We start from the raw sequence: 60,948 nt of genomic DNA, 5'->3' as shown, positions 1-60,948 counted from the left end.
GGGATCACCAGGTAACCTTGGGGACCCAGGTCAAGGTGGAGGACTTATGCTGAGAGTGGTCCCGACCCGCCAAGCGAGCCCTCATCCACGCTCCTGGAGCTCCAGCCACCAGAAGCCAGTGCCCTTCCTGCCAGGTCCCCACAGCAGGGCTGCACCTCATTGCCCAGCAACGTGCCCTGACCTTCAAGCCTGCCTTTTACATAACACCACTTCCTTCTTGCTTACCTGGTTAACTCCTACTCCCTCATTTTCTCTATTCAGATCAGGACAGAACTTCCCAAGAAGCGTTTAACTGCTCCCCCCAGCCCCTGCCAACTGGGGCTGGGGCTGTCTTCTCTGTACCCAAGTAGACCCTGATGTACCTTATCACAGAATGAAATATACTGTATTGTCATCACTGATTTACTTATCTGCCTCTCCTACTGGACTGAAACAACTTGAGGGCAGTAACCTTTCACCTTTATAATGATCACTGCTTAGTAGGTGCTCAATATATGTTTGTGAAATGAAGATAAGAAAAAAGAACTGAAGTCCAAACCCACACTCAATTCTACAGGGTCATGATGTCCCCAGCCTATGTCACAGGCAGCTGCTTCTGGCCATGGAAATCAAGCCACAAAATAGGATATATCATTCTGGTCTCAACATTACATGTCTTTTCCTTTCAAGAAGAGACCCTAATATACCTACAGGAGGGAAATAACCTTCCCTCATGTTAAAGTACCTTAACCCTTGTTCCTGCCTTTCCCAAACACAACAGCTGGAGGCATTGTATAAAGGCATTTTATTCAAAAAATCAACACATCCTACTTGTACAAATCACTCACTCTCTATTTCCAAGTCCCATCACTTGGGCTTCAGAGCAGAGTGTGTGGTATTTTTCTGGGCTCAAGGTATAAATCGACATGGTGTTCAAGAACTTGTCCAGCGGACACAGCCGGTCAGGGCAACCTTTCGGCACCTGCTCCTGCGGAAGAGACAGAACTCAGCAGGGTCACTGAGGACCCTGTCTGGCTGTTTTCAGCTGTGCCCGGGGTTCTGAAAGGCTTTGACCCAATGGTGTGCGTATACACACATATAACAGCCAGGAAGGTCCCATTAACTGGTCAACTTTCAGATTAAGAGCACTATGCCCTGCTTGTGAAAGTCCCTCAAGAACGGTTGGTTGAACTGACTGGGAAAACACACTCATGTTTACTCGTGAGCTGGGAAGGCTAAAGGTCTAAGCCGTGGGGAGTGCTCTCGCCCCTGCCCTGGACAGCAACCTGCTGAAGCAGCCAAGGTACCAAGGGTGCTGACCGTAAACATCACCTCCCAGAGACACCATCATTAATGTTCAAAGCAGGCCTCACAGTCAGGGTGTTACATCCTGGCAGAGACACTCAGGAGAAGAGAAGGGTGGCCCTATTCTTAGAAGATAAGGGATAAGGCCCAAGTCCCAGCCTGCCACTATATGCCCAGTTCTGCCTTAACCCTGGGCCACAGCCTTGAGAGCATTCAGAGAGCTCAGGTGCCAGTGGAGACTCCCTGGGCCCGAGGAGGGAGACCTGGTGCTAAACCGGGCGGGTGGGGTCGCCCAGCCACCTCCCAACCCCACCCCAGAGCTCTTACCTCCCCGCGGTAATAGAGCTGCACAAACCACTCCTTAGACTCCCGGTGCTGGTAGAGTTCCATGGTCAGGTCCACAGCAAACGGGGGCCACTTGTGGTCAAAAATCCCCAGGGCCATTAAGAGAGGCATGAGGGTCACGTCATGAGCTGCATAGAGGTACAGCTTTCTGCAAGAAGAAAACAGTTCTTCACAATTAATTCTTTACCTTAGGACTCTGGAGGACAGGACACTGCTGCCTTCGCGGGCGAGGACACCGGTGACATCTACGAATCAGCTGAGCCTACTAAAAAACTCCTTTGAAGTAGATCGTGGGGAGGACCCTCATCCGCATGCCCCTTGTTTTCATGAGGAGGGATCCCCACTGGAGTAGCTCTCCTGGCCTCCTCGGGCCCGACCAACCACCTACTCCTCCCCCGGTGAGTTTTGAAGAAGAAACTGGGCATGTGTGGCACAGCTCTACCTCTCTCTTCTCTTCGGGACCCGCCTGCCTACAGCAAATGTTCTTCCTACTCTCAGCTGTGTGATGAGTTTAGCAGAGCAAGCTCTCCTTGTTGGGGAAGCTTGCAGTTTGGGGGAATTAAGTCCATTTCATTAATATGCCTGTTTGGCCCTCAATACATTCTCTAAATGGGCTTTAATCAGTAATAAAGTTGCCTTTTAATCTATATCTACCTGAACCCTGTATCTGTCTCTTGGGAAACACTGAGGATTTTATTTGTTGACCCTCAACCTAGAAGGCTAGCATTGGACCCTACAGTACTCTACAGACACAAGGCTGAGGCGGGGCAAGGTGGCAAAGGTCAGTAAGAAATATATTGTCATTGCAGGTCTGTGAAGGACAGGGAAGGTCATTCACATGATTTGCTATTATAAATCTAGGCCCTAAGTTCCTGAAAGTTCCTATTTCAACTCACTGTCCCCTACCTTTCCCACACTCATCGCGCATTTCTAACTACGTACAATTCTTTCTCTCAAGAAGGCAGTCTACAACAGTCCTTCTCCAATATTAGGGCGCTTACAAACCACCTGGGTGTCTTGTTAAAATGCAGATTCTGATTCAGTGGGTCAGGCTGGGGCCAGAAACTCTAACAACCCCAGGTGACAGTGAAGCTGTTTATCTGCAGACCACACTTTGCTTAGCAAGTGCCCAGGACACACAACATTCCAAATCCATGGTCCCTAACCTGGGGTTCCAGGCACTCCAAAAGTGGCAGTGGATGTTCACAAGCCACTTCCAACATTTTTAAATGCCCAGTAGAAATCCTACCTTCCTGTATACTCAATGAAGGTGTTCAAACAATCTATTAAGCAATTATCAGTGTTTGGGGCTATTATAATACCAAATCAGTGTGATGTCCTAATTAGCTACTCCATTGGACACATGTTCAATTAGTTAAAGAAAAAAAAAGGAAAAATAAATTTAGGGTTCTTTTTTACTAAAATAAAATTTCCAAACATGGTAGGACAGGTGTGGCAGGAAGAAAGGTAGAAATGTTGTGAATGTCTCTGGGACACGTGGCCTCTTAAACATCTACTTTCAGTCACTGACAGCCTCGTTCTTGCCCTCCCAGAACCTGGGTTCTCTCCCTGCAGCCAGACGCCACCCCGCCCCCACCCCCACCCCCACTGCCCCCAGCCACACCAAGCTGAGCTGCTGGGCCAGGTACCTGGTCTTGCCGGGTGGGGTGGCAGGGTCCACGACTTTCAGCAGGTTGCTTTCCAGAATGTGGAGGAATTGGCCCACTGCCATCTGAAGGCTTTCCCTATGGCGAGTAAACAATATTTAAGTACCCAGCGGACACCTGGCACACAAGGGATGCAGGCTAGTTCTGCCCCCTTGAACCTCATGAGCCCAATGAGACAGAGCTGAGAAAAGACAAGGGATGCATGAGGGACAGTGACAGGTGGTAAGGAGAAAAACAGCGCTGCCACAAGTCTGAGGGCTCTCTGTGCGCAAAGACTGCCAACAATAACAGCAGCAGGATATAGACCTGGTAAGAACACAGCTGAGACAGGATAAGTCATGGAGAACCAGGCCTTCACGGTTAAAAGAACAAAACTGGGAAGGACACGGTGTAATGAATTCCAGGAATTCCAGAAGGCCCTTAGAAAAGCCATCCAAAGGAACTGCCTAAACTACACTTCCTACGCTTCTTTGGAATTTAGACCATAAGGACTTTTCTTGTTTATTTAACAAGAAGTTCAACACTAGTGCTCCCAGGCTTGGCGCTGTGGGTCCACCACTTTCATTCTCAGGACTGTCAACCTCATGATCACAAGGTGGTACCTCTACTCAAAGCATGTCTTCTCACAGTAGCAAATAAAGCTGAAAGATGGGGGCTAGTAAGTAGCAAAACGCTTGGTTTGGGTGCCTCACACTTTTTATCAAAGAGGAAAAAAAAACCTCTCCCAGAATTCCCAGAACCCAATCACTGACAAAAGGAAACGGGGTTGCCATGATTGGCTTAGACCAATCCTTACTCATGGTGACTGGGTAAATGGCCACCTTTATAAATCAAGGAAAGTTGAAGCAATAGCTGAGGAGTATGCAGATACGCTTTCCAGAAGAATGTGTGCAGGCCAAGCCAAGTTGGATGGCACTGTGAAGTTGTAACCATTTGTCCTTGAAGAAACATCAGTTTTATGAAACCAGGGTTAACGGAAAGGAGAATGGATCAGGTCTTGTGTGAAATGCTTTACCAGGAGAAAGCAAACTATGGCCATGGGCCAAATCCAACCCACCTGCCTGTTTTTGTAAAGAGAGTTTTATTGGAACACAGTTGTGCCCATTTGTTTGCGTATGAACTGTGGCTGCTTTCACGCTACACGGGCTGAGATGAGCGGATGCAACGGACAATACACGGGCCGCAAAGCTATATTTACTAAATATGTGTGTATGTGTTGGTGGAGGGGAAGGCAGTGAGTGACAATTTAGGTCCAGTGGGGCCACTTCAGGAAAAGATGAGGGAAGGAGACAAGTCACAGGGAGTGGCAGCAAGCTGAGTGGCGCGACTGGAGCCTTCCAGATGCCCGAGGCAAGTGCAAAGTGGACACACTGACTGCGTGGGAGAAAAGCAGGCAGAGGCTCCTATGCTTATGCAAGACCAAGCAAATTCTTGAAATGTTAGCTGCCTTTTCCTCCCACTCATCTTCCCCAGGACTGTTCCTCTACTTCCCATCTCCCCTCTCTACCAACTCACCTATTCTGAGGACAAGCTGAATGCTTTGAACCAATCACAGAAAGGTGTTTTTTGAAATTTGGTAAGAGAGGCATTCCCCATTCTGGTAGTCAGGAAATATGTCTTCTAAAAACAGAGCCCTAAGTACCAGTAAAATAGAGAAAACACAGGACTGGCGGTCAGAAGATCTGGGTTCAAGTCCCACCTCTGCCACTTGCTAGCGGAGCCTGGGCAAGGTAGCCCACATCTCTCAGGTCCAGTTTCTCCATCTCTAAAGCGAGGACTTAGACTTGTCAGGGATAATGACACCCACCTCACAGCGAGAACAGGAAGGTGCTTTGTAAACTGTAATGTGATGAATAAAGTAGCAATAATGATTCTTCCTTCAGCATCCCCGCCACCCCAATCTTTTGAAACTTAAAGCAAAGGAAAAAGTCAGTGATTAAGAGAAATCCAGTCGAGTGGTGGCTCCCGGGTCTGTGTAACAGTGAATGGAAGCACTAGGTCACTAGTCCCAGCTCTGGAAATGTAAGGACCTAGGGCCGAGTCCATTCAGAAGTCCAGGAGAATGGGGTGATCTCGGCCTCTGCACACAGAGATGCCAGCTAACAAGTGTGAGCAGGCCTGATGAGCCCCCTTCCCCACACACTGGGAGGTATGACCAAGTGTGACTTTATGCCAGCAGCTGAAGAGGCTCCTTACCTGTCTTCCCTTTGCAGGATGTACAAGGCTGTGTCCACTGCTCTCTGCTCAATCATCCATGCAAACCTCTTCAGCGTGGGGCAGCTCGGGAGGCTATGCACCTGAAAGGTCCAAGGTACAGTTTTTGAAAGAAATGCTTCTCATCCACTGAGCCTGGCAGCCAATCAGCTTCCATGGAGCCCTAGGGGCCTGTCTTCTCCTGGGGAGAGCCTTAACAGCTCAAAAATCTATGTCCCCAAGGCCTGTCGGAAGCTATTCCTTGAGATCTAAAGGCCCAGGAAAAAAATTGTTTTTCCTTTTTCTGATACTCCTCATCTACCCCAAAGTAAAAAAAATTTGTATTTTCTTAAGCTAAAAAAAACCAAAAAATTGAATAGAATACAAGGTAATGAATTCATAAATTTCTACTTGGCCTTCATTTTCCCCAAGATGATTTCTAAAAAGTATGCCATATAAATATGTTATATATGCAAACTCTTGCTTATTAAACTTAAACCTATTTTACACATAAGCACAAGGTGCATTTCTGCCTTCAGGGCACACCATCAACTTCACAGGAGAAGGAAGGAAGATCCAGGCTATACTGCCTTTGGGTGTCCGACTTTTTTTTTTTTTGCGGTACACGGGCCTCTCACTGCTGCGGCCTCTCCCGTTGCAGAGCACAGGCTCCGGACGCGCAGGCTCAGCGGCCATGGCTCACGGGCCCAGCCGCTCCGCGGCGTGTGGGATCTTCCCAGACCGGGGCACGAACCTGTGTCCCCTGCATCGGCAGGCGGACTCTCAACCACTGCGCCACCAGGAAAGCCCGGGTTTCCGACTTTTGAATCTAGGACAGCATTTCCTATTGTGCGGTCTTCAGTATTTATTAGATAAAAAAGATTCTATGGCTAAACAAGTTTGAGAAAAACAGACTTAAGGATGAACCAACTTTCTTTACTACAGGCTTCTCAGATTCTTTAATATGCTGACGTGTGTACAGACTCTCCAAAAAGTGATACATTAAAGAGGGATTCCACAATTTTTAGACAATAATCTCTCCCTACCATCACCCACCCCACCCCTGCCTGCCCACGTAATACACACTCACATCATGAGCATTCTGGTGAATGTGCTTTAAGAAACTCTGGTTGAGAGTTAAATGTCTGGGCTCCCAACCCAGTAAGGGGTCCTCCTTGATTGTTCCCTATCCCTCCATTCCCACGTCCATTCTGTCTGCAAGTCCTATCACAGCCGCCTCCAAGCCAGGAGCTCTCCAGCCAGTTCTAACTCAGGAGGCAGCCCACCAAGCCTCCCCCAGGGTCCCCCACCCCCAGGGCCCGAGGAGGACAGCCAGCCCACCTGCTCAGCAGCCATGTTGTCCAGGAGGATGAGGAAGTCCACTCCATTGCTACTGGCAATGCCCATCCCTTCCTTCACCTTCTTCAAATCCTCTGAGATCCCTGGCTGCAAAGAAGCAGCCTGCCTCCGGCCTCTGCCAAAAAATAAAAAGTTACTCCTTATATTTCATCATACTGTATAGTGATTAACAGTTGACAAAGTGTATCTCATTCTTCATTTGGGATCTCATTTAACCTTCAACGACGACTCACTGGGGTTAGCTAGTATTATTGCCATGGTATAGATGAATAAGCTAAGACTCTATGAGGTCAAATGACTTGTAAAAGGAAGTTAGTATGTACCAGGACTAGAATAATAACCTGGATTTTCCAAATCCCACTCTAGCATTATCAAAAACAATGCAAGCATGGCCAGGTCTGCTTGAAAACAGCATTCTCCTTCTTCTGGGGGAACACATACTACATAGTTTCAGTGCAGACCAGAAATACCTGAAAACGGCCAAGTGCCATCAGCCCAAACCAGTCTATCCTACACGGCAGAGCGCTGGTAAGAAAAGGGGAAGCTGTGTCTTCTTCTGCTCGTCCATCTGGATTTGCAGTTTGATGACTGACTTACTCATCTTTATTTAATCATCTTTTCTGTAAGGTTCTTCATCTGCCCCGTCTGAGAGCATTGAACGATTGAAGAGAGGATAATGCTTGGCAAACGGCAAAGCCCCATGCATGGCTGTATACACCATCTTTCCAGCCCAGCGTGTGGCTCTCCCCAGGCATCCTGTACCTTCACTATTAGCCTGTCACTGTGAGTAAGAGCTGCCTCACTTCCTGGACAGTTGATGGCAGACCTGAGCTTAATGCAATCTCTTTCATTCCTTATCCACCAGCACGGCCAGCCTGGGCAGGCCCTCAGTTCAGGGAGCGCCTGCCAGCTAAGGTGGTAAAACGCTGCCGGTTCACCCCTGGTGAGCAAGAATCAGGGGTAGTTACCTGGTTCTTTCCCGGAGCCTCTGGCAGTTTTGGTAGTTGGGGTACAAGACTTCAGAGCTTGCTTCATCAGTGTGGATGATGATGGGTCCTGGAAGGAATGTGGGAAGCACAGGTGGGAAGAGGCTTCAGCTTGTTCTTCCCAGCAGCTCCACCCCCTTCTTCTTCTCTCTGTCTATACAGACGGAGCTGCTCCCAGAGGCAGATCATCCCCTTAAGGACAGTGAATGCCTTCAACATGCCCTGGCCTTGCCAACAGGAGCTCTGCTGCGGTCTGAGCAATGGAGAAAGCAGTAGCAGCCTTGCTTTGTCCAGCACAACCTCTCCTGCTGGGCCACCTATAGTCGAGAGCAGGTACAGGTGCCGATCAGACTGGCACGTCCATGACCCAGTCCAAAAAACGTCGCCTCGAGGTACCACCGGTACCTGGGGATTCTAATAAAGAATGCGTCCTCCCTCACTTTATCAGAACTAGGTGACATTCTTGCTTCCCAAAGTCTGACCCTATAGGCCAATATGGTGACTGACATGACAATCTGAGAAGGGTGGCCACAGGGTCACAAATTCTCTCAGACCCCATGGCCTCGCCCAAAAGAAAACCCAGGCTTCCAGATGAACTACCAGGAACCAAAGACTAGACTACAGTGTTTCTTACAGGCCTCGCAGCAGCCTGCTCCTGTGCAGAGCTCACGAGTGCCCTTGTCCCGTCCAACAACGCCCAAGAAAAGTGCTCTAGCACCTTCCCATGCTTTGCTCTGTGCCAGAGATGGCAATGGCCTGTGGTAGCGCCCTGTTCTACCCAGCTCAAGCCTCACCTTCTCTGATGGCAGAGAAGCTTTTTGGAATTCACTGAGGTCAATCCATGGAGTGATTAGGTGAATCTAAACCCCAAAGAGCTATTATTTCCGAACAAATTATTGATAGCCCAAACCTCAGTATTTAACAGTAGCCTATGGTGACTTGAGTAGAATACCAGTATTCAGACACACTTTGTTGGTCTGGACAGAAAAAGGAAATCAGACTGAAAGTCATGAGTTTAGGCCTGAATCTATAACTAACCAGTAGGATGGCCCTGGGAAGTCACTTCCCTTCTCTGGGGCTCACGTGTAAATCGAAGGGATGAGACTAGTGTCAGCAATTTTCAATTGTTTCTAAAGCAGTGGAAGCTTCTTTCTCCCACTATTAGATAAGGTAATAAAAGAAAAGGTGCTGATGGCTTCAAGGTAGGGGTCCAAAGTATAGTCTACCTGCATGCCCCAACCCCCTCCTTTTCTGTAGTTTCTGACCCCTCTGAAGAATCCTGGGGTTCCGCAGGAAACGTTGTAAAAAAGAATAGACCAAATGATCAGAGGCCCTCTCCAGATATACATGTTTTCTGAGAAGCAGGAGAGCACAAGAGGGAAGGGTATGGATTGTGAAGCCAGACTGCCAGCGTTTAAATCCCAGCTCCTTCATTTACCAGCTTTGTGTTCCTCAGAGAGTCATTTAGCCTCTCTGTGCCTTAGTTCTCTTATCTGTAAAATGGGGATAATGTTACCTACCTCACAGGGTTATCACAAGAATTAAACAAGTTAATATCCGCAAAGCTCTTAGAACAATATTTGATGTATAGTAAGTCCTTTAAATGTGAGAATAATAGTAACTATGATTTAAACCTCTAATTAACACATGATAATTCCTACCTGGTACCTGACATTAGTGTCTGGATAATGGACCTACAGTTTATGATAAATAAGGCACATTTGAGTTGGCACTCAGATACGCATTGAATGAATGAAAGACCAAATGGTGCAGACCAACACCTTCCAGCTTCCCCCCACCAGCCTGATTCTCTGTAGTTTACTCAAAACCCTCTGGGCCTTCTCTAGGATTTTACTCTTGAAACAATATCCCAAAGTTGCACCACTTCCACCAATGGTAGCACCTTGTGGGGTTCTCAGGTCTATTCAAATCCCTTGATGCTGGCCAAGGCATGGAAGTAGCTGTGACAGGAGTCAAACTGGACTGTGAGGATGTCTGGGTCCAGTGCAGGGAGCGGCTACCCAGGCAGCCACACCAGAGGCTGGTGATGATGCCACTTCCTTCCCTGCACCAAGAAACCCCTTTCCTACCTCAGTTACACTTTAGGTGGTTCTGAGGAGAGGACATTTGCCTTTTAGAAGCTGAGCAAGTGAACAGCTTTCGGAAGGCCAGGCACTATGGATTATTCCTAAACTCAGGGGCTCCCAAGAGGTAAGAAGCAGCCCATCCTGTTTGCTTTATGTTACTTAGGCTCGCTGTTTGTGTTCAGCCAGCTTCAGCCAGAACTAGCAGCAGTACCCAAGCCAGCTGGGGGCAAGGCCAGCCTCCTTTGGCCTGGAGGTTCTGTATTTTTACAAATTTTTTAAAAGCCTGATGGAAGTTTTATCTCTATTTGAGATACTGCTACAGAAGCTAAAGAAAAATAACAAGAACCTCTGCCTTATGGCATCGTTTTAGTATTTTAATATTGGTGAGGTCATGATGATCTGAAACTCAGACCAGCAGTTCAATGTAAATTTCAATCAATTACAAATGACAAGATATGGCTTCATTTGATAGTCAAAGGGCCTCAACACATGAGATCCATAAAGGAAAATACTAAATGTAGTTCTTGGTGGTGAAAAGGTTGAGAATCACTAGCTGTGCTCATTCACTGGCTGAACAGGTCAAAACCCAAACTCGACAGCTTTTCTTAACTAGGAAAGGCGGTACGGAGTACTGTTAATACCATCTGGGGCATGCTGTGGATTACCACCAAGACAGGGCAGTAGCAGCAGACCCGGGTCCCAGCAGAGTGTCCCTCCTGCCCTCCTTCCTTTTTAGCAGCGTCTCTACTAAACAAAAAGGCCCCAGGACTGTTCACGAGACCTGGCTGGGGCTGCCTCATGCAGCTTGTGTAGATGCTTGAGAGGAGAAGTCAGGAGCCAGAGGCGCATCAGAGCAGCTGACGCATTGCTGCAGGTGTGCAGGTCAGGCTGACAAGGGCAGCAGCAGGCCAGACGGGGAGGGGCCTGCCAGAGGAGTAGGTACACCATGGAAGCTACCTGAGCAGGAGGAGAGAGACCAAGGGGACAGATACCAAGAAAGAGGGAGCGGGGCTTTGGAAGTGAGAAGAAGAGGCTCCTCAGGGACAGGGGCTGACTCGTAGAGCCCAAACTCAAACCTTCTTTCTGACATTGGAAAAGCCCAGCCAGCAAACACCGGGTAGACTCCAGATTCCGATATATGTTAGTGGAACGAATGCTGGGGAAAAAACCAAAAAGGTAGATTAACTTATAAAAGGAAGATTCATATGTACACTCCACCTTATTCCACAGGGCAGCTGGGAGGCTTTCAAGACTACATAAGGGGAGCTATAGGGCAGGGAAGTATCCTTTATCTCTCTGTGGGATGGCTGCCCAAGGGACCTGAAGGCCAATGAATGTGACCTCCGGTGACCACTTGTTCACTGAATCCTACTGTACTAGGGTAACTCCTCCCAGACTACCTTGGAGGTTCTAACAGGGGAGAGCAGCTTCTCGTATACCCTTGACCGGAGAATGGTCCTCCTCTATCGGGGAAGGTCGTCCTCTTCGACCGAGCGTGCAGCTTTGGGAGGGACACACATGGAGAGGTGCGAGAGGAAGGGGACACCCGCCTAGCCAGCCAGATCAGCAGAATCAAACCCTGGCGATCAATGGGATGACAGATGTCACAGCCAGATCGCCCTCGCAGCCCCCCAGACTACCTTGGATGAGAGTGGGAACCACCTGGGGCATCAGGGCAGGTTTTCTCATGCTCAGGACCTTACATTGGGTGCAACATCCCTTTTTCAAGTGACTCACAAGACCTCCAGTGGGTTGAAGGTTGGCGAAAGAAAGGGGATGTCCTCCACGTAGTTCTTCCTCAGCCTCTCTCCCAGGGCAAACATCTGCTGCATGCCCACCTTGGTCAGCTGTCCAGCAAACATGCCCCCCTGAGGTGGGGGAGGAAGGAGAGGAGAATGAAAACATCTGGTGGCCTGCTAACCTCAGGCCAGAGCAAACCATCACAGCTCTGCAGGGGGCTTCCCAGAGCAGGGAAGCATCGCTCACCTTCAGCGTGGTCTCGTGGTACTGCGAGTCGAAAGGAGAATGTGGCTTCGGGCCACCAGCTAGATTGGTGACTGTGTAATCAAACCGAGTTTGGGGTGGGACCTCTAGTAGCTGGGGTTTCCACTCTACCTGTTGTGACCACAAAAAACAACACATTGTTTAAAAGGTTCTTGAAACTTAGAGCATTAATATCCAGCAGCACATAGCTAGAATCACACTGACACTAGACAAGCAACCTTCCTGTGGGAAGGAAGGAAAGAAACTTTAACTCCAGCTCCAATTAAGGGAGGAAAAGACTGCGATTTATTATTCCAAGCGTCCTCAGCCCAAGTCCTGTTATTGCTACACTAGCCCTCACTGTTAAGGTGTTGCTCTGGCACTAAGCCCAGACTGAAGTAAAGGGGAGAAGCAGCCAGAGTGCCATGGCGAATGAATGAATCAATGACGGAATAAGTGAATGAATATGATATAATCTCAGTGACCGTATACTTAAGAATTTTTAAGAAATCCACCTGCAGGCTTTTATGGCCCCTCCTTAAGGACTCTTGTAACTACTACGTATTTCCCTTCCTTTCATCCAACTTCTCAAATAAGTAGCTGCCCTCTAAGAAACCTTCACTTCTTCACCATCTTCCTTTTTTCCTTGCAGTCTGGCTCCTGTCCCAACTGTACTGATTTTCGAAACATAACAAGTAGTCATAGGCCTCACAGCTCCAACTGCCAACTGCCCATAAAATTCTTACACGCACTGAGTCCGATGTGATGCCTTCAATTTTAAAAACAAAAGTCTTTTCTTCTAATCCCATATACCAGCCCCTCTTCCCAACTGACTATGGTTCTCAAGGCTACCCCAATCCTCCCAGGTGCCAAGACTCAAACCTCTGACTCGCCCCACTGCTCCCCCATCCCCACCCCAAACCCCATGGATCACTGGCTAGAAAAAATGTTACTCCCACTGGTCCTTCTTTTATCTTATTATTAGAGTATAAAACCTTATTACCCCAGGCAAAGTCCTGTGACAGGCTCTCTCCCTCCCACCCCCCAAACCATATATACATAACCACCCGATTCATCTTGCTGGGCCACTCTCATCATATCAATAGCTTTTTCCCAATGTTCCAAGAGAGAAGCGTCTACCTTTCAGGACTTTTGGCCCAGCCTCTGTCCCCAGCTATACTGCCACTACGCCTCTCTCTTCCCCTACCCAGGCCAGACCACACCCACTGCTTCCTCTACATCTTCTTTCAGCTTTGCTTCCCTTGCTCAGAGGGACTCCTGTCCGTCTCTGTCCATCCAGCTTCTCTCCAAGGTTCAAAGACAGCTCAAGCCTTACCTCCCCAGCTGTGACTGCGTCAGCTTTCAGTGGTTGTCTTCTTATCTGAATTCCTACAGCACTTACAATATATAACTCAATTTCTTACTGCTTCATTTTGTTTTAAGACTAACTTTTGAAAACCTACGATGTCACACAGCATTGTATTTATCTTGGTGCCTCCCAGAAATATCCCAGGAGACGGCTACTGGGAGTCCCAGGTCCATTCTTCCAAAAGGCATTGTCTCAGCCTCACCTGCACCTGGTCTCCAAACACCTGAGCTTCTTCCCCTGCTGGTGCTACAGAAACTGATATCAGAAGACTGGGTGTTCAGAGCCGAGACCTTCTTCCTACAATCTTTTAATCACTGCTCCTCCTTTCAAAGTTCTAATACTATAACTTCCCTTCATAAAACCCTTCAAGGGCTCATGGCTGCATGATGGCCCCTGCCTCTCTCTCTTCACCAATTCTTCCCTGCCCTACACACTTCTTCTCTAGCCACACAACTCTGTTTCCTAGAACACCATCCCCACACCTCCTGGCCTTTCAACCTCATGTTCCTTCTACCTGGAATTTTCTTTTCCCTTTCGTCTGGAAAGACTTCTGTTCATTCCACAAAACAGCTTAAATGTTCCCAGAAGCTGTGACCTTGGCCCTGTGCTCTCACAGCAGCCTCAGTGGATCTTTTCGGTAGCCTTTACCAAACTGTATTAGACAAGTCCCTTTACTAGTCTGTCCTGCTCAGTAGACTTAGCTCCTGAGAGCACAGCCTGTGTCATCTATGGACCTCTGCATTTTGGATGTCCAACAAAGGGCCTGGCACACAGTAGGCATAATTAACAGCTCCAACAGGGAATTCCCTGGCAGTCCAGTGGTTAGGACTCTGCACTTCCATTGCAGGGGGCACAGGTTCCATCCCCGGGGAACTAAGATCCCACAAGCTGCGTGGCCAAGGGGGGGGAAAATAGCTTCAATGATTTGCTAGATCCTGTGGAAGATACCAAGATTGAGATAACATGACCCTGCCTTTTTTGGATTTTCCAGTTAGTAGAGACAGCAAGCTATGTATGTAAATGATAGCAGAACTAAAATAGAAACTATGTGCTACAAGAAACCAGAGGAAGGCCATAGTAGTTCAAAGGCAAGACAGACCTTCTCTTCTGGCTGAGGATTCAGGAAAAGTTTCATGGAAGTAATGGTATTTGAAATGAATAGGATTTAGACAAGCAGAGACCAGGACGTGAGAATAAGAGGTAGGTAAGAAGAGAGGGTGGTATTCAGAATTCTAAGAATAGGTAGGAAGCTTGAGCAAAGCAGAGATGGGGAAGAATATATAGAGGAAAGAAGTGGCTTGGTTTGCCTGAACGTGGGAGTGGTTTTCAAACTTTTAAATTAGCAAGTATCAGGTTGAGTTAGATTTGTATATTTAAAGGCAAAAACTGGAGTTCCTCTAGTTTAAGTGGGAGTGGGAACTCAGAACCCTAGCCACTCAGCATCCCCGTCGCCAGCAGGCTCCATAGAATAGCTTGAAAGCCATCAGTATAGATCACAATTGAAATAGAAAGACTCAACGCAGAAAAGCCAATTTCAAGACGTCTGCCATAGAGCTGGTGAGAGCCTAAGGCCTCATCTAAGGCAGCAGGAATAGAAGGGGTGGATTCAAGACTTTTGAGTCAAACCTGGCAAGTGAGTAGATAAAAGCTTTATTTGGAGGCTATACTGGTAGGTAAACAAGAAAGAATAAAGAGAAAATGACTTTGATTTTGAGTCTGGGTGCCTAAGGTGGTAAAGGGTAATGGAGGAACTCCTTGACTAAAACTAAGGCCAAGACAGAAGAACAGCTGACAAACTGAGTTCAGGTTTGTACGATTTAAGTTTCAGACACCTCCTTTGAGTTCCCAGCACTCCCCGCGTATTCCTATAATTGGAATCTGTTTTGTCTCTCTCCTTCATCCCATTGTAAACTCTTCTCTCTTTTACAGCTGAGATTGAATTATCCATCCTTGTAAGCCCAGTGTCTAAGCACAGGTCCTGATACCAGGTCCACAGGGCCCGTTCGGCCACACTACGAAACCTCCTCCTGTTAGGTGCATTCACCAAGAGAGGATCTCTGGCTTTCCTAGGAGATGACTCCTGAGGTCTAGGTGATGTCAAGCCTAGAGTACACATTTTCAAATTTTCAAGGATGGATGATACGTGAGCTCCATACATGGTGTCCATCCCACATACACACTCTCATTCTCGTGCCTGCTTCTCAGCTTCGGAGTTAGTGGCAAAGACTAACTTTATAATTTTATTTATTTATCCATTTTCAAGAATTAACATAAAGTAAGTGGTAGCAATACCTAAAATATAGTAAGATAAGCAATTCAAGGCAGACAAGAAAGACAAAAGCAAATGAGTATATAGGGACCAAAAATACGGATAGAGTAATAAAGTTTCTCAAAAAAATACATGCTATGAAGATCCATATACTTACTGTAGGTGGGCCAAAGAGTCAGCACTAAGCTTTCTGGCTTTTATGTACAAGGAGAAACTTGATCAGCTAGACAAGCTTAAAGATAAAAGCAAGGCAACTGTTCAGGAGAAGCACACCATTTCTCATGCTAACAGACAAATTCCTCCCAAGGGTCCTCATAAAGAGGATATAATGAACATCTTTTCAGTAGTCGCAGCAATGAGTTTTGTGGGATTGCTTCTCATTGTTCCCTCGACACAGAATGATAGCATCTCACCAAAGCACATTTCCGTGAAGACGGTACTACACTGGGATCGATATGCTACATTCAGGTAAAAGAAAAACAATCTACGTAAAAGTAAACAAGAACTTGCAGGTGTAGATTTTAGAATAAACTAATGATTTGAAACCTTGCACACTGCACAGTAGTATCACTGGGAAGTTGTTTTAAAGTTACTGATGCCTGAGCCCCCTCCTGGGCTAATGACATCCAGATCTCCTGGGGATGGGGCCTCCGTTTTTTAAATGCTACCCAGTCCAGATGACTCTAAGGCTTCACCAGAGGACCTTTTACCATATCTGGATGCTCTGGGTCAATGAAATCAGAATCTCTGGGAGACAGACCTAGGCATCAGTATTTTCTAAAGCTCCCCAGTTGAGTCCGAGGTCCCACCAAGGTTAAGAACCACCACTGCACAGGAATGGATGGATTGACTGGGACATACTTTGTGTAATGCTTCCTGAAAACGGTTGCTCTTAGTTGAGTTTTGAATAAGTATTAGTCAACACTGATACCGACATTATCCTTCCTAGCTCATCTACACTATCAAATAAATATGGACCCAAATGTCTTCATGAACGGTGGAGCTGGAATGGGTCGGACTTTATTTTATAAAAACTGAGGAATCTTCCTGGGTTGGGGGCTATTTTGCCATCATATAGAGAGGCGCTGAGGGAAATCCAAAAGTAGGGCCAAATTTATCTTTTGAAAGCATACCTGGATCTAATCTAACAACCAGAAGAAATGGACAATCAAGTTCCAGAGTTTTATTTCCAGAGCACAGATACAACTTTTAGGAAGATAGGTTAATTCATCAGCCACTCAAGCCATAAGAAAACAACTCAATAAAACAACTAGTTTTAAACAATGATATTTTCTGAGGATTTGTGAGATAACTGAATGGATTGACTTGTCACATAAGTTTATCTATAAACTAGTCAGAAGTCTGGAAATATCTACCAAAGGCAATTTTAGTTTTAGAATTGTTGTCAAAGTCCTTTCTGACTATAATTAATAGCAGAACCACAAAGATTAGAAAATCCCAATAACAACCTCTATTAAATTGGAGCTTGAAAAAAAAAAAAAAACCTGAGAGAGAATATCCAGAAACAAGTTACAGGAGGCTGATGATACTTGCTCATAGTTGAGCCTAAGTTGAACAAGAGCTGGTTCTACCCCTCGCTTTTATGCACAAGACTTTATACAAGATAACCAAAGACGTTCAGTGCATCTGCCTAAAGTCTAGAGAATGTGAGCAGGCAAAAGAAGTAATGTGCCTTATCTAATTGCAAAATAACACCGAGGACTCAGATTCTCTATATTTTGTGGCTACAAAGACAGAAATTGAATGAAGCTGGCAGTCTACCTGAGCTACAACTGCCACTTCCAGCATAAAGGCAGAAGATACCCATCGCACATCCACTGGCTCAGGAGAATCTAAATCTTTTTCTGGGTCCTTTAGGGAGCACATATACTGTCTGTAGGAGGTCCAGGCCTAGACATTCAGACTTTTATTCACTGCCACCACTGATAACTTTGTCTTCTATTCTTGTATGTTATTTTCCATACAGTCTTTCTGTACCGAGAATAAATGGCGAAGAAAGGAGAGTACACAAGAGATGGGCTATATACAAAACTATAAGGAAAATTTAGTGACCTAATATAAAAAGGCAAAGTAAGAGACTGAAAAAAAGGTCAAAGTATACAAAAAAAGGAAAGAAAGAAAGAGAAGGAAAGGAATGGAATTCAGGCACCAGATAGAATGTGGTATAGCCATATAGAAAGGCTAACTAGAAATCTGATAATAGAATTAAATGCCTGACAAAATTTATTCATTTCTGTGGGAAGTGCTTTAGAGGTTTGATTTCATGTGTGGCCAGCTTTAAAAACTGGGTTTTCAGTTGTACAATGTGAGTTGTACAACCTTGAGGGTTTCTTAAAAGCAGCTATCACCATGAGTATGTCTAGTATCAGATTTGGACATCCTGTTGAACCTGCTCCAACATCAACCTGGAGAACCAACAGTGCAAAAGCACCCCACAGGTTAAGTTTGACACCTGGGTGCCTGGGGATTTCAGGTTTCCTATTTATCTTCACTAGGAAGACAGTTCTTTAATCACAGGCCTGCCTGCTATGAAAGGCCAGAGATCTTTACTGGCTCTCCCCAAGAATCAAATCCAGAAAGGGTAATCATTTTCAAAACTGACTACTTGTACTTTAATCATAATTATCCTGACCAAAACCAGGTAGATTTTAAGACATAAGCCACAAGACTGAACAATGAAAAATTATTTTTCCTACCTCAGATTCCTTCCACAATAGGTTTAGGAACCCAAAATAAAAAGGGAGAGCTCCAAGATACAGCACTTATTACCAAAAAAATCTTCAGGATCTCAAATGGTATCCAGCAAACCCTGAGAGAAAGCTGCAGTAAATTCTGTTCCCAAAGGTATTAACCTGTTATCCACTGCGATCCCAGTTAGGGTGGTTCCTGGCACAAAGGTCCCTGCAACTCTTTCACAACCGCCAAAATGGTCACACATAAATGCACTACACTCTTGTACTCAAGTTCCCACAAATATTTATTAGAAATGCAGAATCTCAGGCCCTACCCCACGTCGGCGGAATCATAATCTGCATTTTAACAAGATCCTAGGAGATTTATACGCACCATGGGAAGCACACTACTACTTCTAGCTGTGCTTCGTCACAGCCATCGGGGGGCGCAACTGGAAGTTTCCGGTCTGTCCTACAATCCGAGAGTCCGAGGGGTCTTGGGGGGTCAGGGGCTGGCACCAGGCCAGCACCTTTGCTCAAACTGTTTTCCCTTTGTCTGGACCCAGCCCGAACCCCCGTGAGCGTAAAATTCCAAAGGTGGTGTGTGTTGGGGCGAAGAGCCCGGCCCGCCACTGGTTGGCCCCACAGTCCTCGCCCCACTAGCCCCGCCGAACTCTCACCTGCTCCTCCCGCGGAAGCGCCTTGAGAGGGCTCCGCGCCCCGTGTCGAAACACGACTTGCACCATTTTCAGCTCCAGCAGGCTTCGGTCGACGGAATCCTGGTCCTCAGCCCCCCGCCGCTGGTGGAGGCAGTACGCCAGCGAGGTCAGGACGCCGACAGGGGCCCACATGCGCACCCTGAAGATCCGGGAGATCATGGGGGAAACCCCTCGGCTCCTCTCCGGGGTGAGGGTGCAGAAAGCGAATACAAGTCCTCCGCGATCGACGGGTCTCAGCAGCCGCCCCCAAGTTCCCGGGAACCGGTGGGCGAGCACATCCACCCGCCCAAGCTGCGACCGCTGCGACTCCCAGCTGTGAAGGGGACCCCGAGTGGGAGCGTGGGGAAAGAAGCGGAGGTGGGAGCAGCGATGACTCCCCGGGAGTTTTAACCAGGGTCGGGGTTGGCCTCTCCCGCCGCAGACTGGGAGGGGGAGCGGGGAGCTCAGCTCCTTATCCTTCGTCCTCTAGGGAACCTTAAACTTGGATTCCAAGTTCGGCCTCCAGCACTCTTGACGGGACAGGAACCTGCCCAGAGCTCCTGGGCGGCAGTGACTCCATTAACACAGATCACTCGACTCCACTTTTTTATAAGCAAGCTCCCACCCACTTTCTCACCCACCCGGGGACCTGCCCCAAGCGGACCTGCGCAGAGGAGCACGGGAAAACGAGTCCCGCGGTGACTCCTATCCGGAGGCTCTGAGTTGCGAGAACTACAACTCCCACAATGCTGGGCGCCGCTGGCCCTCCCCGGGAGGTATTACCCCGCCCCCGGCAGTGGGCCTAGCCCCTCAGGCCGGCAGGTTGGAAGTCTCCAGGAGCTGGCGGTCAGCGTGTGTAGGAGTGAGTCCGCGAGTTTGCCAAGCTGATTGGGTAGGCGACATGAAGGCAGGGGGAGATAGAATTGGGTAGTGGAGCCGATTTATTTTGAGTCTACTGAGTATAGAAGACTTCCTTGAAGTCCTGGAAGTTGGGGTTCCTGAATTAAGAGCCAAGTACCGTTTGCGAAGGGCGGCACTAGGCGCTTTATATTTAATTTTCATTTGCTGTCTCCCTTCTATGTTTAGAGGCTTAAATCGTTGCAAACGTATAGAACTTCAAGCTCATTGATGTGTTTATTTACATCCAGAATATTTCCTGTGGAAAAATCCAGGCTCTGCGTGCAGATGTCCCAGTGACTAAGCACCTTAGCTAAGCCTCAACCACCTGCTGGTCTGGTTTCTCATGAATATACAGCGGCCCCAAACCACTATTCCAGATCTTTGCAACAGGGCACAGTGAAACCATCTGTGTCTATCTCAAGGCAAAGGTCAAGTTGTGAGGAGAGTCTGAATATGTTACATTAAAAAAACACACAAATTCAGTCAATTTGCAGATCTAATTGGCTTTATTCAACTATTCATGAATTGGGCAGCATCCCATCTAGCAACTAGAAGAATGCTGGGAGTGGTTGTACAAAATGGAAGGCTTTTAATAGGCAGGAGGGTGGGGCAAGAAGGTATTAAAAAAAGAAAAGATGGGTTCCCTTTCTGGGAAGGCCCCCCCCCCCCGCAAGGGTTTTATCATGCAGATTGCCTCTTCTGGGGGTGGGAATGGGGGTTGATGGAGAGGGACCACGTGACAGGTTACCTTACTGGTGCTTAACCAGAAAATTCCATACTGGTCCCTTAACATTACATTTCTGGGGGAGGCAGAAACTGCAATTAGACATGGGTACTAAACCTAGATAATAAATCTAGGTTTGGTATCATGGGCTTTAGCACTAGTGATGCCACTTTGGGCCTGTGGTTTTCTTTTTAACACCATCCAACCAATTCTTTTATCATTCTAGATTCTGTCATTGAATCAAACTGGGCAAGATGTGAGGGCAACATACTTATGGAGCATGGCTCCTGACCTGAGTCTAAACTAGTTCACTAACCTAGAAAATTCTGAATGTCCTACTGTCGGGAAGGGTCAGTTTGGAACACTGCACATTGTCACAGTTTTCCCCCTGGCCTAGCCCATGGACTTACTTCTCAGAGTCTTACTGTGTGTCCTGATGCTATTAAAAACTGAAAGCTGTTTTTCTAGCTGAAGTAAGGTATCAGGAGCACCAGACAACTCAGCTTCGGAACCTGTGTAATGAAATGTAACCTCAGTGGGGAAAGCTGTTCTCAGCAGTTGAGTGAAAACATGGTATGACTTTAGTGCAGAAGGGCCCTGGTGTTTGAGCAGCTTCAGCAGTCCTGGTTGTGCTAGCACATCAGAGCAGCTTCAAGGCAATGTAATGTTGGCCTCTGGATGCCATTCCCTTCTGCATAATGGACAGGCCACCCTAGTCCACACCCTTACCCTGGCAGCCTCAGCACAGACTTGTCAGGCATCACGAGCAGCACCTTTGACCTGGATGAGCCTGTGCTGCCGGGGTGCCCGTGTGTAGTTGAGGAGCAGTGCTGTGACTGTCTTAGCAACAGATCTCTGCAGGAAGCCAGAGCAAGTGAGGTTGGAAAATGACAGATTCCATGTGGCACTGTTTGTCTGCACATGGGAGACAACACTTGGGAAGCCCTGTAAATATTTGGTGTGTTATATATGGTGGTGCTGGTAGTGTTAGTAAATTGCAATTTAAAAGAAAGGGTAGAAATCCTGAAATCATGCTCTGGGGCTGCAGAGTGGCAAGGGTGGGGGGCGGTAGGCCGTGGGGGACTGAGCAACTGATATTGTGACCTTGGCTTTACCATCAGGCAGGTTTGGCTTGGGAAATAAGCCCTCTTCCCACCAAATTGTCCTCAGAGGGTTGGCTTTAATATTATGCCAAAACTCGGTTTGAATTATGAGATAAGAAACAACCACATTCACTGTTTTATCTCCAGTAGTGAACACAGTGCCTGAGTCATAAGCACTCCATAAATACTTGCGGAATGAAATTATAGAATATATCGTAGGAATGTTGTTGAGGACATTGTTCATTACATCACTTATTGCTCCCTTGAGAAATTTGTTTTAGAGTTAGCATTAGAACAAACATTAAAACGTATGAAGATTACTTTTCCTTCATTTTTGCCTCGACTGATAGGAAGCTTGGAGCTTAATTTTAACCTTAACCACAGCAAATATTTAGAACCTAACAGCTAGTGTAACTGTGATCTTTTCCTCCAGGATATCACCCTGGATTGGAAGGGGACAAAACTGGAGAAAGGTCAGGCTGTTGCAGGCTTCCAGGTGTGAAACCTTTAGGAGGCAGAGTTAACAATAGAGAGTGAGAGGGAGGAAGGCGTCAAGGATGACTTCTTAGTTCCTGGGTCGGGCAACTTGCAGAGGATGTCTTTTACCGGAAGGAGGTTGAGCAGAAATTAGCAAGTTGATTTTGAATATGTACATTATAAGGTTACCTGTGAGGCATTTAAATACAAATGCCCTCTAGATTTTATGGATCTGGAACTCAGGATAAATTTGGAGTAGGAATATATAGGTGAAACTCCTCCACGCATAGTTATTAATTGAAACATTAGGAGCGGTTAAGATGCCCAGGGTGAGTGAGTCGAGTAGGAGAGAAACAGGGGGCTAGGACAGGACTCTTGAGTGTTACAGAGCAAGGGCTCGCTGTGCCACACGCATAGAGGCCAATACTATGGCACTGGCTTTTGAGAAAAGAGCTTTATCTTGAGGTTGACTGATAAGGAGGCGGGAGGCAAGGCTCTCAAACCTGTGTCCTTGATCTATCGTCGGGGCAAAGTTTAAGGGGTTAGAGAAATTTCAAACCTGGATGGTGATTGGTTAGTCTTGAATTAGTCCATATGAGCTACTCATGCTGCTGGAAGCCAGGTTTTTCTTATTGAAGGACTTCTCACTTTGCAAAGGGCTCTGGTGGCAACATTTCCGGAGGCAAGTCAGGTTTGTGGGTTCAAGCCCCACCCTAAGGGAGCCCATATAAAAGGTTACAGCTGCTGACGTACTCAAAGGATTAGAGTCCCAAACCCTGGGTTAGAGCCTGCGGTCTTTGGATTTCTCTGCTTGTCTGTGTTTGTCGGTGACTGTTTTATTTGTGAGGAATTGGCCAATAGGGTTAACTATTGGATGACTGCAGCAAAGCTTTGCTGAATCTGCTTCCTGTCATTTTGCTCTGGTTATCCTGAGGAGAAAACACTTCCAAAATGGGGAATGTTAACAGTACCCCTGCTAATTTAACAGGAAGGGGGGGAAAAAAGAAAAAAAAAACATGATAATATCAATCAGTCTAAGGAATAGAGTAAGCACTGTAAAAGTAATTAGGAAATATAAGGAGTAAAATCAGTGAAATGGGAGCTAGGAGAAATCATCAATTTCCAAATGGGAGGTCAGCATGGATTAAAAAGCAAAGCTTTGTGTCTTTAGAGTGATTTGACGAAAGACAGATTAAAGAGAAACAAAACAGGTGGGGCAACATTATTAGACAAATAGATATTTTAGGAAGGTTGAGATTGTTAAGGTAGTAACAGGACAAACTGATTTTACAATATATAATTACTTGCAGTTTAAATAAGAAATACAGTAGTCAAACTTGGCCTACATTTAGCCAACTGTAAAATAAAGCAAAAAATCTTCCAAAACACAAGCAAAACTTGACAAGAACATTTTTGAGAAAATAGCTCTTAAATACATCTAGAGAATGGCCTGAGAAGATTGAAGTATTTTGAAGATGGAGATAATGTTTCTAATGCAGATAATAACTAGAGTCATCTGGGTATAGATCTCTATCAGTAAGTTTGTACTTTGTTCTGTTTGTACCTGTCCTTTCTGATAACAATATGGTTCTTTTAGTGATGTGCTTTTATTCTGTAATTTTTAATGTATTATGTTCTTGGTGTTCTATTTGACTTCCTACTGTATATGGTATACTGGAGTTATGAAAAAGAAGAAAATGATTTTCTTTTGTACCACTGCCTGGCCCAGTATCAACTGGGGTCAGGGGAAAATGGCCCAAGAATGGGTCTTCTAATTGTAGGACTATTTTACAATTAGACTTGGTTTGCAAAAGAGAGGAGAAATGGGACAAAATCAGCTTTATCCCTGTTTCTTACAAGGGAGAAGTCTTTTACAATTAGACACATTTTAGTTTGTCTTCATTGAGAATTTTAACCCTCTTTTGTATGAGCCAAGCTATCAAGGAGCTAGCATTGAACTGCTTTTAAGTGTGTGTGTATGTGTGTGTGTGTGTGTGTGTGTGTCTCTCACACACACACACACACACACACACATACTATTTTGAGCAATATAGTGAAGGAAATCTGGTCAGCCAGCTACAAAACTCAGACTTCATGAAGGGCTTGTTTTTCTTCAGAGAAGGAACTCCCAGATGGAGAACCCTTGGCTGTCCTACCATCAGCTTTGCCTTGCACTGTGGTTATCAACTTTCTTCAGGAGTAGGCAAGCACAGGTAGTGGGCTCACGACGTTTGACCTCGACTGCTTTTTCTAAGTTATTTTGTTCAGCAGTTAAAACTACTGAACAGTTCTCAGCAGGGAAACCTGAGTCTCTATATCAGAATAAGAATTTGCAGGAGATATGTAAAGTTATGGTTCAGAGGAAGGCCCTCAGAAAAAACCTGTTTTCCCTGAGTCAGAGCCAGTGATGATCTCAACTTAACTACATTTGTCTCCTCCTTTGGTGCCTCCCGCCATTCCCCCGCCTTATGAAGGGGGAAATCCCTCCGAGTGGTGCCAAGGCTTCCATCAGCAATCCTCCTAGAGCCCCAGGTCTGGCCCCAGCCCTGTACCCTTCCTTACCAGATAGTCAACAGGGTCTCCCCTCCCCATACCCGCGAGGGTACTCAGTTTGACCCAGGGGGTACTCTGCTTCAGGCAGGGCAATATCCACGGAGACAAGTTCCCACAGGTCTAAATGACCAAGGTCAACCCAGGGGATCTGTATATGTGCCCTCCTCCTTTTCTATCTCTGATCTGTATAATTGGAAAAAAGCATATTTAAAGCACAGCTTTCCATATGTGCCTGAATGCCCTACTCCCTTGTTGAGGCAAGGTCTACTAACAAAATTAAATGACTTTCTCAGCAGAAAAAGCAAGCCTGCACTCTCCAAGCTGCACTATTACAACTGGGAGACGAGCCTCAACCAGAAGTCCCTGAAGAAATTCTACAAAAGGTAAGAGCATACGTTTGGGCTGACCCAATAGTAGCAGAACTCTGTCGAGGCACCAAGGCTCTAAATTTAAAGCAGTGCCCTTTAAAGAAAGAAGGTATAAAGCCTCTGCTAACCACCTGTCTTAAATCCCAATTAATCTGACCTTGTCATTCCCCATATAACACTCCAATCCTGCCGGTATGAAAACCCGGGACAAAAGATTATCGTTTTGTGCAGGATTTGGGAGCCATTAACCAAATTGTAGAGGATACATTCAGTGTGCCAAATCCTTAGGCAGCTTTATCTGGACACTTTTGCTGGTTTACAATTCTGGATGTAAAAGATGCCTTTTATTGCATATCCCTAAGTCCTGAGTCCCAGGAACTGTTTGCCTCTGAATGGGATGATCCAGAGACTAATATAAGACAACAATATTGTTGGATGGCACTCCCACAAGGATTTAAGAATGCTCCCACCATCTTCAGGGAAGCCTTAGCCAAGGATTTAAGGGACCTCCAATTAAATGAGGGAATGTTACTTCAATATGTGGATGCTAGTAAAACTAAGGAAGCTTCAGACCAAAATACAGTCCTCACTTAAAATTTTTGGCAGACCAGGGATATAAAGTCCAAGGGAAAAGTGCAAATTTCTTAACCAACTGTAAAATATCTAGGATTTGAGTTATCAAAAGGACAAAGAAACTGACTGCCGGATCGAAGGGAAGCATTAGCTAGGGTGGTTGTACCCACCACCGGAAGGCAATTGCAAGGATTCTTAGGAATGGCTGGGTTTTGTCATATTTGGATTCCTAACTTTGGACACATGGCCAAACTCCTATATGAGGCACTTAGAGGAAATGACAGTGAACCATTAGGCTGCGCTCCGGAATGCCATAAGGTATTCCATACCATAAAAAAATTGAAGAAGTCTATTCTAGCAGACCTGACCTGACTGATCAGCCTTTAGAAAAGCCAGACATGGAAATGTTTATGGATGGGAGCAACTTCATGGACTGGGGACTTCGAAAGGCTGGGTATGCAATAGTAACTCATCAGGAAGTCCTAGAAGCAGAAGCCCTCCTCCAGGTACATCTGCCCAAAAGGCAGAGCTCATAGCCCTCATGAGAGCCCTGCACCTTGGAGCTAAGGAAAAGGTAACCATTTATTTATTTATTTTTAATAGTGTTTTTGCTTTTTTTTTTTTTTTTTTGGCCACACCATGTTGCATGTGGGATCTTAGTTCCCTGACCAGGCATTGAACCCATGCCCCCTGCAGTGGAAACACAGAGTCTTAACCACTGGAACATAAGGGAAGTCCCCAAGGTTACCATTTATACTGATTCTAAGTATGCCTTCTCTGTAGTGCATGCCCATGGGGCCATAGAGAGGTCTACTAATATCAGGAAGAAAAGAAACACGGAGAGGAGATACTGGCCATATTAGACTCTGTTATAATGCTGAAAGAAGTAGCCATAGCACATTGCCCGGGCCACCAAAAGACTGATAGTTATATAGCTAAAGGAAATAATTTGGCTCATCGGGCTCTAAAACAGGCAGTCAGAAATGGAAATGGATCTAGAGAGAGCAGACTAATGGGGATTTCACGATGACTCTCGGAAGACTTAGATGGTATTCGGTACCAAACAACCAAATAAGGCTGGATTTATAATGAATAGGGACTAGTGCTTACACCCGAGCATTTAATGGAAAGAATTATTACTCATCTACATCAAGGAGCCCATTATGGGAGGGATGCAACCTATCATTGGCTACAAAGGTTTATTGTTGGTTCGCAAATTCAAAGGACCATCCAAAAAGTAATAAAAAATTGCCTGATCTGCATCAGAAACAATCCTAAAACCAGGCCACGCCCGATAATGAAACGGGTGCAAACCTGAGGGACAAAAGCAGGAGATGATTGGTAAGTAGACTTTACTGTTACGCCAAGAACCATGGGAAATAATAGACATCTGCTCGTATTTGTGGACACCTTCACAGGATGGGTCGAAGCATTTCTATGCTGAACAGAGAAAGCGTCTGAGGTAACAGAGGCCTACTAAGAGAAATCATCCCTCCTTTTGGGTTGCCTCTTTCTATTCAAAGTGGCAGTGGAGGAGATTTCATAGCCAAGATAACTCAAGGGGTGTCTCAGACCCTCGGAATACAGTGAAAGTTACATGCTTCATGGAGATCTCAGTCTACGGGAAAGACTGAAAAGAGGAATCCTACCTTAAAAGAGACAATCACCAAATTATGTCAAGAAACCAATTTAACTTGGGATAAGGTCTTACCAGTTGCCCTGCTTAGGGTAAAAGTAGCCCCTAGAGGGAAGCTCCAAATGAGCCCTTATGAAATGTTATGTGGGAAACCCTTCCTTAAGACAAAGTATTATTGCAGTTTTGAAAATGATCATGTAGCATGAGTAGCTTATATTGTAGAAGAATTAGATACTATAACATGTTTTCATGGATTCCCAAAGGAGTAAGGTCTGTTTTTGAAGGACTGTTAAAGTTAGGAGTCATAGTTCTGTGTATCTTAGGGTTAATCCTTTCACTCATCAGATTTTGTACTTACTGTCTATCATGTATATTTAAAAAGGCCTCCCCCACTCACATGATGATTGCTCAAGACAAGAGTTCAAGCTAGAATTTGCAAATATTTAGAATTAAATGCAAAACAATTTCCTTCCTGTTATAAAAATTCACACCCCCAATCAGCAGGAACAGCTAGAATGGTCATTGCCCTATTTGCCTCAGGACTGAGGAATGGGGCTTCCCTGGTGGCGCAGTGGTTGAGAGTCCACCTGCCGATGCAGGGGACACAGGTTCGTGCCCCGGTCCAGGAAGATCCCACATGCTGCGGAGCGGCTGGGCCCGTGAGCCATGGCCGCTGAGCCTGTGTGTCTGGAGCCTGTGCTCCTCTACGGGAGAGGCCACAACAGTGAGAGGCCCGCGTACCAAAAAAAAAAAGACTGAGGAATGTACAAAGAAAAAGGGGGGAATTTAAATAGTACGTAAAACATCGACCAGCTTCAACTGTTTTTGTCTCTTTAAATAGGTTGTTGATTAATCAAACTGAAATAGCACCGGCTTAAACTGGTTTAACTTCCTTAAAACAGGTTGTTGATTAATCAAAGCTGGAGTTATTTTACAGAGATAGCACTGTGCCTGTGCAACACAGGAACCTGTGTCTCCAGGATGACCTTGGAACCAAGAATCTTCAGAATAGAAATCTTGCCACCAGAGCCCTTTACAAAGTGAGAAGTCCTTCAATAAGGAAAAGCTGACTTCCAGCAGCATGAGTAACTCATATGGACTAATTCAAAACAAACCAATCACCATCCAGGTTTCAAATTCCACTAACCCCTTAAAGTTCACCCCAGACTCCGGCTTGAGGAGACAGGTTTGAAAACCTTGCCTCCTGTCTCTTTGTCAGTCGACCTCGTGATAAAGCTCTTTCTTTTCTCAAAAATCAGTGCCATAGTACTGGCTTCTGTGCACATCAGGCAGCGAGCCCTTGCTCAGTAATGTAGGGACACCACCATTTAAGGGAAGGGCAGAGAAAGAGAGGCCTGAGAAGGAGAATGATAAGGAGTGGCAGAGATAGAAAAGACTTAGGTATCAAGGAAGCCAAGAGAAGAAAGGTTCGAAGAAGAAGGGAATGGACAGCAGTGTCAAATGGAACTGAGAAGTCAAGTGATGGACGGACCAAGTGTCTCCTGGATTTGACAAAATATTCTTTGGTCACTAAAGTGAGAGCGGTTCCAATGAAATAGTGGGGTGAAAATTAAATAGAAGTGGGTAGTGAGTGGGAAGTAAGTGTAGACATCTTCAAGAAGTTTAGCTGAGAAGAGGAGGTGAACAAATACAGTATCGGGAGGTGTTTGATTCAGGAAGTTAAGGGAGAACTGCGTTTTGAAGATGGAATAAGTTTCTATGTATGTTTAAATGTTGATAGAAAGAAGGCTATAGATAGGGAGAGGCTGAAAATACAAGAGACAGGATAATCGAGTGAAGTGCTTAAGAGGGTAGGAAAAGATGAGAAATAAATGTAAAAGTCATTAGCCTCAGAAGGAGAAGGTACATATTGTCAATGTTGACAGGTGGGAAAGAAGAAAGAACAGGCATAAGTGGAGTTACATTTATAGTGTGGGAATTAGAGGGGTTTGCGGGGGGATAGTTTCTTTTTTTCTGCAGAATCAGTGGGGTGGGGGGTTAGGTTTGGTACTTCTTGAAGATTTGAGGAACATGGGAAAGTGAAATAGCCACAGCATACGTGGGAGAGAGGGTGATGGCGAGGTAACCAGAGGCTTAGCTGGTCCCCAGGTGATTCTGATATAGGAGTTCTTCAGCTCACACTTCGAGAACTACTGATAGGAGGGGATTATTTTATTCTGGGAGAGTTTTTTACAAAATGGGAGAAAATTGCCAGCTGTGAGGGCGGGGGGGGACAATTAACACAAAAAGGTATCATTGATGGGACAAAATCGCTAAGGAAAAGGGAGTTGTGATAAAGAAGAAAGGAGGAAGGATCAGTCTTGGACAGGAGATGTGTCACCTCTCCAACTAAGATCAGCCTTAGGCAGAGAGAGCCTGAAATCCTCTTTCATTAAGGGTCACCTCTTTCCATTAAGATGGGAAAGGAGGTAAAGATAAACATGGAGGCAGGTAACATTGGTAGTTTCACTTCCAACAAAAATTTTTCCCTAGTGATAATCTCCAGCAAGCTTGGAAAAGAGAAACTATCAATAACAATATACCTAGCGTTATGCTAAATCTTTCTCATGCAGTGTGTCATTTAATCCTCCTAGTAACTTAAGTGGAAGGTCCTATCACCATTTCATAGAGAAAGAAACTGAGGTTAGAGAACAGAAGTTAAGTAACTTGTCCAAGGATGCACAGATCTTAAGGGCAGAGTCTAGGTAGTCTGAATGTGGACCCATGCCTGTCTGACATCTGAGCCTACACTATGAGCCACAGATATTATACTGCTCAACTCATTGGGGAAGGGGTAGTAATTTGTGTGACATTTTGCATGGATGATACCATACAACATGGTAGCATGGGAGATTGAAACTGTTTTTCCTTCATGACTTCTCACCCATAAGTCTTTCTTCCTACCATCACCTCAGTCCTGATTGATGGCTTTTTTTTTTCCTGAATATCATTTAGAACTTTGTTGCAAATGGCAGAAAACTGACTCAAGCTGGCTTAATATGAAAAAAGAAAAAGAATTAATTAGCCCATGTAATTGAAAACTTCAGAAGGCTTAGCTGGGTAGAAGCTCAGATAATAATGGTTTCTGGTTCTTTTGAAGCCTCCAGCTCCATCTCTCACTCTTTTGCCTTTTCCGTGAAACTTTATCTGGTGACTCCTAGCTCCTCCCTGGGTCACACAATGGCTATAGCAGTTCTATCTCTTTACCACTCAGTATATCTAGAAACAAAGATTTCCCCCCATATAAACAAGTCCTGGGCCTCGGTCATTTGCAAGATGAGACGTGTTTTTTAAGTTATAAGAAATCATTTCCAACCATCTCTGGAGTTGAAGGGGAAGTCAAACCCACCCACATGAGCTAAAGGGGTACAGGTAGTTCTTCAAAGAAGACTCGGAATTGTTTTTACCAGAAAAGTGTGACTGGATGATGAGGGGGAAACAACAGATATTTGCATGCCTCTCTCCCAGCTTTTTTCCCCTCATTAATCACCTTCCTATGTGATGTCAGTGACTCAAGCTGAAGTTGCTGACCTTTTGGCAGAAGAAGGTGGGCTTAATACTCTATACAACTCTTACCGGTCACATCTGTGTCTATACATCTTTGTCATTTCCTTGTTTAAATGTCTCTATTGGCTCCACATTGCCCACGGAAGAATGATTTACAATATCAGTGTTTGATGGTCCACCACTCTGGTCTTCCATGCTGTTTTAAAGTCCTGGAATACTGGCATTTCTGTTGGTGTGATATGGTTATTTTGGAGTTTAAAAAATCTGAATCATTTATGTCTTGATACACAGAGACATGCTTCATTAAAATCTTGAATCAGATATAAGTGCGCTTGTTTAGAAAGCCATCTTCTATACTTCCATAATCCTTAAGCAAAAGAAGAAAATAACAACCACCAAAGCAAAGCTTCTAATGCAAGAATAGTTCTTATCTATCACAAAGATTTCCAACAAATGGAATAGGAACAGAACACTATTGGTATTAATATGGTGTCCACATTAGAATCTCCATTTATATAAGATGAGACAGGAAGATGAAGACAAGTGAGAAATACTTTCTTTGAAGCAAACAGACAAAAACAGCTTGTTACAAACAAATATTGTCCCTGCAAAGAAAGAAAATATTGACCCCCCCAAAAAAAATCTCCTCAAACTTATTAACTAAGAGATAGGGTTGTTTGAAGATAAGGGACTAGAGAAAATACTGATATTTAAGAACGTCTTATAACTATCTCCTTATCATTCCCTTAACCAGCATACATTCAGAATTTTTTAGCAACTGGAAAGTTTTTCACAGCTTGATGATATCATTGATAAACTAATATCACTTTAAAAACAATTGTAATTTTACTTCATTTTAAACCCTAATTAAACTATTTTATGTAGAATTTCCTTCAAGCAATACTTTATTTTTATATTAAAGTGATATGGTTAATATATTTCAGTATATTTGCATTTATGCTTATGAATTTTTATATTTGAAATGTAATAAATACTTAGTTTTCCTGATCTCGGATACTTAATATGTGAAATAAGTACCAAAACCTCCTGAAATTTTATCCAGTATTTAAATGACTGTTTAGCTTGGTGCTGGAGGCCCTTCCTGGCAGCCCCTTGTCTACAGTCCCAGCCGCCCTCCTGCATCCCCATCCCGGGGATAGGTATGTTTATCTGTGTTTTCTTTTCCAAGTAGAGCTTGGATCCAGTCACCTCTATTCCTTTGCTGGAGGCTCCTTCTTCAATTTTTACCTATAAAGGTTACATGGGACGAGCACAACTGGTAGAATGGAATCTTAAAGCAAATTCATTTTTGTCTCGCACTATCTTTTTAAGTCTGCACCAAGGGGCTATTTCTCTCTTACATTTAGAAAAGACAAAGGTTGTCCCTCAGAGGTAATAACAGTGCTGTCACTTTTTAGGGCACAAAATGTCAACCAGGCATTTAAATGGGAGTCCAAGATGAGAATTGTTGTAACTTCAACTTACAGTTGAAGTGTGTCCTCTCCTCCAGCTTCAGCTGGCTGCAGGCTAGAAGTCTGAAATTTGAAGATCGGGGGGAGAGGGACTCTTGGCTTCTCTCTTTCCTCCTCTCATGCTCCTTCTTCTCTTCTCCCATCGTACAAACTTGTTTTTGGCCCTTTCAGGGTCTGGAGCCTGGGGAGGGGAATTCGTGGATTCATAGAATTCTTGGTTGATCGATGCTGTGGAAGTGATCTAGCTGGTGCTCTCTGGACCTTGCAGATGTTTGAAGCCAGTTTCCCTCTTGAGGGACTTTTCATGGGTTCCTCAGAGACCTTCCCTTTCCCCACTTCTGCAGCATCTACACGTCCAGCAGCAGTTCATTTCCAGCTTTCATCCCCACAGGAGGCCATTTCGACCAGGGTCTAAGCATAACCATGTCAATTCCCTTTCCCTCAGGGATCTCATTTGGTCCATAGGAAACACCATTCACCCAGACAGACTCTGGGAGTGTAGCTACCTCCGCACACCTCAGCCCTCGACATTTTGATTTCTCCAGTGTGATCCAGTCAGCAGACCTGTGTCCCTCAAACTGTAGGAGACACACATTAAGCTCCGCAGATGGTTCCCTCAAAGTCCTGTCCTTTGGTTTGAGGTAAGGAGCGGATATCCCTTCTCCTCCTCATTCACCCTTAGTGAGGAGGGTAGAATTCTTCATACACAGTAGTTCTTTCCAAAGAAATCCATTTCAAAAAGCTTCCTATCAGCATCCCTTTATGCCGTCAATGTGGGTGACCATTTGAGAGTTACCTGCCTCTCCCTTCTCCCCTTTTTACCATCTGTGTTTTGGTCCAACACATAGCTCTGGAATGTGCCTCAACTGAAGCTTTTATTTTAACATCTTGCTACATCCCTAAAGATCACTTTCATGCCTCTACCTCCACAAAATCTTACTGATCAGCCCCAAGGTAGTAATTTTCTACTTTGCCAAACTCTTAGGTGTGGATCATTATGCCATTCACATGGTGCTTATTTTCTGCCTTGTATTGTACTTAAGTACAATTATTTCCACCAAAAATTTGTAAGTTCCTCTAAGGTAGACACTATGCATCTTTGTTTTTATATCACTAAAGTCTTACACACAATATGTAAATAATATTTGTTATATCCAAGAAATGGATTGCTCAATATTGCTGTGTATGGTAAAGTCTTGGAAAGTAGATAATCTTTCCAATTCAACCTCTATCTACCGTCCTGAGTTTTAAGCACTGTGGCCAGTTGAGGATACAGGCACAGACAAGACAAAGTCCTGTCTAGAAGCACTCATAATCAGCAGAAGAGATGGTATATTACAAAAAGTTACATAAGTCTACAATAAAGGTGTGATCTAAAGGTTGTGCATAGGAGAGAGTGGTTAACTAACCAGGATGCTCAGGGAAGTCTTCATGAAGTTGGAACTACTTGAATTTTTTTAAAAATTGAGCTATAATTTACTTATCATGAAGTTCATGCTTTTAAAGTATACAATTCAGTGATTTCTAGTATGTTCACAAGGTTGTGCAACCATCACCACCTTGTAATTCCAAAACATTCATCACCCTCAAAAGAAACCTCATGGGCTTCCCTGGTGGCGCAGTGGTTGAGGGTCCGCCTGCCGATGCAGGGGACGTGGGTTCGTGCCCCAGTTCGGGAGGATCCCGCATGCCGCGGGGCGGCTGGGCCCGTGGGCCGTGGCCGCTGGGCCTGTGCGTCCGGAGCCTGTGCCCCACAACGGGAGAGGCCGTGGCAGTGGGAGGCCCGCGTACCAAAAAAAAAAAAAGAAAGAAAAGAAACCTCATACTCCTGAGCAGTCTTTCTCCATTCCCCCTCCACCAGCCCCTGGCAACCACTTATCTACTTTCTGTCTTTATGGATTTGCCATTTCTAGACGTTTCGTATAAATAGAGTCATACAATATGTGGTCTTCAGCGTCTGGCTTATTTCTCCTAGCATAACGTCTTCAAGGTTAATCCATGTTGTAGCACATATCAGAATTTCCTTCCTTTTTAAGGTTGAATAATATTCCACTGTATGTATGTACCGCTTCATCCATTGATAGACATTTGTGTTATTTCCATTTTGGGGGCTATTGTGAACAGTACTGCTATGAACATGGGTGTGCAAATATCTATTTGAATCCCTTCTTTCAGTTCTTTTGGGGAGACATCCAGAAGTGAATTGCTAAATCATGTGGTAATTCTGTGTTCAATATTTTGATATTTCTCAATATTTTGAGAAATCACCATAATATTTCCCATAGCAGCTGCACAATTTTACATTCCCACCAGGAATGCAGAAGAGTAGCAATTCCTCCAAATCCTTGTCAACACTCATTTTCTGGTTTCTTTTTGTTTTTTTATAATAGCCATCCTAATGAGGTGAAGAGGACTCTCACTGTGGTTTGGGTTTGCATTTCCCCAATGATGGTGATTATCTTTTCATATGCTGTTGGCCATTTGTATATCTTCTTTGAAGAAATTTGTATTTAAGTCAAAAGGCTCATTTTGTTTTTTCTTTTTCTTTTTTTTTTTAAACTTTTATTGAGGTACAGTTGTTTTACAGTATTGTGTTAGTTTCTGCTGTACAGCGAAGTGAATCAGCTGTATGTATACATATATCCCTTCTTTTTTGGATTTCCTTCCCATTTAGGTCACCACAGAGCACTAAGTAGAGTTCCCTGTGCTATACAACACGTTCTCATTAGCTATCTATTTTATACATATTAGTGTATATACGTCAATCCCAATCTCCCAATTCATCCCACTTTTCCCTCCTTTGGTATCGATACATTTGTTCGGTACGTCTGTGTCTCTATTTCAGCCTTGCAAACAGGTTCATCTATACCATTTTGCTAGATTCCACATATATGTGTTAATATATATATTTGTTTTTTCTCTTTTTTTAATTTTTTAATTTTATTTTTTTATACAGCAGGTTCTTATTAGTCATCAATTTTATACACATGAGTGTATACATGTCAATCCCTATCGCCCAATTCATCACACCACCATCCCCACACCCGGGCAGCTTTTCCCCCTTGGTGTCCATACGTTTGTTCTCTCTACATCTGTGTCTCAACTTCTGCCCTGCAAACTGATTCATCTGTACCATTTTTCTAGGTTCCACATACATGCGTTAATATACGATATTTTTTTTCTCTTTCTGACTTACTTCACTCTGTATGACAGTCTCTAGATCCATCCACGTCTCAACAAATGACCCAATTCCGTTCCTTTTTATGGCTGAGTAATATTCCACTGTATATATGTGCCACATCTTCTTTATCCATTCGTCTGTTGATGGGCACTTAGGTTGCTTCCATGACCTGACTATTGTAAATAGTGCTGCAATGAACATTGGGGTGCATGTGTCTTTTTGAATTATGGTTTCCTCTGGGTATATGCCCAGTAGTGGGATTGCTGGATCATATGGTAATTCTATTTTTAGTTTTTTAAGGAACCTCCATACTGTTCTCCATAGTGGCTGTATCAATTTACATTCCCACCAACAGTGCAAGAGGGTTCCCTTTTCTCCACACCCTCTCCAGCATTTGTTGTTTGTAGATTTTCTGATGATGCCCATTCTAACTGGTGTGAGGTGATACCACATTGTGGTTTTGATTTGCATTTCTCTAATAATTACTGATGTTGAGCAGCTTTTCATGTGCTTCTTGGCCATCTGTATGTCCTCTTTGGAGAAATGTCTATTTAGGTCTTCTGCCCATTTTTGGATTGGGTTTTTGTTTCTTTAAAATTGAGCTGCATGAGCTGTTTATATATTTTGGAGATTAATCCTTTGTCCATTGATTCGTTTGCAAATATTTTCCCCCATTCTGAGGGTTGTCTTTTTGTCTTCCTTATGGTTTCCTTTGCTGTACAAAAGCTTTTAAGTTTCGTTAGGTTCCATTTGTTTATTTTTGTTTTTATTTCCATTACTCTGGGAAGTGTATCAAAAAAGATCTTGCTCTGATTTATGTCAAAGAGTGTTCTTGCTATGTTTTCCTCTAAGAGTTTTATAGTGTCCAGTCTTACATTTAGGTCTCAAATCCATTTTGACTATTTTTATGTATGGTGTTAGGGAGTGTTCTAATTGCATTCTTTTACATGTAGCTGTCCAGTTTTCCCAGCACCACTTATTGAAGAGACTGTCCTTTCTCCATTGTATATCCTTGCCTCCTTTGTCATAGATTAGTTGACCGTAGGTGCATGGGTTTATCTCTGGACTTTCTATCTTGTTCCATTGGTCTATCTTTCTGTTTTTGTGCCAGTACCATATTGTCTTGATTACTGTAGCTCTGTAGTATAGTCTGAAGTCAGGGAGTCTGATTCCTCCAGCTCTGTTTTTTTCCCTCAAGACTGATTTGTCTATTCAGGGTCTTTTTTTTTTTTTTTTGCGGTATGTGGGCCTCTCACTGCTGTGGCCTCTCCCGTTGCGGAGCACAGGCTCCGGAAGCGCAGGCTCAGCAGCCATGGCTCACGGGCCCAGCCGCTCCGTGGCATGTGGGATCATCCCGGACCGGGGCATGAGCCCGTGTCCCCTGCATCAGCAGGCAGACTCTCAACCACTGCGCCACCAGGGAAGCCCTATTCGGGGTCTTTTGTGTCTCCATACACATTTTAAGATTTTTTGTTTTAGTTCTGTAAAAAGTGACCTTGGTAATTTGATAGGGATTGCATTGAATCTGTAGATTGCTTTGGGTAGTACAGTCATTTTCACAATATTGATTCTTCCAATCCAAGAACATGGTATATCTCTCCATCTGTTGGTATCATCTTTAATTTCTTTCATCAGTGTCTTATAGTTTTCTACATACAGGTCTTTTGTCTCCCTAGGTAGGTTTATTCCTAGGTATTTTATTCTTTTTGTTGCAATGGTAAATGGGAATGTTTCCTTAATTTCTCTTTCAGATTTTTCATCATTAGTATATAGGAATGGAAGAGATTTCTGTGCATTAATTTTGTATCTTGCAACTTTACCAAATTCATTGATTAGCTCTACTAGTTTTCTGGTGGCATCTTTAGGATTCTCTATGTATAGTATCATGTCTTCTGCAAACAGTGACAGTTTTACTTCTTCTTTTCCAATTTGTATTCATTTTATTTCTTTTTCTTCTCTAATTGCCATGGCTAGGACTTCCAAAACTATGTTGAATAATAGTGGTGAGAGTGGACATCCTTGTCTTGTTCCTGATCTTAGAGGAAATGCTTTCTGTTTTTCACCAGTGAGAATGATGTTTGCTGTGGATTTGTCGTATATGGCCTTTATTATGTTGAGGTAGGTTCCCTCTATGCCCACTTTCTGGAGAGTTTTTATCATAAATCGGTGTTTAATTCTGTCAAAAGCTTTTGCTGCATCTATTGAGATGATCATATGGTTTTTATTCTTCAATTTGTTAATATGGTGTATCACATTGATTGATTTGCGTATATTGAAGAATCCTTGCATCCCTGGGATAAATCCCACTTGATCATGGTGTATGATCCTTTTAATGTGTTGTTGGATTCTGTTTGCTAGTATTTTGTTGAGGATTTTTGCATCTATATCCATCAGTGATATTGGTCTGTAATTTTCTTTTTTTGTAGTATCTTTATCTGGTTTTGGTATCAGGGTGATGGTGGCCTCCTAAAATGAGTTTGGGAGTGTTCCTTCCTCAGCAATTTTTTGGAAGAGTTTGAGAAGGATGGGTGTTAGCTCTTCTCTAAATGTGTGATAGAATTCACCTGTGAAGCCATCTGGTCCTGGGTTTTTGTTTGTTGGAAGATTTTTAATCACAGTTTCAATTTCATTACTTGAGATTGGTCTGTTCATATTTTCTATTTCTTCCTGGTTCAGTCTTGGAAGGTTATACCTTTCTAAGAATTTGTCCGTTTCTTCCAGGTTGTCCATTTTATTGGCATAGAGTTGCTTGTAGTAGTTTCCTATGATCTTTGTATTTCTGCAGTTGTCCATTGTAACTTCTCCTTTTTCATTTCTAATTTTATTGATTTGAGTCCTCTCCCTCTTTTTCTTGATGAGTCTGGCTAAAGTTTTATCAATTTTGTTTCTATTCTCAAAGGACCAGCTTTTAGTTTTATTGATCTTTGCTATTGTTTTCTTTGTTTCTATTTCATTTATATCTGCTCTGGTCTTTATGATTTCTTTCCTTCTACTAATTTTGGGTTTTTTTTGTTGTTGTTTTTCTTTCTCTAGTTCCTTTAGGTGTAAGGTTAGATTGTTTATTTGAGATTTTTCTTGTTTCTTGAGTGAGATTGAATTGCTATAAACTTCCTTCTTAGAACTGCTTTTGCTGTGTCCCATAGGTTTTGGATCATAGTGTTTTCGTTGTCTTTGGTCTCTAGGTATTTTCTGATTTTCTCTTTGATTTCTTCAGTGATCTCTTGGTTATTCAGTAGCATATTGTTTAGCCTCCATGTTTTTTTTTAAACAGCTTTTTCCTATAATTGATTTCTAATCTCATAACAGTGTGGTTGAGAAAGATGCTTGATATTATTTCAGTTTTCTTAAATTTACCAAGGCTTGATTTGTGATCCAATATGTGATCTATCCTGGAGAATGTTCCATGTGCACTTGGGAAGAAAGTATTCTGCTGCTTCAGATGGAATGTCCTATAAATATCAGTTAAATCTATCTGGTCTATTGTGTCATTTAAAGCTTGTGTTTCCTTATTAATTTTCTGTCTGGATGATCTGTCCATTGGTGTTAGTGAGGTGTTAAAGTCCCCCACTATTGTGTTACTGTCAATTTCCCCTTTTATGGCTGTTAGTATTTGCCTTATGTATTGAGGTACTCCTATGTTGGGTGCATATATATTTATAATTGTTATATCTTCTTCTTGGATTGATCCTTTGATCATTATGTAGTGTCCTTCCTTGTCACTTGTAACAGTCTTTATTTTAAAGTCTATTTTATCTAATATGAATATTGCTACTCCAACTTTCCTTTGATTTCCATTTGCATGGAATATCTTTTTCTGTCCCCTCACTTTGTCTGTATGTGTCCTTAGGTCTGAAGTGGGTCTCTTGTAAACAGCATATACATGGGTCTTGTTTTTGTATCCATTCAGCCAGTCTGTGTCTTTTGGTTGGAGCATTTAATCCATTCACATTTAATGTAATTATAGATATATATGTTCCTATTACCATTTTCTTAATTGTGTTGGGTTTGTTTTTGTAGTTCTTTTCCTTCTCTTGTGTTTCCCACTAAGAGAAGTGGGAAGAGAAGTTCCTTTAGCATTTGTTGTAGAGCTGGTTTGGTGGTGCTGAATTCTCTTAGCTTTTGCTTGTCTGTAAAGTTTTTGATATCTCCGTTGAATCTGAATGAGATGCTTGCTGGGTAGAGTAATCTTGGTTGTAGTTTTTTCCCTTTCATTATTTTAAATATATCCTGCCACTCCCTTCTGGCCTGCAGAGCTTCTGCTGAAAAATCAGCTGATAACCTTATGGGGATTCCCTTGTAAGTTATTTGTTGATTTTCCCTTGCTGCTTTTTCTTTGTATTTAATTTTTGATAGTTTGAATAATATGTGTCTCGGCGTGTTCCGCCTTGGGTTTACCCTGTATGGCACTCTGCATTTCTTGGACTTGATTGACTATTTCCTTTCCCATGTGAGGGAAGTTTTCAACTATAATCTCTTTAAATATTTTCTCAGACCCTTTCTCTTTCTCTTCTTTTTCTGGGACCCCTACAATTCGAATGTTGGTGCATTAATTGCTTTACAATGGTGTGTTAGTTTCTGCTTTATAACAAAGTGAATCAGCTATACATATACATATATCCCTATATCTCGTCCCTCTTGCATCTCCCTCCCACCCTCCCTATCCCACCCCTCTAGGTGGTCACAAAGCACCAAGCTGATCTCCCTGTGCTATGCGGCTGCTTGTTTCCGAGATTTTGGATCATCTTTACTATCATCACTCTGAATTCTTTTTTAGGTAGATTGCCTATTTCCTCTTCATTTGTTTGCTCTTGTGGGTTTTTACCTTGCTCCTTCATCTGTAGCATATTTCTCTGTCTTCTCATTTTGTTTAACTTACTGTGTTTGAGGTTTCCTTTCTGCAGGCTGCAGGGTCTCAGTTTCTTTTACTTCTGGTGACTGACCCCAGTGGGTGTGGTTGTTCCAGTGGCTTGTGTAGGCTTCCTGGTAAGGGGCACTGGTGCCTGAGTTCTGGTGGGTGGAGCTGGATCTTGTCCCTCTGATGGGTAGGGCTATGTCAGGTGGTGTGTTTTGGGGTGTCTGTGAGCTTAGTATGACTTTAGGCAGGCTGTCTGCTAATGGGTGGGGTTGTGTTCCTGTCTTGTAGTTGTTTGGCATGAGGCATCCAGCACTGGAGCCTGCTGCCCATTGGGTGGAGCCAGGTCTTGGTGTTGAGATGGAGACCTCTGGGAGAGCTCTTGCTGATTAATATTCCCTGGGCCTAGGAGTTCTCTGGCAGTCCAACGTCCTGGACTCAGCTCTCCCACCTCAGAGGCTGAGGCCTGACCCGTGGCCAGAGCACCAAGACCCTGCAAGCCACACAGCATGGAAGAAAAGAAAAAAAAAAGAAAGAAAGAAAATGAACAAACAAACCCCCAAGACGCATGGTAAAAGCAAAGCCAAACAGACAAAAACACACAAAGAAACACACATACACAAAAACTAGAAAACAAAAAAGAAGAGAGCAACCGAACAAATAAATGAACCTAAAAAGGAAAACAAACAATAAAAACTAAACTAACAGAAACAAAAACAAAAAGCTCATTTTTGAACTGAGTTGTTTGTTTTTTGTTGTTGACTTGTAGGAGTTCTTTATATATTTTGGATATCAGTCGCCTATCAGGTATATGCTTTGCAAATATTTCCTCCCATTCTGTGGGTTATCTTTTTCACTTTGTTGATAGTGTCCTTTGATACACAAAAGTTATAAATTTTGAAGTCTAATTTTTTTCTTTTGTTGCCTGTGCTTTTGGTGTGATATCTGGTGATCATGTTTGAAATGTGAGTGTATTTGGAAGAACAGTGCTTTATCATTAGTCATTAGAACATGTGTGCATAATGTATTGGTCATTTTCTAACTTTAGCCGGTGGCAGTCAGTTTGTAGATAAAAGAGAGGAAGGTACCTGAAGAAGAGGTTGGGGTAGGATGTCACAATGAGTGAAAGGACTTTTGCCAGTACTAGAGCAATAGCTCTCCAACAGGGCAAAGGAAAAGGGTTCCTGGTAGGGGGAGAGAGATGTGTTGAGAAGAGGAAGCACTAACAGATGAAATGGTCTTATTGAAGTAAGGTGAAAGCAACTGTCATGAAAAAGCTGTGAGGGGGTACCTTTAAAAAACATCCCTCAGAGTCTTCTTGGTTCAGAAATGTAAATTAGGGAAGCATGCCATATGTGAAAGCATTATAAAAGTGCTATGTAAGATTGCATTATTGTTATTAATATGTTTGTTCAGTAAATAAGCATATAAAAATGGAGCATAGTAACTTGGACCTAGGAGGGATGTAGTATAAATGGAAATACACCAGCTAGATCTCTCTTCCAGGAAGACTTACTGCCCACCTGCAGGGAGTGTGATCAACAGAGAGGTCATGCCCTTCTGCATGCAGTCCGCATTTGGTGATTGAGAGGGTTGAGAGAATAAAGGTCAGGGCATTTTGACCCAATGTGGGACACTCTTGTGGGCATTGCTTGCTCTTAACTTCCTACTGAGGTGGCTAAGATTTTCTCAGGTCTTTACTACAGTTTAATGTCTTCCTCTGCTTAATCCTTTTTCCTCTCCCTTTCTTTACAGTGCTGATACCCCTAAAACATCTTATACCAAACTCCATCTCAACATCTGCTTCCAAAGAACCCAACCTTAGAGATGATTTAATCTGAACTCTATCTTTTTTAGATAATAAAGATTATTTTTTCCAAATTCAAAACTATTCTCACTTCTTGTAGAATAGGTAAATATTTATGTAGAAAGAAACAAAAATCATGCATATTGGCCACCACCTTTGGAGACTGGTGATAACAATCTTAAGTAACTATTCCAACCTTTGAGTGTATCATAATTTACTTACCTCTTAAACGATTATTATTGTTTCCAGTTTTTTCTAGTTTTTCACTAGCATAAATAATGCTATAATAAACATTTTGTGCATAAAGGTTTTATGTGTTCTAAATTATTTTCTTAGGATAGATTCGCAGAATTACTGGGTTAAAGGGTACTCCATATTGAAGGCTCTTGTTGGATAGTTTTTCAGAGGGTTGAACCAGCTTTCACTATCATTAACAGAGTACAACATGGCAGTGGCATTTCCATTTCAGTGCATTTTCTCTATGATTTTATAGACAAGATAATTACTGGTTAAATAGTAATTTGTGACAGTGTAGTGTCTCTGTCACAAATTTAGATGAATTTGTGAATTTAGATTACATTAATTCTCGTTAGCCCAAAATGCGTATAAAACCTAAAAGTGTAAAGCAGCTCTTCTCATCAGCTCACCAGTATCCTTTACTCTCAGGCATGGAATGCCAATCTTCAGAGGATGCTTTTGTGGGGAAGGAGGTGAGTAGGTAGTGATGGTAACAGTGCAGAGATTCCTCCCTGGGGAATCATTAGAGATAAATCACAAAGGGAGGGGCCTTAAAAAGAACCAACGGGGCGGGTGAGGGTGGGGAAACGACTTCCCTGGAGGTCTAGTGGTTAAGATTCTGCGCTTCCACTGCAGGGGGCATGGATTCCATTTCTGGTTGGGGAACTAAAATCCTTCATGTTATGCGGCACGGCCAAAAAAATAATAATAATAAAAATAAAATAAAAAATAAGTAAATTAGGCTTAAAAAAAAGAACCAGCTGGGCAGAGACTGCAGCAGTGGAAGGGGACCCGTGGGCTAGGTGGGTCCCCCTGTTTCTATCATGATGCTACATATATGTGGTAGCAGTGGACCCGAACACAGCAGAATACTTGGGACAACTGCACAAAATAAAATGTTATTTCATTTTACAAAATGGTGACATTCTGTAACACTTTCCATAATTTTTTTTTTTTTTTTTTTGCGGTACGCGGGCCTCTCACTGTTGTGGCCTCTCCCGTTGCGGAGCACAGGCTCCGGACTCACAGGCTCAGCGGCCATGGCTCACGGGCCCAGCCGCTCCGCGGCATGTGGGATCTTCCCGGACCGGGGCACGAACCCGTGTCCCCTACATCGGCAGGCGGACTCTCAACCACTGCGCCACCAGGGAAGCCCGTGATGTTTTTTTTTTTTAATTGGGGTATAGTTGTTTTACAATGTTGTGTTAGTTTCTACTGTACAACGAAGTGGGGTAGAGTTCCCTGTGCTATACAGCAGGTTCTTATTAGTTATCTGTTTTATACATATTAGTGTATATATGTCAGTCCCAATCTCCCAAATAACTTTCTTTTTTTGCTTAACGAGTCATAAAATTTCTGTGGTGCTCCAAGGACAATGGTGCTTCAAGGACAAAGGACAACCCTGGCTGAAAAAGTGTCAGCATTACACCACTGCCGGACTCTTAATCAGCCTTCCGCACCAGGTTGCATGGTTATGAAATTCCTGAGCCCACCTGGGCGACGCCCACCTGGGCTACGGGACCTGTCCCAAATAAGGAAAGGCATCTGGGCTGTCCCACTCCCACCCTATATAAGGAAGGTATATGTGCCTTGACCAATCAGTAAATGAAATTTTCACCTCTGACCATTCCTTTGTTTTCTGGCTATAAAAACTGATCAGTAGCACATGTTCGGGCTCAACTAGGAAGCTGAGCCCAAACTGGAAATAGTCTCCCAGACTACTAGGAAGTCGGCCTTTTATTCTGGCAGTGTCCCTCTAATAAATTCTGTCCTCTTTACATTCTGCCTTATGTCTGGAAATTCTTTTCCAACCCGCATTCCGACCACGACAATTTCCATGTCATTAAATATGGGTCTATGCATGATTTAGTTTGCATTGTGCTAAATGAACTATATAGATTCTGAAATAGGTACTAATGTTTTCATTTTAAAGATGAAGAAACTGATGTGCAGAAAGTTTTCAAAACTTCTACAGGTCCCACAACTAGTAAGTGGAGGAACCCCTATTGAAATCTAGTTGCATCCAACTCCAAAACCCAAGATTTTCCCATTACACCATGTTGACCCTCAGGACATAAAAAATTAAGCCTAACACCAACCCTCTTTTGATTATCTGGCCAAAGCTCTGGGGAGTGGGATGTCTGTATAAGAAAGCAGAGTGGTAGAAATGCAGCCGCAACCATGATCTCCCTGAAAATTTTCTGTTATTTTGCAGTTAACAAGCTTACAGCAATTTAAAGTCCGTTCAGGCATTTAACTCTTAGGCACTGGGCACACAAAGATGAACAGGGATGCCAGTTTAAACAGCTGTGTCTGCTTCAAGACATTTCAAAGGCAAGGGAAAAGGGGGAGCAGATCCCCAGAGTGAGCCAGTGGAGTGACCCCACACTGGCACCCCACCCAGGGGTCACCACTGGTCCCTCCCGTGCGTACTGCTTCTGCCAGAGAATGTGACCTAATTAGAGTGGCACACATTTGCTCATACGTGAGATTCCTCTTGATACCAAAGGACGCCTTTCTCTCTGGCTTTTAGTGACGAAGACACCAGTTTTGGGGGGTTTGTTTGTTTGTTGTATTGTTGACTTTAAAAAATATACACACAATGTGAGTGTTGCGAGTTAAGTTTTATTTGGGTCAAAATGAGGACTGCAGCCCGGGAGACAGCGTTTCAGATAGCTCTGAGAGACAGCGTTTCAGATTGCTCTGAGAAACTGCTCTGAGCAGAGCCAGGATATATAGGAGTTTTGCAACAAAGAGCAGGTAATTGGGACCGTCAAAAGATTATTGTTATATAAAGAAAACCAGCTATCTCAAGTTAAGGAATTTAGTGCTTTTCTGTGTAGGGGAAGAGGCAAGAGTCTGGGCTCACTGAAATCATTCCTTTGATGTGCACCTTAGATTATCTGGGGCCTGTATTTTCACATCCTGAGTTTCCTCCGTGCTCACCGTAGGGAGTGGCTGCAGTCTGATGGCTGCTAGATGGCAGGTATTCTTTTCAGCCCTGAGTTTCCTCAGGGCTCACCAGCTCACGTTGGAGGGTGGCAATCATTGGTGACTGTGACATCCTTTGTTTATTGACATGGCAGGAAATATTCTATTTATAAATATTCCATTCCATTTGTAAATACTCCATTTATCAGCGTCATATGCCAAGGCTCTCTGAGTCCCCGTTTCAGAGAGGACGTGAGAATTTGCCTCTCAGGTAGTGTGCCGCTGATTCCCACTAGAGGGCACTTGCTGCTGACTCTGGGCGACGTGCCATTCGGCGGGGGCGGGGGCGGGGCGGATAGTAAGTCCCGCTTCTGTGATCAGCCTGCTGTCAGATTCACAACACGCTTGTGGTACTTGGTTTGTTTGTTCTGGAGAACGGTTGGAGAGTGTTTCCTTGGCCAGCTGGGAGAGGCAGAGGGTGCGATGGGAGGGTTCCCTGCCCACCTCACTCTCCTCAACGCCCCCTCCACTCCCTTCCCTCCAGGACTCTTCTTAATCGCCCCCAGTGCCGCTCAGAGCCAGCAATGTTGGGAGGAGTAGATTAACCCTGGAGGGGTTGTGAGAACTCCCAGTTCAGAACACAAAGGAAGAAAGAACAGAACATTGAGATGCAAAGATTTATGAGCGAGAAAAGACTTCCGTAGGAAAAGGAAATTAGAAACCAAGCAAGCAGAATATTCAAAAGACAGCCACACACCACGCATAATAATGAAGTTTCCATGACTCCCTTCGGCTCAGGTCCGGCTCCTTAATAATTTAGATAGCAACTCTCCTTCCCTCGGCAAACAGGTGGGTGTGGAGGCTTTGCGGACGTTTCCTCACTGCTCTGTTCACTGTCTCTGAAAGGAAGGTTAGGCTGTCCAGAAGGCTTCCTTCGGGTGTCCAGATGGAGAAGCAGGCTCTGCGAGCCTGTCATTTGCATAAGGTAACGGAGTGAGATGATGGTACTTCTGGGACCAGCGGGCACGCTTCCTGGTCAGTGCCACGTGGACAGCGCCAAGGTCGTCCCTCGGGCGCCTCAGAAGGATGGGGGTGGGGCTGAGGAATGCAGGCAAATGTCAGTAGGTGAGTGGACTTCAAAATGGAGGCGGGCACTCAGACTGCACCGGGTTCCTTTGGAAAACGATGCCACGAAGTCCTCATCTCTGGTTGGGTCTTGTTCGGTTGGTCTGTGGCGTGGGAGATATCCGTGGCATGCTCGCGCTCCACTGCCATCCCCTAGTCCGGGTCCACTGCTCTCCATACCTGGGCTCGCAGCTAGTTTTTCCTGCCTTCACCTTTTCCTTGCGGTGGAGACCACACTGCTACCGAAACGTCTTCCCAAAACACTGCTTCTCCCACGTCCCTCCCCAGATAGAAAACCTTCTATGGTGGAAGTCACAGACAAGTCCTCTCAGGCCTGTAGATATACTTTGTTTGACTACATGATGATTTAAAAAAAATCTTTTGGATTCATTTCCAACATTGTAAAAGGGAGATTTTTAGATAAAAATCTGAATTTCTAGCTTTGAGGGGAAAATTGGCAACTCTAGGCCTGCATTTCCACATTGTAATTGACTAGAGCAAAGGAACATCGTTGCCTTCAGACAGGGCACGTGTTTTCCAGTTCAGCTCCGTCCCTACCTCTCCGCTGTCTGCATGCCTCCCCAGCTTTACCCCACCCCAGTGAGGGTGACCTGCCTGGATCTTCTAGACTGGGTTCGTGATTCTTGTTCTGTGACAAACCCTGACCCAGTGCAGAGGGTCCAAACCAGGCTCCCCGTCAGCATTACCGAAGGGGCTCCAGCCTCAGAGGTGATCAATTCTGCACCAGTGATAATTCAATGTCTGGGTTTAAAAAAAAACAACACACACACTGCAAGTGATATTGCTTTTTTCCCAGGCAGTGGCACTGAGGATGGAAAGGAGGAGTCAGTTTTAAAGAGAGATTTTCGAATTGTATTATAAAAACAATACACTTTACTGATTTGATTATGGGGAGTGAGGGAGCAAAAGAAGACTAAGATTGTCCCAAGGTTTCTGGTTGAGAAACTAGGTAGGTAGTGGTGACATTCATGGGTAGAGGGAGCCCTGGAGGAGAAGCGGGTTTTGGGAGACCACCCAGATGGAGAGATGTAGAAGGCAGTTGGTTCTCTGACTCCCAGGCTCAGTGGTGAGGCCTGGTGTGGAGACAGAGTTTGCAAAGCCACCAGCCCTGAGGTGGTTGATGAAGCCATGAAAGTGAAGAGATGGCCCTGGAGAGGGATGTGGTCTGAGAAGAGAATGGGGCCAAAGTCAGAATACTAGGGAACACCAGGCAGAAGGGGAGTCGGCACAGTGGCAAATACCAGGAGAAACTCTGGGAGAAGAGAGGTTCTCAAAGGGAGCGGTCAGAGAGGGCAAATCAAATGAGGTCTGAAAAAAGAATCTATTTGATTGGGCAGTTGGGAAGAGGTCATTTTTTGTTTTCAGAGTGCAATAGTTGAAGGGTAAGCGGCAGAAGCCTTATTTCTGTGAATTGACACATAAGTGGGAGAAGAATGGAAATGCGTGATTGCCAACCATTCTTTTGAGAAGTTAAGAAGGAAAGAAGACAAAGAAGTAGCGGAAGGAGTGGCAGAATTGGAGAGGGCGTTTTCTTTTTCTTGGGATGGAGGAGGTGTGTGCATTTTGATATGGGCAGAGGGCAGTGGGGAAGGAGAGGCTGACTTTGAGGGGTGATGGGGGGTGGTGGTGGTGGATTAAGTGTGGAGCAGAGCCCGGGAGGACAGCGCAGGATGGAATGAGGAGCACGTGACCAGCTTAGACTGGGAAAAGGGACCCTTCACCCTCTGGGTCTGGAGAAAACAGGAGAAGGAGGTTGCAAGTAAAAAGGTGGGAAGTTGGAATTCATGTCTGATTGCTTCAAATTTCTTTGAAGTTGGAGGCAAGGCAGGTGACGGGAGGAGTGCTGAGGGTGTGGAGTGGCTGGTGTGGGACGTGGTCTTCTGGGGGTGCTCTGAGCCCTTGTGGTGGTGGCTGCTCCTCATATCTACTTTTCCTGTATTCTTTAAAGTTCTCTTTACTTTAAAAAAATTACTCATTTAAGGTGTAAAATTCAATAATTTTTAGCATATTTACAGAGCTGTACTACCATCATCACAATCCAACTTTATCAACATTTCCATCACCCCATAAAAATCCCTCATACCCACTTTTAGTCAATTCCCATTCTCCACCCCAGCCACCCACTAATCTACTTTTTTTTTCTCTACAGATTTGTCTGTTCTGAACTTTTCATGTAAATGGAATCATGCAATATGTGATCTTTTGTCTCTTGCTTCCTTCACTCTGCAGAATGTTTTCAAAGTTCATCCACATTGAACTTGTTTCAGTACTTCATTGCATTTTATGGCTGGATAATAGTCTGCTGTATGGGTGGATCCCATTTATTTAGTCTTTCACCAGTTGATGGACATTTGATTTGTTTCAGGGCTTTGGCTATTGTGAATCATGTTGCTCTGAACATTCACGTTCACGTCTTTGTGTGGACATACATTTTCATTTCTCTTGTGTAAATACCTAGGAATGGAATCACTGGGTTACATGTTTTTTGTTTCACTTTTTAAGAAATGCTGCCACCCTGTTTTCCCAGGTAGCCGCACCATCTTACATTCCCATCTTTTCATGTGCTTACCAGCCATTCATATATCTTCTGTGGTGAAATATCTATTCAAATTCTTTGCCCATTATAAAGAAATAAGTAGTTTGTCTTATCATTGAGATATAAGAGTTCTGCTTTACTTTTTTACTAGATAATTTCTCATTATTCCAATCTCCTGATGTAGTTAATAATTCTTTATATTAAACTTCACCTGTTCAAATTACTGTGCGGTATCTCTCATTATCGCACACTGACTTACACAGGTGGCCACTAATACTTATTCTCTGATAAGCCAGCAGGAAATACCCAGAACAGAAATAAGAAAAAGTGAAAGCTTTGGATCTAGGAAGATTTGCATTTGTATCCCGGTTTTGCCACTTACTTCTGTATGTCCTTAGGCAAGGCATTTAAACTTTATGAATTGCATGTTATCATCTGTAAAATAGGAAAATGATGTTCATTTCACAGGATTTTCTTAAAGATTATAGATAACATACATAATAGCTTATCACAGAGATTGGCACGTAGCAACTCGATAAATGAGCCAACACAAACAGAAGCCAGTGGTCAAGAGCTGAAAATAAATCTTAGGATGTTCTGTGGGTGTTCTATCTAGTCAAGCCACATTTGATGAAAGGTCCTTGTTATTCAGTGAAAAGTGTCCTTAACTGGCACCTGAGTGCTGCTATCGTTAAAAGAGGTGTCAGAGAGGCGAGTGATGCCTCAGGAAGGTCCTCAAACTGTGGCTGCACTTGGGAAGCTCATTATGAATTTGGGGGTGGTCTTCAGTTTCAGGGGGCCTATCTTATCAGTACCCCAGGGGCGTCCAAGCTTTAGAAGCCTGACTCAAGTCAACGAAACTCATATAGTTATTCTAGTCATTAGGTTAACTGGAATGACTCACTCAGAGACTGATCCATTACTCAGTCACTAAAAATTATGAAGTTTAGAAAACAATTACTTATTGTCATATTCAACTGACTATATAGAGAGACACAGCCTTAAACTAAAATGATCAAGTTCACATTTTAAAAAAGCATAAGTAACAACATATCACAAGCACCACTGCATTGCTTGTGACACTAAAGATTTAGTTTACCGGTAGGTTTGGACATTTTTAGATATCCTAGTTTGGTATGTGAGATCTTTTGCCCCTTAAGGAATGTTAGAACCAGAATCAGAAATAGACACAATGAAGGAGTCATAAAGGGGTAATATGTTGCCTGGTAGAGAATGGGTTTTAACCCTGATGGAGCTGGACAACAGCCAGCTGGGGACTGGCAGCAGCTTCTGCCTCTTGGGTGGGGAAGCTGGAGAATGAGAATACCTGCTCTTGTCCTGAGAGGGTCCTTTTAGTGCTCGATTTGGTCAGGTAGCTGTAAGACAAGTATCCATTCATTGTCCCTGGGGAAGCCTGCTTCAGACATGGAGTGCATGCAAGGCATGGATGGGGTTTTTGCTCAAGCATTTACACTCTGAGACCGGGGGACCAGGGGACAGCAGCTGGGCCACACAAGCCTGATTTCCTGCTACACACCAGGAACAAACTGGACTGGGTGATTGGTGTGCTGCATGCTTTTATTTAATACCAAACAGGCCATTTCTGTCACCAAGGAAGAACCACAATGTACCCTGTAGGAGGGCAGGAGACAGTCAGTGGATGTTCCCATCTGGAGAGGCAGAGAAACGAGGTGGGCTCTGGACGGAAGAGGGGAAGAGCTCTGGGTCTGGTGGAGGTGGGGCTGAGGTTCGGAGCATGGAGAGGTGATGGCATGTATCAGCTACTCTCTCTGTTGCACGTCCCTTGTCCAGTGTGAGCCATGTTTGGGGAGTTAAAAACATGTTTGTGCCCACACTTAAGACACAGTGTGTGGAGTGAGCCGCTATTCCTGGAAGATCAAGTTCTGAGATGACAAGAGGTGAAAGCAGGGTCTTGGCACCTTGATGTTCTGGGGCAAGAGCTCTGGCTGAGATGGCATGTGACAGAGAAGATTTATGGGACAAGTAAGCTTTTCTCAGTGACCACTTCTCAATACTTGAGAAGGTGAGCCTGATAAGAGGCTAGACTTCCTGCAGCCATAGAGGACAGGCGCTTGGGCGATTGTTATCGGGGTGTTAAAAAGCCAGAGAATTTGAGCATTTCCAGGTTATGGAAATATAAATATAGACTTCCATGCCATAGGTCTAACAAAATCACTGAAACTTGCAGAAGTTTAATCTAAGGATAATATGAACGATCTGGCATTTCCAAATCATTATTAATGACCAGCAATGAAGAAATGACATTTCATCTCTTCTATTCCCCACCTCCCACCCCAGCTTGCTGCACTGGGAAATCTGGGTGGAGTCACAGAGCCCTTGCCTCACAATGCTCCTCCTAACAGAGCATCTTGCTTCATGGCTCCTGCGATGGACCAGCTCTGATGCTGAAATAGAAATCTGATTCCATTTCTACTCTTGACTTTTGTTTGTCTCTGTACTATTCAATACCCTGTGATTGTTAAGAGCTGGCTGCCCTTTCTGACTTTTAGACTTTCATGGTATCCTGGGACTTTTAGTAGTCTCTCTTTCCTTACTTCCACCTTTCTTCCTTCTTTCCTCCTTCTCTCCCCTGTTCTGAAAAAGGATTTAAGATGCTCATAGAGATACAGTTGATCAAGATAAGATACTAAATTTATGTAAAATATTAAATTAAAAGCAGATTAATAAAAGAAAGGAAAAATAAGGATGAGGAATAAGGGGGATACAAATATATATAGAGACTCCTAAGAGTCCCAACTCTTGGCTACTCGTAGGCTGCCAGTTGGTCCAGGCTTTCTGGAGATCAATCAGAAAGAGAGGAACTAACTAACTGCCCAGCTGACAGGGGTCATGAGGTAAAAACAAGCCATAACAACCCATTCTTGATAGGTTATAGATATCAGGAATATATATTTATATTCAACTTATTCCTAAAACCAGAAAGAAAATTTTTCTCAAGCTCATAAAGATCTTATATAATGTGACAGGGGAGTTCCTCGACAATTCTAATGGTCTACACTGGGATGGAATTCGTTTGGGGTGACCATACCAAAGCTCAGTTCAGTAAAAGCAGTTCTCCAGGGGACCAGTTCAGTAAGATCTGCTGGTCTAGATTTTAATAGATGTTGGATGGTGGTGAGTTTGAGACTCTTCTCCCTCACAAGTCCTGGATCTAGCGGTTCTGTGTTTTCCAGCAAGGGCAGGACTTTAGCCCATAATGGATGTCGCACTGTGGGTAGGATCCATTATGGGGTAAATAATGGACTTTTGACTTTGTTCCCTGACAGAATCCTTCCACTGCTTACAGCTGGCTCCAGGAATTCCTCAGCTCAACCTAGGTTGCTCTCCTCTCTCCTTCCTGTCGATCCTTAAAATTCTTGCATATTCATCTATTCTCATTGAAAGTGACGTCTTTTTTCTTACCATCTGTGCGGACTTGGGTGAGTTCTTCATCATTCCGAAGGCTTTTTCCCACTAACTGTAAAAGTGATCTGTATCTATGTCATGGTTTTAATGTGAAGAGTAAATGAGAGATTATAAATCCTGTAGGTCTGTGCCTGGAAAATAGGAGGCAAAGGAAAAATCTTAGTTCTCCTCTGTCTTCCGCTCGTAACGTAATATGGTGTCTTTAAATGTATAGACTTTAAAAATCTAGTGCTTTACTTACTTCATGTGTAATTTTTCCTTCTAAGGAGACTATGTCTTTCCATAGTGCTTTAGACATAGTAGGAACTCAGTGCCTGTGGAATGGATGATTCCAATTGGAATGATATGAAAAGGAGGAGTAGAGCAGGATAGAGGACAAACTCTACACTCCATCTGAGGGTCCGTATGGCAGCCAGTTAAAGCCATGGCAGGATCATGTTCCCTAGGTCCCCTCATATCATTCTCCAAAGCTATTTCCCCTGTCAAAATGTGAGAGACAGACAGAGGAAGAGAATTGTGGGGAGAGAGGGGGATAGACGGTAGGAGGAAGCTGGAACAGTCTTTTTTCCTCCTTACTCAACTTCAGTAAATAACTCAAATATTTTAATAGCCCTATTTTCTCAATTCTCCTGCAGTTTAATTTGAGGCTCTTGGTAGTGCACAATTGTAAGCGTAATAGGATTTTTTTTTTTTTAATTAAAGAGAAGCTTTGTGTTTGAATGAAAGTCACTTACAGAAGGAATCTAATTATTTTTTTAAAAATCTCTTTATTGTAGAACAATTCTCAAACATGAGTCAAACACTCCCCCTGCCTCTTTCTCCACCAGCCTCCCTCAGTGCTACCTAAGGAGACTTGAAAATAACTCATGGTATTTCGGGGGAAGTCAGCAGGCTATTTAACTTATCCTAGATGGGTCTCAATAAAAAAGAATTATCCTGCCCTCAGTTTATGGAACAAAAGGGTGTGGGAGTGTCCAGGACGGAAGAGCTGAGCTGCTTGCCTGTTTAGGGAGCTCAAACATATCAAAGCATGTCAGAGCACTTAGGGCATCTGGCCATGGGTTCTGTTTGAATGCGGGCTTAATGAACCTAAAGGGAGAGGGGACCAGGACCAGTCAGAGCTAATGACTGGTCCTCATTTTAATAATTGCAGGCAGTAAGAAGGATACGTTTGAAGGTCCCAAACTAGAACATTTTACCTGGAGGAAAGGGACAGACAAGGGTACCAGTTCAATCCAAGGATGCTGTTTGGGTGAGTTGGAGGGATGATTTTGAGCATAACATTATATGATGATATAGAGTAGAGTATACCTTCCTGGTAAAACCTCAGGACAAGAACTTTGGACACCCACGTGTTGACTTCAAAATCAGGTAAGATCCATCCAATCCAGATATCTTTCTATAGCAAGACCTAAAAAAAAATCTTTTGACCTTAGGTCTTGATGAAGATGTGAAAATTAAGAATGATATAACTCGCATTCTGCAATTAAACTTGATACGTCTTACCATATAGCTAACTCACATGTAAGTGCATGTGTAAACTGTGAAGGTTTTAAGGAGACTGTCTAAGGAACTGGTACAAGTCCTTAGGTCTGGCTGAGAGATTCCCCTGTGTTCTTGTTGAAGTCGTAATTCTGTTATCCCAGTTCTGTAGATTCTCTTCTATGTTCCATGCCTTTGTTTCTAAACAACAGGCTGTACTGAGATGTATTTTTCTTCTGCTGGGGCCTTTATTCTATCTTTGTTATATGCTGGTTCATTTTATACACAGTTTTTATCATTGTATTGCTACTATAATCTTTGACTTCCTCCAATGAGCAAAGAGAAATAATCAGACGAGAACTGTACAGCCTCCCACCATGCCATCTGCCCTCCTCCAGTACCTGTTTCATATTCTGCCTTCCGACGTTTCCTAAGACGAACCCTCCGTCTTCTCTGTAAGTCCAGCTCCTCCACGTATGCCTTCAATCCCGTCCCCTTTCACCTACTCAAGCACGTCACTCCAGTACTTCTCCCCATCATCCACTGTCACTGGCTCATTCTCACCAGCATGCCCACATGCTGTTATTTCTCCCATCTAAAAAATAAATCTTTTCTTGACCCACTTTCTTCTGCAGCTACATTGCATTTCTCTTTTCCCCTTGAAACTCCTTGAAAGAGTTGCTGCCTCCAATTCCTTTCTCCCATTATCTTGGAAACCCACTCCAGGCAGGCGTTCATCTCCATTAGTTCACTGAAACTACTTTTATCAAGGTCAACAGTGGCTTCTATGGAGCTAAATCCAATAGTCATTTTTCATTTCTCATGATCAGCCACTGCCCCTCCCCCATTACCTCTCCAACCTTATCACCAACTTCTCTCCCCCTCTAGCCACACAGTCCTTACTGTGCCTCAAATCCTCCAAGAATTTTTTCTCCTCAGGGCTTTGGACTGGCTGTTTCCTCTGCCCATGACGCTCTTCCCCAGATATCTGCCTGCCTATTTCCCAGACTGCTTTTCAAATCTCTGCTCAAGTGTCTCCTTTGAAGCGAGGTATACCCTGACCATCCTATTTAAAACTGCACCCCCATCCCATCTGCTGTCACTCCTGACTTTTTTTTTATTAGTCAACTATTACTGTGTAACAGTAGTAGTTACCCAGTAACTATTATAATAGTAATAACTATTACTATTATATAACAATTACTAATAGTTAATAATAGTATTAACTATTACTGTATAACAGTAATAGTTACACAGTAACTGTGTAACCCCCAAACTTAATAGCTTCAAACAACAATAGAAATGTCTTATCTCTCACAGTTTCTGTGGGTCAGGAATTAGGGAGTTCTAGGTGGTTCTGGCTGGGATCTCTTATGAGGTTGTAAGTCACATGTCGCCCCAGAGTGCAGTCGTCTGAAGACTTGACTGGGGCTGGAAGCTTCATTTCTAATATGGTTTATTCACATGGCTGTTGGCAGGAAGCCTCAGTTTCCTCCCACGTGGACCTCTCCCCGGGCTGCTTGAGTGTATGCCTCATGACATGGCAACCACTACCCCAGAACAAGCAATCTAAGAGACAGCCAGGCCGAAGCTGCAATGTCTTTTATAACCTAGCCTTGGAAGTCACATGCCATCATTTCTGTAGTATCCAATCAGTCGCACAGGCCAGACCTATTTAGTGTGGGAGGAGACACAAGTTGTGTTTCCAGGAGGTGGGATCACTAGGGGCCATGCTGGAGTCTATGGATTTCCATAGTACTCATCATCTTCAAACACACCGTATCATTTACCTATTTCAGATGTTTATTTTTGGTCTCCCCACGCTAGATGTAAGTTCCTCGAGGGTGGTGATTTTGATCTGTTTTGTTGAGAGTTCTACCTCTAAGTGTCTAGCACAGTGCCAGGCATATAGTAAGCACTCAGATATTTGTCAAATGAATGATTGGATATAAAGTTCTGTAAAATCCCGTCTGCCCACCCTGATTATTATTCTGGAGCAGCTTCTCACTCTTAAATTGCAAGAGGCTGCAGATCCAGACGGCTCTTCACACTTCTCTGAGCATTCAGTGACCCATCTTTGTTTTCTGACCCAATCTATGTAGTGCCTTTGCTGGAGTGAATAACTTCCTGATTGAGATCTGAGCTAAAAACAAATTCTTCACCATTGGAACCCACCCCCCCAACAACACCACCATCTCTCTCTCTTCTTCCCTCTCTCTCTCTCTCTCTCTCTCTCTCTCTCTCTCTCACACACACACACACACACACACACACACACACACACACACACTAAGAGTTTTCTTTGACTGTTTCATGCCCAGTATATATAATAGTAATAGGGTGTCACCCACAATGTTTTCTGATTCTGTCAGGGCTAAGAGCTAAGGAGAGAATGATAATAAGTAAGAGGAAGTCAAAGGAAGGCATTCTGGGGTTCGGGTGGCTGTAAGAGAACCAAGGCCTTGTTCTGTGGTCGAAGAGAGGAATTATTAGCATCTGATGGCTACCGTGCCACTAGAGCTCAGGAATTACCGAGCAGAGAAGCACCACCTGTTCCCTCCCTGCTGGGTCTTGGCGGTGCAGGCAGCTGAGGTGGTAGCAGACAAGCTGGTGCCTGAGGAGGTGGGAGCCCCAGCTGAGGGGGCTGGTAGAGGGGCCGGCGGCCACTGAGAAGGGCAGGGTCGAGCTGGTGAGGAGACAGCCCTGGCTTCTCCTCTGTCCATGGCTAATCCTTCCACCTGTGCTTTGGGGCCCATCCTGATTTTCTTTACAAGCTCTTGTTCAGCCTTCTCCCCATACCCGTTCCTTGCTTCTTCCTTCACCACGGGCTTTCCCCCTCAGTCTGCAAACATGATTAGCTCTCCCCTATCCTAAAAACCTCTTCTCTCTCCTGGGACCACTTTTTCTCGGGTCTTAGCCACCCCCCAAATAAAACGAACACACACGCAAAACCACATTTTTCTACCATTTGTTCCTATTTGCAACCACCTTTTGGCTTTCCTTAGCAAATTTATTAAATGAGCTATTTGTGTGCCTGGCCGTTCTCATCAATTTACTCAGTTATTTATTTAATAAGCAATTTACTGAGGACCTATTATGTATTAAATACGTAGAAGAGAGAAATGGAGTATGATTTCTGCCCGTAAGGAGCACTCTGCCTAATAGGGGACACAGGTCAACAAATTATAATGTAATGTGATAAGTATAACAAAGAGGACATGTGCAAGGTCCAGACGTAACACAGAAGAGGGTGTCATTGGCTCGACAGAAGGTAGGCAGGAATCCGAGATGGTTTCCTAGAGACGTGGAGTCTCAACAAGGTTAATAATATAGGACGAGGGAGTGGGGGGAAACAGAGAATATCTTGGAAGCCAAATAAGAGATACTGGTCAACTTAATCAAATGCACAGAGAGATGATGTAAAGTGAGGAAAAATATACATAGGAGTTGGCAGCCTGAAGATTACTGGGGGAGTTGGAGGGAAGAGGATTGCAGTGGGATGAGAAGCAACCTTGAGCGAGAAGCTAGAGACAGTTTGGGCAGGAGCTTAGCTGAGATGGAAGAGCATTGTAGGGTAGCAGCCAGAGAGAAGGTCAGGGTGAGGGGAGAAGTCAACAGTTCTCTGGGGCCAGGAGAAACAGTAACATCATAGTCACCAGATTCTTAGGGGTGGTGTGAGGATTCAATGAGTTAATACACATAGAATGACGGCGCCTGGCACACATTCGATTAGGAGGTGGGGGAGCAAGAATGCAAATTCTCGTGCTTTGGTGCCAATCCCGCACTCATTCTGTTGCATCAGGAAGGCCTGGGGAAAGTCTTCCACACTCAGAGAGTTCTTGGGGTAATGGGGAGAGAGAAGAGAGTTTGGGCAGGGCCACCTGAGGCCACTGATAGGTCTTGTTGCTCATTCAGGAGAAACAGGCTCTGAGCTTCCTGTGTTCTGACAGGGTCCCCTCATCACTTCTTCTCACGTGGCTTCTTAGCCTGACTTCTTCAAAGAGAAGGCCGCCTCCTAGGATGACAGCCCCAACGATGTCCCAGCCACACATTGCACGTGGGGAGCTTTGCCATCAGGGAGGGGACTGACGCCGAGGCTGGCTGAGCTGTGGCCACTGAAGTTTTGTTGGCTGCCCCGTGAGCAGGGTGGGAACGTCCTTCAGGGGGAGAGTTGTGGGAAGCTCTCAGACACCAGCCCAGGAGGATGTGAGCCACACGGACTAAAGGGAAGAGCAGAGCTCATTCAGTCCCTGATCTGGGACTGGTCTCAGATGAGGGCAAAATAGCATATTTATGCCAAACGTTTAAAAATGCCATTCATAAAGAAGGGGGAAAAAATCACCGTAATCCTACCACCCAAAGGCAACCACTGTTAACATTTGGGGTAAGCCGTTCCAGACTTTTCTATTTAGTTTTTTCCACTTAATGTGCAAACTTCATGTCATGTTAACAAATAAATATATTTCCAAGTACATCATTTTAAATGATCGTATAGTATTCTTGTAAATCAACTAAAGGGGTAATTGAATGGAAGAGGAAGACATGGTTTGGGTAATCCTACATTTCACCTCACCAATCTGCCACCGGGAAGCCCCTCCCAGAGACCACATTCCCACATACTCAGTGTATCTGAAACAGGGCTTTTGCCGCCAAACCATTCCCTCCTTCCAAAATTCCATTCTTCTAGTCACCCATACTCAAACTCCTAGAGTCACTTTGTCTTCCTTCCCTTAACATCTGCTAGTCACCATATCTTGCCAAATCTTCCTTTGCAATACTTTTTCACCCACCCCACTTCCTTTTCATTTCTGCTTTCAGTACCTGAGGCCAGAACATTATTAACTTGTTGCCTAATTACAACATTCTCCAACTTATTGCAATTACTTCTTAATTTATGTCCCTGCCGTCAATCTCTCTCTTTTCTCTAATTCATTCTGCAGAATGCTGCCAGCCTTCAGATACTGCTCAAAAACCTTCGATGTCTTCAAATTTCCTAAAAAAACATATCTTATGTTTGTATAGCACATCTCATTTCATTTCTATTTCTGAAAATAAAGTATGCCTGGTAACATATAGGAACATATACTCTCATTAAAAGAGATCTACCTGTATCAATAATGTAGAAATATTTGTCACCCTCAATGCCTAGCCCGATACTTACAAATGGTAGTGACTCAGTAGATATGAATGGATAAGTAGATAAATGAGTGAAGCTCCTTCTATTTTCCACTGACTTTCATCATAAAACTAGAGTTCTCAGGGTTAAAACTTTAAAGTTAATTAATGGACAGACTTGAAAACCTTGGCAAGGAAGACATTAGTAGGCATGAAGCATTGTGCTGAGAATGTTGGTCATGGGACATTTCCTTCACTTTATATTTAGAGTTCTGTGGTAACACGTTACAGCATACCCAAAATTTAGGGCCTCTAGTGCTCTCTACCACTTTCCGTAACTTCTCTTCCTCAGATGACTGGAATATCTGTCATAAGCAACTTGGATGACAAGGTAAAGTATTCTTTTCTAGGATTTAATGAATTTGAGTGATGCAGAGAGAGGAAAGGAAACCTCCAGTTCAGTGAAAGGGACACACAGGTAACCAGAAAATTGAAGAGTCCTTCAGTGCAGCCTAGTGCTGGACTTTGGAATGAGAGTACATTGGACACTTACTATCCCATGCTGAACCTGATTCCTCATCTATAAGATAGAGATAATACCTGCCACGTATGGTTGTAGAGAATGTTAAGTGCAGTTAGGATGTGTTTGTGCTTATAGCACATAGTAAAACAAGGCAATAAATAGCTCTCACTATTGTATTAGCCAGGGTTTTCCAGAGAAACAGAATCAATAGAATATATGAAATTTATTGTAAGGAATTGGCTCAGGTGACCATGGAGACTGGCAAGTCCAAAATCTGCAACGTTGATGTCCCCATTCAAGTCCCAAAGCCAGCAGGCTGCTATAGAACCAGGAAAAGTGATGTCCCAGTTTAAAGGCCATCAGGCAGGAGAGTTCTCCCCTACTTGGGAGAGGGGCAGCTTTTTGTCTATTCAGAACTTCACCTGATTGGATGCGGCCCACATATATTATAGAGGGCAATCTGCTATACTCAGTCTACCGATTTAAATGTTAATCTCATCCAAAAACACCCTCACAGAAACACCCAGAATGTTTGACCAAATATCTGGGCACATCATAGCACAGTCAAGTTGAAACATAAAATTGACCATCACAACTATTATCAATAGTAATAAACTGTAGGCACAGAGTGCTATGAGAGTACATCACAGGACATTGATCAATCTGGAGTAGTAGGTATAGGGTAGGCCTTGGAGAAAAGGACTGATGAAGCCTTCCTAAAAGTTATGGAGTCTAATAGACTGGGGGTCACCCAGGTGAAGATGTCCAGAAAGCATTCAATATAGCGATTGGGGCTCAGGGGAGAAAACTGCCAGTTGGTAAGGATTTGAGGGCCAAGCCAGAAGCTGAAGCCATGAGAATGGATGAGAGCAGTCAGGAAAAGTGTATAAGTGAAAAGACGGGAATGGAGCCATGAAGAAAAACAGGATTTTACAGGGAGCCAACAGAGAGGACTAGCTAAAATAAAAACCTACTCAACTGAAGTGTTCCCCAAAACCCAAGACTTGAAACAAATAAATGCCTGCTTCTTGATCTGTTCTGTCAATTCAAAGATCTTAAAATGAGTTTGCAGAAAGTTGGGGCTACTTGTCCTGAAACGATAAGCACACATTAAGTGAGGTCCTTGCAATATTTGGCTTCTAGCTGTTATCACAGCTTCCTTACTTTTGCAGGCTCCCCAACTCCGGACCAGAATGCTAGGAACCACCACTAGGTGTCCAAAGCAGGGGACAACCAAGTAGGTGGCCACCTACATGGAATGATTTGACAAGGTCTTTCTACTCCCAACACCACCCCTACTAGTACCTGCAGCAATCTTTCCATCACAAAGTCCTTGAAGGGAAGGACCATTTCCTATCCATCAGTAAAGAGAGTTGGCTCTGCTTCTAACTGGCAGCATGATGGAGAACCAGTCACTTCTCCCTCCAGGACTCAGATTCTTCCTT

The 60,948-nt window shown here is 43.9% G+C and overlaps 1 protein-coding gene and 1 long non-coding RNA gene across 2 annotated transcripts; one reads left to right on the top strand and one right to left on the bottom strand.

Annotated features, from left to right (window-relative positions):
* Window positions 1-767: 767 nt before the first annotated feature.
* Window positions 768-19,525, bottom strand: ACP6 (acid phosphatase 6, lysophosphatidic). Its single transcript, XM_060139142.1, has 10 exons — window positions 18,916-19,525; window positions 11,908-12,036; window positions 11,659-11,789; window positions 10,998-11,077; window positions 7,817-7,904; window positions 6,831-6,963; window positions 5,493-5,593; window positions 3,279-3,374; window positions 1,612-1,777; window positions 768-967 (listed from the first exon to the last, which is right to left on the bottom strand). The coding sequence occupies exons 1-10, from the start codon at window positions 19,111-19,113 to the stop codon at window positions 824-826; spliced, it is 1,266 nt and encodes a 421-aa protein (XP_059995125.1). The 5' UTR covers window positions 19,114-19,525; the 3' UTR covers window positions 768-823.
* Window positions 19,526-19,744: 219 nt separating this feature from the next.
* On the top strand, window positions 19,745-42,307 carry LOC132515992 (uncharacterized). The gene is made up of 3 exons (XR_009539229.1): window positions 19,745-19,825; window positions 24,984-25,073; window positions 42,035-42,307. It is a non-coding gene; the product is annotated as an uncharacterized LOC132515992 (long non-coding RNA).
* Window positions 42,308-60,948: the final 18,641 nt, after the last annotated feature.

Source organism: Lagenorhynchus albirostris, chromosome 2, assembly GCF_949774975.1.
Source record: "Lagenorhynchus albirostris chromosome 2, mLagAlb1.1, whole genome shotgun sequence".
Taxonomy (NCBI): Eukaryota; Metazoa; Chordata; class Mammalia; order Artiodactyla; family Delphinidae; genus Lagenorhynchus; species Lagenorhynchus albirostris.
This window is presented reverse-complemented; position numbering and strand designations above follow the sequence as displayed.

Excerpts from the sequence above, each read along its gene's own strand:
- ACP6 (XM_060139142.1), bottom strand. The coding sequence starts at position 19,113 with ATGATCTCCCGGATCTTCAGGGTGCGCATGTGGGCCCCTGTCGGCGTC. Across the intron at positions 11,078-11,658 it reads TTCAACCCACTGGAGGTCTT|CATTCGTTCCACTAACATAT; the intron begins GTGAGTCACTTG and ends TTTTTTCCCCAG. Across the intron at positions 1,778-3,278 it reads ACCCCACCCGGCAAGACCAG|AAAGCTGTACCTCTATGCAG; the intron begins GTACCTGGCCCA and ends TTCTTCTTGCAG.